At 40.0% G+C, this 72,089-nt stretch overlaps 1 long non-coding RNA gene and 2 pseudogenes across 1 annotated transcript; all 3 read left to right on the top strand.

The window, feature by feature from the left end:
- Positions 1-27,368: 27,368 nt before the first annotated feature.
- Positions 27,369-40,925, top strand: LOC116566158. The gene is made up of 3 exons (XR_004275763.1): positions 27,369-27,379; positions 33,200-33,202; positions 40,465-40,925. It is a non-coding gene; the product is annotated as an uncharacterized LOC116566158 (long non-coding RNA).
- A 12,109-nt stretch (positions 40,926-53,034) lies between these two features.
- Positions 53,035-54,030, top strand: LOC116565955 (annotated as a pseudogene).
- A 17,625-nt stretch (positions 54,031-71,655) lies between these two features.
- Positions 71,656-72,089, top strand: part of LOC116566069 — a 482-nt pseudogene continuing 48 nt past the window's right edge.

Below are 72,089 nucleotides of genomic sequence, written 5' to 3'. Positions count from 1 at the left end.
ATGATCCATTTTTGACTTGCACCCACATGCTGAGCTGATTCACACATTAACCAAAATTAATCTTTTCCTCTGCTTTCAGCTTCTGTAGGAGACCTGGCATCTCTTTCAGGATATCAGATCCAGAAACTATCTGAGGTCTAGAGACTGGGCAAGGGGATCAGCTGCTGTGTTCATCCTTTTGACCATGCATCCTAGATATCTTTTGACTGCGTAAACTGAGTAAGTTCTTGTTGCCCCTCACCCCATTTATTTTGCCCTTAGGGCCACTGTATTCCATTAACCATCTCCATATCTTCCAACCAAGCTAACACTTCAACCTTGCCCCTCATTATAAAAAATATACTTGCCTCTGATAGTCAAGGGTCACTGCCTAGCCTCTATTTCTCGGAATTCTATTGCTCTCATTGTTACCATCTACTCAGCTTTCTAACAGTCACCGCTGAGTTTCTCTGTGATGCTGGAGCCTGTCTCACCAACATATTCCTGGTCACTTAAATAAAAGATGTATCCACCAGGTCATCCTGATGAAGATATGTAGCCAGCAGTTTTCGCAAACTTACATAGTATTTTCACAACCATTTGAGCATGTCTGCCTCTCTAAGCCATATGATCCCTTCTTGCACCATCTGCCAGGGCACATCAGCAGTCAAATGTGTGGGAACCATGAATCACAAAAGGAGAAGTTGAACTATGGTCCAGTTGCAGCAGAGGCTTCAGAAGACCTTACTGGCATCTCTTGAAATGGGATGAATACTCAGAATTTTCTGTCTTAAAATAAGGGGAAGAGGTCTTTGTACCTTTATATTTTGGATGGATACTGTTACAGGAGAAGAAGTGTAAACTTAGACAAGGCAGCTCCCTTTGGTTGAGGGCAATTTCCAAAAGGAAGTAAGCTGAAATTTCACAGCCGTCATCACTCCCAGCAGCTGGAAGATTGTGTATTACAATCTCCAAGTGGTGGAGTGGGTCATACACTACAGCATCCACCTCACCAGTATTCACCACACTTCGCACAGAGCTGATCCTCAACAGCAAATGCCAAAATCATCCCCTTCTGTCTTGGCACCTACGGCTTTCCCATCTCAGCTCTTCTCTATATAGCTAACTCCTACTTACGATTCAAAATAGCTCAAATATTGCTTTTCTGTCTTTCCTGACCTCCCTTAGTCTATTCTGCTTTACTGTCTCTCCTGTTTTGCTCCCACAGGAACTTTGATCATCATTTTATCACATTATATTGGAATAATTATTTAAACCCACTTTAAATAGTAAACTCCTTGAGGGAAGGAACAACGTCTTGCTCTCCTTTACACCCCTTGGGTTGACATGTTGCCTGGCATATAGCAGGCACACATCCAATGTGATTTATTAAATGTGTGAGTGGGTAAATGAATGACTGAATACATTAATGAATGTTCACATACGCTCTCATTTTATTTCCAAAAAGAATTTGAGGCAGCCAAGTTCCAAAAAACCCAACATACTGCAGCTTATGGAGTAGTAGCTCAAAATATGCAAAACCTGGCAGAAATGCATGTCTCACTCTATAGAACTGCACACTATTGGGGTATAAATATGAATCTTGGAAAAACCCTGATTTCAAGCTACAGATACCCAGATTGGTGACAGCAGGGTATCTTCTCACAAGGACCAGAGATCCCAGCCAATAGCACTTTCAAGAATGTGCAAGCAAAGAGTTAACAGTCTCACAGCTGCCTTTCATTGGAGGTGTTAATGAGGTGACAGGGGGGAAGGATTTTAAAAAGAAATTGCCTTCAGTCATTCCAGTTAAATTCCAGTACAATGAAAAGACATGGAGCTCTCGCCACTCCTCCTCTCTCTCAACCTCTCCCCCATCCTAATGGGGTCTGACCTTAGCTCTGTGGTTGCATGCCTCCGTCCACAAAAGACTTGGAACAGCCCCCTTGGTTTCCAAACCTCAGATCGACTTGGGTAAGTTACTAAAATTTGGTTACCAGAGATACTTAGGTTAGAGAAAATGATTCAAAAAATAATGTGTGGTGAGACAGTCCTAGTATGTCATCTGTGAGAACAATCAGGAACTCCGGCATGAAGTCATTCCAGTGTACATTTTACTTGTTTATTTGGAAATTCTGTTTCTCTGGCAAGAATCAGGAATAGAGGACAATGTTTTAGAAGGAAAGGATACTTTCCTGAGTCTTTGAAAAAGTTTTCAAACATGGCCAAAAGACAAAACGTCCACTTCAGCCGAAAGTTTTCAACACCCCACAGTAGCCCCCTCATAGTGAAGTTAGGGATAAAAGGATGCTGCAGTGGGTAGGTATTGATACTGAAGGGAAGTGCTGAGAAGGGAAGGGTGTGGTCCCTTTAAATGATACGGAGGGCAGCAGGGAAGAACTGGGTAGAGGAGAGCGTGGTCCGGCTATGGCTCCACCCTGGGGCCTGTGCCCAAGGGCCTAGGTGAAGACAGGCGTTTTTATTTTCCTGCCCAAATGTTGCATTTCCCAAGACTACCCTGGCCTGCCACACCCCCATCCTGTGCCTATGAAAACCCGGAGACTCTGGCGGGCAGTCATACACGCGGCTGGACGTCTAGAGGAGCACATCGGTGGGGGAACACACGGGCAGCTGGACGCCGAGAGGAACTCACCGACGGGCACCGGCGCGGGGCAGGCCGTCCACCGGTGGAATGAGGCAGAGTTGGGCCGCGCAGTCAGAGGAGAGCCCGGGCCACTTAGCTGCCCGACTCCAGGGGAAAACCTTCCCCCTCCATCCCCTTCCTGCTTCGCCCATCTGCTGGTAGCTACCTCCACTCAATAAAACCTTGCGCTCATTCTCCAAACCCAGATGTGATCAATTCTTCTGGTACACCGAGGCGAGAACTCCGGGATCAAGAAAGCCCTCTGTCGTTGCCACAAGGTAGAGGGTCTGATTCAGCTGGTTAACACAAGCTCACCTATAGACGGCCAACTGAAAGAACACATGAGCACACACCCACTGGGGCTTCAGAAGCTGTGAACATTCACCCCTGGACACTGTGCTAGAGGCTTCAGCAACAGGGCACTGAAGAAGCGAGTTACTCCCCCGTCACACGCCCTGAAGGGGGACAAGGGAACTTTTCCCATTTCACTACTGCTTGTGGTACCAATGATTTCCATTTCTGAGGAGACTACTCCCTTGATGAAAACATCTATTGTTAACATCTGTATAATATATAGAGAAGGACGCAGGCTAGGTAGTCAAAGAGACACACGCCTGCATAAATTTGGGCAAAAAAAAAGCTGTCTCATTTCTCACCTGTAAAATGAGACTCATGATCCTACCTCATTGGATTACTGCGAGGCTGAAATGTGATAAGATGTGAAAAATATTCAGCACAAGGCCTAAGGACATAATCAAAATTACTATCAATGAGGAGGAGGATTTGCCAAGGAATTCTCTGTTCAGGGTAGATGCATGCTATTTATGTGTACAATACTGAAATAGCTTATGTACTATGAGTAGAGGAAAAGGCTGCTTCATTTTCTTAGGACCTGTTAAGAGAAAAAAATGAGAAGAAATCCTAGTTGTTCAATCAGGATGTTTTGCTGTGTTCAGAAATTGCTTAATCTCTTTGAGCCTTGGTTTCCTTCTCAATAAAATGGGGCTCATAAGACCTACTTCATAGGGTGCCTATGACATTTAAATGAGTTAGCAGATGTAAAGCAGATAGTACAGTCCCTGGCTGAAAGTAAGAAGCTTTATTATTACTGTTCTTTGCTTTTTAACTCACTCTCTAATGATCTCACTGGGCTTTAATCAGAATGGTAGTGAAGAAATCCCTGTTTAAAAGAAAGACAGGGGAGAAAAACAACTCCAGTCATTTACTAATGATTTTTTCCAATGAGAAATAGAACAAACCTGACTCTTGTTTTCTAGTGAACATATTCATAATTATTGAACGATATCTATTCCAGCTCCTCACCAACCTGTGATAAGTAAAACATTTTCATGGTCATCAAAAATCTTGTAGAGCTTAGGCACAGGCCAGAGCAATGGCTATGCAAGCAACATTTTAGCACATTTTACAGAGTGGATCGGGATTCCAGAATGCTGAGAGGGGAGAGAAAGAGGCCTCCAGACCAGCTATTTACTTTTCCATTTCCTAAAAACAAACAGCAATAACAGCAACAAGAACAATCCACAAACGTTTAGACTAGCAAAGGAAAAATATTACTTTTTTAAAAAATGATAAATAAATCAGGAAATCCCTTTGTCATATTTTAGTTTACAATTAAAAATAGAAGAATTTCTGTAACTTCGACTCAATTTCCATGAAACTAAAAGTGTTATAAAAAATAAAGTCTATTTTTTTAATAGAGGAGAACTGGATCCATTTGGGCATATTTTCAAAAGGAAAATAGAATTTTAATGGACCTTATTTTTAAATTTTGCCCCAGGTGAAATTGTATAGAAATGCATTTAACAATGAATAGATACCTTTAAAACCAAAAACATTTGAAAAGTACTTGCATAGTTAATATTTTATTTTGTCCTCATTACAATCCTGTGAAACAGCTATGCTGAGTTTATTATTCCCCTATCTTTATATAAATGGGACTTGGAGAGATTAATAATAGGACCAAGATAACAGCAAGTTGTCACAATAGTCAAAATCCCCATTCACGTCTCCTTACTTCTTCCTCCAGCGCATCACAGTGCTTTTCACACAGAAGGAATATGATATAAGGAATTGGCTACAAAGATACTGGAAGGGCTGGAGAGGAAAAAGAGGAAAAGAAACACAAGCAGAAAGTGATGTGTATTCTTGTGGTTAAAATTATTGGAAGGAGAAAAGAAGAATGAGACTGAAAGAGAGGACGAGATGTTCTTAGAGTCTAGTGAGAGGTCTTGGTCCCAGTTCATCATCCAAATATATGGTTTCTCAGAGAAACTTAATACCCACATCTTGTGACATTGAACCTAGCCTCTTTATTGATTTTTGCCTTAGAATAAAAATACAGAAAAAGAAAAAATTACTTTAAAAAAACAGCATAGCAACAGAGAGCATACAAGATTTATAAGGCATTCCTGAGAACTAGAATCATCCGTGGCCTCCTGTTTTGATCTGGTGCTGCAGTCCCATTAGCTCCCTGAGCCAGCTGTGGTGGGCGGAAGCTAGGAAGGAGGACTAGGGCCCACTGAGGTACGTTGGGAAAGCGGGGCTCTCTGGATGTATCTTGTTTCAGGAGCTCCTTGATCTAGGAACACTGCAGTGTTTGATGAAGGCCTGAATGCTCTTAGGCCTTCAACATTAAGGCCTTGAACCTGTAAAACTGATGTTAAGACCCATAACATTCCTGGGTATCAACCATATACTCAAGCATAGACTGAAATAAAAACTGTAGTCATGATGTCAAATGACTGGGTGTCTCACAGTTAGAATTCATATTTATTGACTTTACTATTTGCCAAATATTTTGCTAAGTGCTTTTATGTATAATCTCATTCAGGCCTCACCAAAACCTTATGTGGTGATTATTTTTATTATTCCCATTTTAAAGATGGGACATTGAAGTTAAGAGGTTAAATGCCTTTCCCAAAGCCACACAACTAGTAGAAAGGGGAGCTGTGACATGAGTCCAGACAGTTTGACAGTAGGGCACGCTCATAACCAGTGCCATTTTCCCTTTCTGTCTTCTCTTCCCTCCCTCCCTCCCTTTCTTCCTTTATTCTTTTCCTTTTTGTTTCTTCTCTTTCTCTTTCTTTCTCTCTCCCTCTCCCCCCCTCCTTCATGTCCCCCGCACCCCTCTCCTCAACCCCCCCCCCCCCCTCTCTCTCTCCCTCTCCTCTCTCTCTCCCTCCCTCTCTCTCTTTCTCTCTTTCCCTCTTTCTCTCCTTCTCTCTTTCTTTCTCAGGGTCTCTAGAGTGCAGTGGTACCGTCATGGCTCTACCTCCCAGGCTCAAGCAATCATCTTCCTGCCTCAATACAACACACACCGCCCCGACAACCCAACCAGTAGCTGGGACTACAAGAGCATGCTCCCAGGACTGGCTAATTTTTGTATTTTTTTGTTAAGACAGGATTTCGGCACATTGTCCAGACTGGTCCCGAACCCCTAGGCTCAAGTAATCCACCCATCTTGGCCTCCTCAAGTGTTAGGGTTACAGGCATGAGCCACCACACCCAGACCAGTGCCATTTTCTTTCACTCATTGGAAGGGTGACTTTTCCTTCCTAATTCCTATTCTAAACCCCTCAGTCCTGCTGGGCATGAAATACCTACTGTTGTTTAGCCAAGGAAAGTCATAAAGAATATAAACCACAATTTGCTTTCTAAATATATTATACTCATAGATAGCCCATCAATTACAGTTCTTTATACCAAGCCATAGGTCACTTTCTTTTCTGCACACAGTGCACTGTTCTTTCCCAAAAGGTATATGGGACATAACTGGCATGACTGACTCATGCAGCAACTACCTTTTTAAATAATTTTATTGTTGTTGCTGTTTTCCTCCTGGAGGAACTCAGTCCTAAAGCAACATTATAGCTCTGACCTAGATGTTTGACTTCGGAAATTTAAAATGTCATTTTATAAACGCACCTAGGGTCAATTCGGCCTTTAAAAAGTAGACGCTAACAATAAGACTAAATAAAGGGTAAGATGGGACGGCAAGCTGGAATCTGAGGATGTGAACATTTTCAATCGGCTTCATGGAGTCTTGTTTTATCTTTTATTTTGCTATCTCCATGTATGTTTATTTGCGCGGAATATTTAAACAATAATACATTTCTTAAACTTCTGTTAATACAAAGGAATTTCTAATTCCTATCTAAGACCAGAACAACAATTTATATTGTATTATTTCAATGAATTCATCAGCCACAAATTATTAATTTTTCTGGGCATAAATAATAGACATAAATTTGGAGAAATCCTATCAGAAAAGAGAAATTTAATGAAGGGAACATGCCATCTTCTACTTACTGTACGACATTTGCCAAAAGAAGATAAGCATGCTAACCAGAATTTCAACATTTTCTAGGTGTTAGGAATCTTCACCTTTACTGCTAATATGTAAGTCCTCCTCTTTCACCTCCTAAGCTCATGCCAAGCCCGAGAGTTACACTGCAGTGATTGGGAGCCACTATCCTGGCCTCGAAAGATAATCACCCTCTGCACAGCTAAGCACTTGGCACAGCCACGGATTCGGGAGCACCAAAGAACTCTGAAAAAGTAATATTTTAATTATTGCTTTTTTAAACATATGCTTAAATTGCATTTTCTAGCTAAGGAGTCGTTTCAACCATCATCTATATCTCACTCACAAAGGAAGATTCTCAGGCCAACTTGGCACCTTTGAGCAATTCGGCTGATCTGGAAATCCTTCAGCTTCCCAGTTAGCATCCTTCATGTTCAAATCCAGGTGCCAAAACTTTTACTGAGCGACAGAACTACTGCTTAACTGCCTCTCTCACCTGCTACTGTCACTGAGATATAACTACCACCATGCTTAGAGCTACTTCAGGAAAAGGATTGTCAAGCCATATGTTACAAAGTGACTGCTACATGTCCCTTAGCTGTTTCAGTCAGTACAACTGTGAGATTTCTCACCCAGCAGCAGCTTTCAGCCCATTAGATGGATCAGTTAAACCAGGGATTTAGCTCAGGACTAACAGCACATTAGGATAATCCATATGCCTAGAGTGACCCACACACTCTACTGGGATAGTCCTGGTCTATGCGTATTGTCAAAATACAATTATCAATATATCCACCTCTGCTGTGAAAGTTGTACCAGTTTAGATAACTATTATATATGGTCACTTGGACAATACCTATTAAAGACCAAGAGACCAGGATAAGAAGTATCTTAAAGCAAATACCCAGGATAATAGGCTTCATAGCTGACCTCACTTCCCTCCTGGCAGTTGCCAGAAATTCCACTGTTAAATCTTCAAACCATAACGTTTTGTACTTTGGTACTTATCAAAGTGTCTGAAACAAAATATTCATCCATTTTGTGAAATGGAACATGTCAAATCACAAGGCATATTGCTCATTCATACAATCAAAAAGGTACTTATGGTATCTCTGATGTTTGCAGGCATTGCACTGGAAGCTGGGGATCTACAATGAAGCAGGTATATTTACTGTACTGAAGGAGGTAACAGGCTCATGGGACAGACTGATTTAAGGTGCAGTTTCAGTGAGATCAGTGGTATAAATCTTATGTACTGTAGGAGTACACAGAAGGGCCAATTCATTCAGCCTTGAGAAATCTAGGGAGACTTCTTGGAAAATGTGACATACAACTAAAGGACATAAAATAAGATAGAGTAAGGTTCTTTTCTACATTTTATGTGCAAAGACACATTAAGAGACCTGAAAGTCTTCAGCTTCGCTGGAGTGAGGATGGAAGGAGTGAGTGATGAGGCTGGCAGTGGGAGGAAGAGGAGTACAGGGAACATCACATATGCCACGTTAAGAAGATGGACTTTATCCTTGGGTCATGGGGAACCAGAACAAGGTTTTATATAGAAAAGTGACTTGACCAGATTTGATCTTAGAGTGGTATCTCTGACTACCATATCATCACTATAGGTAGTATTTTTTGCTCTTATGCAAAGAAGTGGACATCACTTTTGTGTTTTATTTGAATGCTCTGAATTCACCGTGGAGAACAAAAATTCTCCTTCATCAAGTCAACCATGACTCAGCAGTGAGATACTCTGGGTTGTTTCAAGTTCCAGGGCTTAATTTTCTGGTGCCTTTACCCACACCACACTAGGCTGACCGTATCTCAATTTCCTGGTCTGCAAAATGTGGACTGTTGTAGTCACCCTTCACATAGGGTGATATGAGGAACCACTAATGAGAAGGAGCCAACTTAGAAAAAAAGTATTACAGAAATGCTTAATAAGTTCAAATAGCCAGTAAAGATTAAATGTGTGTGTTCAAGTGTTCGAGTGTGCAGTAGAAGTGTTTCAACTATATGATTTAATGATGTGGAGGCTCATTTTCACCAGGGCTGTCTGTACCAGCTTCAATCTGAGGCTGGGGTGGCAGCCCTGCTCACCAATTAAGAGCAGATGGCAATCTGAAACAATCACTGCTTAAAAGTGTGTCCCTGCACTGAGACTTGGACTCACTTTTCCAAAAGCCCTTCTCTAAATCTGCTGAGTCCAGCCCACAACTTATTAAACTACTCATTACCACTGAGTCTCTCGATCCCCTCTTCAGATATTTCAAGGGACCAAACATTTAATTTTAAAAGAGTTACCAATAACAATAGTCATCATTTATTGAAAGCTGGCTATGTGCAATGCATTGTTCTAAGTATTTTGCAAGCATTTGCTCATTAGTTTTTCACAAGAGAAAGTTATAATTCTTCCCCATTATATTTTTTGTCTGAATACTTTAGAGGAGATTAAGTCTGCCCATCCAGAAAGCAACAGAACTTGAATTATAACCCAGGCTTGTAAAAGTCTAGGTTTATTCTCATAACCTCTGCACTGCTCTGCTAAAAACTATTAAAAGGCCTCTGGCACTGCCATCTTCTTGCTGGTATGTTCCCACTCCTACCCATCCCTGTGGCTCATATCTTCACTGGCATGTGAAGTTGCTGTTTCCAGAATGTGAGTCAGTCAAGATAGAAAAGTTAATTTATTTTAGTGAATATGTGTCAGTGACACTATTTTTAAAAAGTACATCATGACAATTTGCACATCACATAAAATCTCTTCATTGGGATGAACCAATATGACCCTGAAAGGGAATGCATGATCTGCCCCACTGTCCATGTTCCCTCAAGAGTGCCTCAGCAGTTGATGGTTCACATCCGCACATTCAACAATGTAAGAAAACTTCAGCTACTTTTCTGAGAAATGGATCCAACAATGGAGAGTAGAAATATTACTTAGGTAAGTTCCTTTGGGGCATAGATTGGTAAATCCTATCACTCCTTCTTGCCATATTACACATTAAAAAAAAATTGATTGTGATGATTGTATTACCAAATAGTACTTTTTATAAAGAGCATGCCAACGTTTAAAACTGAGCTCCATGCAAGTTCTCCAACTGTACTTCAGGAATTTCAGATATGATTTAAATTCATTTTTAAATAGATTTCTTAAATTATTTTAAGACAATTAATTATACCTAATTAATATATTTAATTACAAAAAATTAATAATTATTAATGTACCTAATTAAGACTTATCTTTAAGACAATTCTAAAACATTCAAAACTAAATCAAATCAAAATTTAAATTAAATTTATGAAATCTAAAATTAAATTAAATTAATTCAAAATTAAAAGCATATTCAAATTCATACACTGCCCCACCACACACACACCCAGGCTAAACTCCAGGCTTATGTATCCAGCCACCTACTTCATATCCATGTTAAGTACAATGTGTCCAAAATGAAAGTCTTGATCTTCCTCACCCCTGCCTCCTGAACTTGTCTTTTCTGCAATCTTCCAAAACATCTTACCGGCAGCTCTCTCTTGCCCATGTCTAGATTCTTTCTTGACTGATCTCTTCCCTCACATCTCAGATCCCAATCTAGCATCAAATGACCACTTCTGCTGACCTCTACTGCCTTCACCCTATATGGGTTACCATCATCTCTCACTGGAGGGCTCCAATAGCTTCCTAATTGATCTTCCTTAGTCTGACCTTTTGCTGTGAAAGTCCATTCTCAACCCAGCAGTCAAAATGATTCTTTTAAAACTAAGTCAGATCTTGCTTCTTAGATCACATCTCTCAAAATCATCCAATAGGGAGTTGTCTTCTGAGAAGGCTAAAGTCCTTTCTGAGACCTATAAGACCTGGCCCACCACTATCCCTTATGCCTTGCTGAATTCATCTTCCAGGACTAGCCCATCTAGTGGACTCCACTCCAACCACACAGCTCTCCTGGATGTTGCTCAGACACCCAAGGCATGTTGCTGCCTCGGGGATTTTGCACTTTGGATAGTCTCTGCCTGCTCTTCCTCAGAAAGCGGGTTTCTCTCACCTGTCTGGGGTCTTTGCTCAGCGATGACTACCCAAACCATGCTACTTAAAATTGCAATCTCCCACCTCACACTTGGGAGGTAAGAGATTCTAAATCTATTCCCTGCACTATTTTTTCTTCACAACACCAGTACCTGATAGACTATATATTTAATATGTATTTATTCAATGTCTGCCTCCTCAACTAGAATTTAAGCTCCATGAGATAGGGATGTCGATTTCTCTATTTCTACTGCTCTACTTCCCAGTACAGGATGTGAGCATTGAGCAAATATTTGCAGATGAGGCCAGGTATGATGTAATCCCTGCACTTTGGGAAGCCAAGGTGGGAGGACAACTTAAGCTCAGGACTTCAAGATCAACATAAGAAACATGGTGAGACCCCATTTCTACAAAAAAAGAAAAAGAAAAAAGGAAGTTAGCCAGCATGGTGTCGTATACCTGTGGTCCCAGTTAACTGGCAGGCTGAGGTGGGAGGATTGCTTGAGCCCATCAGGTTGAGACTGTAATGAGCTGTGATTACACCAGTGCACTCCAGCCTGGATGACAGAGTGAGATCCTGTCTCAAAAAAAAAAAAAAAAAAAAAAAAAAAAAGAGGGAACCAAAAACAAAGGGCAAAAAAGGAATGTTGGATGTACGGTTGTAAGTTACATACTGGGTCAAATAGCTAGAATCTCTGTACCAAACCCCAGACTGAATTTTGGAGAGGATGGGTTTGGGGTCCTCAAAGGAAGAGGGTACTTGCCGTTCATTTCCTAATTGGGCCCACCTGTCTCTCATACCCAGCAGAAGCAGGAGCTGGAAGGTAAGCTACAAGCAATCTAGCAGGTCAACAGACTATTTCCCATGTGCCACAGAGGGCAGGATGACCTGAAGAGAAGAGAGGTAGAAAATAGACAGTAGGTGAGTCTAGAGAGGCTGTACAGGCAGCACTAGAAGGATGTGATGTGGGTGAACAAGAAACCACGGTTCAGATAAGGACATCATATCTCAGGGGAACCAGCATGAATAGTTGACAGTGGGAGACCAGATGCCCCACTCTGTCTGGACACAACACAGCACCCAGGAGAAACAGACACAACCCCATAGAGAGGAGAGGAGACCCTGAATTGCCTGAAACTTACTTCAAGCCTCCTGGGGTAACAAGGGGCTTAAAATACAAAAGATTTTATTTTGTTATAAATAAATAGCTGTCTATTGTTCCAGCTAGAGAATAACCAAGATTTTTTTTTTCTCGAGATGGATTCTTGCTCTGTCACCTAGGCTGGAGTGCAGTGGTGCAATCTTGACTCACTGCAACTTCCACCTCCTGAGTTCAAGCAATTCTCCAGCCTCAGCCTCCTGAATAGCTGGGATTACAGGCACACACCACCATGCTTGGCTAATTTTTTTGTATTTTTAGTAGAGATGAGGTTTCACCATTTTAGACAGGCTGGTCTCAAACTCGTGACCTCGTGATCTGCCCACCTCAACTTCCCAAAGTGCTGGGATTACAGGCGTAAGCTACTGTGCCTGGCCAAGAATAACAAAGTTATTTTTATACCACTTTATCATGTGGAAAGTCTCATATAGGCTATGTATAAATGTTTTCGTGTCTATTGAAAGTCTGGGTCTTTTTTTTAATCAACAATGAACATGAGCAACTCATCTGCTCTAAAATTATTTGTGATTCAATTTCTAAATAAAATTTTCTACTACCCATCTTTCAGGCTTCTAGCTCAGATTATTTAAGATGTATCTTAAGAATTGCAAGGTGAGTTTTCTTTTTTAAGTCACAATCTGCAACTACTTATCTGTGTGCACCAGGATTTTCTTGATATGTTGTACCCAAAACAAAATGTAGATATGAGCTGGATGCTGACGTGTGCATGAGACCAGCACTGTCATCTAACTCCTGGTTGAAGTGTTTACGTTCATCCAAATAGGTCCATGGTTCTCATCAATTGACTTTTTAACAATTTATATACATTTAGTTTTTAAAAATACTTTTATATCTTAAAACCTTTTAATATTATTTATATATTTTATAAGTTGAAATGGCTTGAAAGTTCATTTGAATAAAGTGCTATTGCTGAAAATACTTACAAGCTACTATTCTATACAATATAAGGTTTTTCATTTTAAATAGAATATTTTGGGAACTAACTCTTATTATATGAACTGTTTATATATCTTACTATTAATATAGTCTAGCTTGAGACTACTTACAATAAATATTTTTATCACTGTTCCGTGCAAGGAGTAGTATAAAGAATTTACATTTATCTCTTTTAGTAATCCTTTTCACTCTGTCAAGCAAACTATATTGTTGTCTACACAGTAACATTTAAGAAAACTGAAACTAAAATAACTGGCCCCAAGTCAGATAGGTAAGAACTGATGGAGCTACTTTACCTCAAAACCTGAATCCTGACCCATTGCATAATTTTTCAATGGACCGTCAAAACCTAATTTATAAGGGATAAGTGAAAAATTTGAAAAAAGAAGCCCAAACGCCAAATTAAGAATACACGACGTGTGATATTGACTCACTTTAGAGAATACTGGCACTTCATCAAACACTGTGAGTCATATTTCAAAGCCACAAGGTTCCCCCCTCTCGGTTCGCCGGGGCTGTGGTGGTCTGACAGAAGTGACTGTAGAACAGAATCTTCTCACACTTGGAAGGTAGAGGGATCTGAATTTATTATGGGATGAGCAATTACGTAACCACATTGTTGATAAAGTATGTTGAGATACCAGAAATAAACTGAGAGCTTCTTTTATTATGACATTAGTGAGGCCAACAGAGCACAGCCGGAGAGAGAAAAATCAGGTACTACAAAATAGGCTTGCAGGCGGATAACCTGTGATACCCCAGGTTACTCCTTCTGCACAAAGTGCCTTCTGCACAAGGGACTGTCATCTCAGGGTGGTCCACAGGCCTTGGGGGTTTGTATCCATAGCATGCACTCTATCCGTATTCTCACCTACGTCTATTGTATCCCCACGTGTAACCAGCAGGTCCCAAGTTCTTTATGATGAGGAACCTTGAACAAATCCTGGAACATAGAACCTGTTTGGCAGAAAAATTGATGCCAGGTAATTCTGGAGGCTCATGGTGGGCTTTGAATGCAGAATTCAGAGCAAGCCACTCTGAGCTTGCTTCTACATTTGTAAACTGAAGATAGCATCACCTGTTACAATGAGAATTAAATGAGATATAGTATATAATTATTTAACTCTCTTGCTTTCCCTCCTTCCTCAGATCTCCATCTCTCTCTTTCCCTCTCTCTCTCCAGGCTCATTTATCTGTCTTCCCACTTGACATTCCACTTGGATATCTAATAGATGTTTCCAATACAACATGATTAAAAGTGAACTTCTTGCCTCCTCCCAAAATTGTGCTATATCTGTGAGCTTTACCATATCAGTTGATGGTAACTCACGACAAAAATGTTGGAGTCACCTTTTTAAAAAATAATTTCAATATTTATTTTGGAATCAGGGGTTGCGTATGCAGGTTTGTTACATACGTAGATTGCAGGACACTGAGGTTTGGGGTATGAATGCTCCTTCACCCAAGCAGCATGGTATCCAATAGGTAGTTTTTCAGCCCTTGCCCTCTTCTCTCCCTCCATCCTCAAGTAGGCCCCAATGTCTATTGTTCCCTTCTTTGTTTCCATGCATACCAGTGTGTAGCTCCCACCTGTAAGTGACAATATTATGACAGTATTTGTTTTTCTGTTTCTGTGCTAATTCACTTAGGATCATGGCCTCCAGCTGCATCCATGTTGCTGCAAGGGACATGATCTCATTCTTTTTTATGGCTGCATAGTATTCCATGGTATATATATATGCCACATTTATTTTATCCAATCCACCATTAATGAGCACCTAGGTTGATTTTATGTCTTTACTATTGTGAACAGTGCTTCAGTGAATATAAGTATACGTGTATATTTTTGGCAGAATGGTTTATTTTCCTTTGGGCATATACTCAGCAATGGGATTGCTGGGTCAAATGGGACTTCTGTTTTAAGTTCTTTGAGAAATTTGTAGTTGTTCTTAATTTCTGTTTTCCTCTGACATCTTATGCTTAGCCCTTTGGGGAATCTTGTTACCTTTATTATTCGACATAACATTCCAAGTCATACTTTTTGAGACCAGGTACGGTGGCTCATGCCTCTAATCCCAGCACTTTGGGAGGCAGAGGTGGGTGGATCACCTGAGGTCAGGAGTTAGAGACCAGCCTGGCCAACATGGCAAAACCCTGTCTCTACTAAAAATATAAAAATTAGCTGGGCGTGGTAGTGCACACCTGTAATCTCAGCTAGACAGGAGCTGAGGCAGGAGAATCACTTGAACCCGGAAAGAAGAGGTTGCAGGCAGCCAAGATCATACCACTGCACTCCAGCCTGGCCAACAGATCGAGACTCCATCTCAAAAAAAAAAAAAAAAAAAGCAATACTTTTTGAAACATGTATCAGATCATGTCTCTATTATGCTCAAAACCTTGCAATGCTGCCGTATTTCACTCTCACCAAATGAATGCCCTGCAAGGCTCTATGAAATCTGCATCTCCCTCTCTCCCTTTCTTTCTCTCCCTTCCCTACCCACCCTCACAACAGCCACACTGGAAGCTTTAAGCACAGGCTCACATTTGAGCTTTCACTCTGCCTGTAATCTCTGCTTGAAAGGTTCTTCTCCCAGATGTCTCTTGGCTAACTTCCCAACACTATCAAATCTTTAATCAAATATTAGCTGCTCGGTGAGGATTACCCTGGCCATCCTACCTAATCCCGTAAATTTATTTGCCTCTTGTTATTCTAATCTCCATTATATTTTTCTACCTTTTTTTGTATTTCCACATTTGCCACCTTCTAATTTGAGTGTTTATCATATTTTTTAATGTCTCATTCCCCTGCTAGAATATAAGCTCCCAGAGGTCAGGAGTCTATGTCTGCATTATTCTCTGATAAATGCCAAACACCTAAAACAGAGCACAGAGTAGGGATCTAATAAACACTAGCTAAATGAATACCAAACATTTGAGAACATACAATGAATGTTAACTCTGTTCTCCCTTCTTTGTGGCATAAAAACTGGTCATTTGCCAAAGAGAGCACTAAAACATTCTTAAATCTCTCTGAGTAGCCATACAAGCAGAATCTAGAAACCTCTGATTCCTGAGCAAGCAAGATGCTGGGACAAAACAGATAGCTTCAATATCGTTAAAGGCATTTCCCATTTTAGTGAAATGACAAAATGATAACTTGACAAGTAGTTGGGAGAAACAAGCACTTTCATATTTTTTTCATGAGAGTAAAAGTTGATGCAACATCTTTAAAGGGATATTTCTATCATCTATCAAAGTTGTGAATACATATATGCCCTTTGGCCCATTAATCACACATCTAGAAATTTCTGCTATAGATATATTTACTTATGTAAATATGATAAAAGGATAGTCTTTTCATCACTGATTTAATAGCCAAAGATTAGAAACAACTGAAATATCCATTGGTAGAAGACGTTCAAAAAGTTAGGGGACACTTGCCACTTGCAATGAAGTATTCTGAAGCCATCAAAGAGAACAAGGCAGATCTCTATGTACAGATATGGAATTATGTCCCAGAGAAAAAGACAAGGCAAACAGCACCATGCATCACAAGCTACCATTTGTATATAGAAGGAAGATACACATAGAACATCTCTAGACAAATAAATACAAATACTAGTAACAATTGTTGCCTCAGAGGAGGGAGACCTGGCTCTGGAGAGCAGCGCTGTAATGGAGGCTTCTTTTCACTGGGCACTTCCTGCGTCGTTTGAATTTTTTTTTTTCCAAATGGAAATGCTGCTGGTTCAAACGAATAACTTTCAAAAATTGCATCACCCTTGAATGTATATTATTTTGGAGAGCCACTAATTCCTAGAAGTTTCTTCAGATCAGTATTTGCTTTTGAAAATTTGTCTTCTCAACATTTGTAAAACTAGCCCTGTCATGGTTCATTTCTATTACCATGAATGGAATGCTATTGGAATAGAAGCAATTTACGATTTTCACCTTCACTATTTTTAGTTTGCAAATGTGATGATTGATCCTGATGTTTCTGGTGCTAACAATTACTAGGATGATCAGGATCTAGAGCACCTGGACAGATCGGGAGTCTGTCTGGAACAGCAACACCAACTTCTTTTTCTATCTAGTCTTGTGAAAAAAAAAAAAAATCAAAGCATAAGTAAGTTAAGGATCATGTTTTGGAGGCCCAGAAAGTACTTCTGGAGCTGCAATGTCATGGATTCTACTCTTTATTTCCGGGCCTTTGATGATCTCACTCAAAATACCCCTGGCCCTGCCTGGGCCTCTGTTTTCCTGCTTGCAAAGTAAAAAGTTTACATCTCCTAAGCTCAAGCAAATACTTTATGAGCCTAATTGGCAAATATAATACACATACTATTTCTCAATCTCGACAACAAGCATGCCAAAACAGTGGCAGGAAACCACAAAGCTAAAAAGGAAAGAAAAATAAAACAAACTTAGAAGGTCAAGAATTGCAGCATTGACTCCTGCTCACTTTAGCCTTTGCTTTCTCAAAGGATGATGTCACTAAAACACTGTAGGCTTTGGAATCTGATAAATCAAAGTTCAGCCCACTAAGCAGAGAGCCCTTTTAATCCAGGGACGGAGCATTATTGACACTGTGTCCTCGGTGCCTCCAGCAGTTCCTGATTCAACATCACTCCCCCATGGATCAGTTCTCCAGCCACCTTATGCACGTCCACGACTTTCAAAACTACCTCTACATAGAGTCATAAATGCCTATCTTCAGGGCAGACCTCGCATAACTTCAGACATACATATCCAAATTAGCATCCCGTTTCAATGTCTAAAATGATTTGCTGTGATTTGCTCACACAGGATAAAAAAGAATGGCAGGTCTGTATGGACGTGAACTCACGTGCTGAAACATGATGATGTGAGAAGAACAAGGTAGAAAACACAATATGGATACCTCCATTTATGCCTAATAAAACCATATATACTCCTTAAAAATAAAGATACCCTGCAATGCATCTAAATCTGTTCAAAAGTCCCACCTCAAATCTGATTGCCTTTCGCAGTTTCCTACACAAATAATGGCCCTACAATTCCATAAGCTTCGCAGGCGAAAATTCTAGTGTCTTCTCTGCCGCCTTTTCTTCCTCATCTGCATATCCAGTCCTTCAACAAGTCCTTTCAATTGGACCACCTAAACTGCTTTCCAATTCATCCCTTTTTCTTCACGACACCCACCATGCTTCCTTTACTAGTCCAGCTATTTTCATCCATCACCAGGACTGCCATGATGGCCTCCTGCCTAGCTTACCCTCTTCCACTCCTACTTTGCTCCCGTCTGCCCTCTGCATTAAAGTCATCATGTCATTCATAGACTACAGTCTCTTGAATGGATTCAGTTTTTATTTATTCTATTTATTTATTTAGAAATAGAGCCTCACTCTGTTGCCTAGGCTGGAGTGCAGTGGTGCAATCACAACCCACTCCAGCCTCAACCTCACAGGCTCAAGCAATCCTCCCACCTCAGCCTCCCAAGTAGCTGGGACTTCAGGTGCACACCACACCTGGCTATTTTTTGTTTTTTCATTTTTTGTAGTGATAGGGTTTTGCCATGTTGTCCAGCCTGGTCTCAAACTCCTGAGGTCAAGTGATCTGCCTGCCTTGACCTCCAAAGTGCTAAGATTACAGTTGTGAGCCATCATGACTGTTTTTAAAATAAATGCAGAAACAACCAGAAAGCCTTATATTTTTAGCATCACACCTTATCTCACACACACACTTACATGCAGGCACACACACTCCGGCCACCCTGGAATCTTTCAATCTTCCTTATTTTCCATACTTCTTCCTACCACAGGGCCTTTGCACTTGTGGTTCTTTCTCTGAACATGACCTTTTCCCCTTCACTTAGTAAACTCTTACTCAGCATACATATGCAGATCAAGTATGATTTCAACAAGGAAATGTTTCCTTCCTTCCCTGAATAGGTCAAATGCCCTATTATTATATACCTTCTTAATAGATGGATCTCTGTGTCCTAGTATTTTTCTCATTTGCAGCTTCACATTTATTTAGGTGGTTGTTTGATTTGCCGATATTTTCCCAGTCACCCAACTACCATGAAAACAAGTCCTGGGTTGACTTTTGCTCATCCTTGTTTCTCTATTACCTGACACATGCACTCCAGTGAACATCTGTTTCATGACTATTTCAACGAAGACGTTTTTGTGGGGAAAAAAGATAACCAAGCCTTGACACATACTCTGTATGACCCCAGGCGTATAGCGCGAAACTTCTAAGTGAAATGTCTGCATCTGTAAAATGGATATAAAAATAATTTACCAGGCCTGGGAAAACATTAAATAAGATTGTATCTATAAAAGGTTTATCCCTGTGACTTATAGTGATATCTTATCAATAGATATCAGTTCTGTCCTCCTTGACCGCTCTTCTGGTAGTTTACATGAAGAAAATGATCTCTTCAATAAATAAACAAGTGATTTATATAGACATATGATTTGCTCAGATTATGCAGGGTTTCAAGCAGCCAAGGTGATAAAAATAGAAAAGATAAGGGTACCAGCTTTTATGGAGATCAGGAAACAGTGGAAAATCTAAAGTGGAAAAATAAAATAATAACCTAAGTTCCACAACAATACAATACAGCAAAGCATGCTTTTTCTGAAACTCACACAGGATGAATTGCCAGATAACCTGGAAGTGTTGTGAGTTCGGAGAAGGGGGAGGCACTGGGAACCAGGTAGGGTCTTTCAAGAAGACAGACCGGATGCAGGTAGAGAATGCGGTATGTGTGCGTGTTGGTCAGCCTTGGTCAGTGAAACAGCAGGAACAAAGAGAGCAGGACTGTTCCAAGATCAAGGAGACTAGATTGACTCACACAAGGAGTCAGAGTTGATAGGCTGGGAGGTGTATGAAATTTTTAATGCCAAAGTATGGAAGTTTGACTTGTTCTCTAAACAGAAATACTGATAATAATGATAATATAAACTTTTACAAATCTAGATGTATCACAACCATTTCAAATACTAAAGAAAACACAATATAACTTCCCCAATTTGGTCTCTATGATTCACCAAAATCAGTACTTCAGAGGAAGAAAAGAGAAAAGAAGGAAGGGAGATGGGCACCTGGCAGGCAGCCAATGTCTCCTAAAGGTTTCACATTGTGTGCGAACATATGGTTGAATCATATCTCCCTGACTTCCCAGAGAATGAGGATAAAAAGCACATTGGCTTTTGGTGTCTTGGGAGTGTCATCTCTGTTCCAGCATCTGCCTTTGGCATGCTAGCCACTGGGCCTCTCCAAATCATAAGTTCTTTGCAAGCCTCACACACCCAGAGAAGGAGCATGGAGCCCCAGATGGAATGTTCTTTCGAAAGACTACCGTCCATGAATTACCCCTAAATATTTTGATGCATGGGATAATTTTGAGTGACCTATTTTATCACCTCCACTACCTCCATTCCCAACCCTCATTTCTCCTCCATTCTCAATAATCCTAAGAATATATAAAACAAAAAACAATTAGTCTTGCTGTAAAGTGAAGGGGAGAGGTGTAATAAACAGACAATGATATATAACATATATATGTGAATACACACCTACATACCTATCACAAAAGCTGACTTTATATAGCCATAGGAGATTTTAGGGGAAATGCAATTTGAAAAAAAAAGTTCATGAATTTTATCATCAATTTTCAGGGTTCTACTGTTTTTCTGATTGAGCATGAAAGAATATGAAGTGGGCACCTTGCTATTCTTTCTATTCTGAGAATAGGAGGCGTGCACTTTTCTGTATTTTCTATTCTGAGATTTCATCTTATGAGCCAAATCTTGGAGGTGGCAAAAACAGAGCATTCTCTCATGAAACTGTCATCTCTCCTCTCCCTGGTGGAAGAGGCACTCCCTCTGCACCTTGTCTTCTATGAACAATAACAACAACGCTTACCTTTAAAGATTTAGTGGCAACCTGATCACTTTTCAGATCGATTTAACTTCCTTCCCTGAAAGTTCCCTTTAGACTGTCAATCACCACCTACCTATTCCTGAGACTAGGTCAAGTCCATCAGAATTAGGTTCATATAGCCCCTTGATCATTTTATTAAATAGCATCTAGTAGAGTTGACAATTGTATATTTTGTGTGCTGTATTGGTAATGTTTGTCTTCCTCAATGGACTGTAGCTCCACAGGAGCAGAAGTGTAAGTTCTGCTCACCAGTGTGTCCCCAGAATCTACCCTAGCACAAAACTCTTAAGTGATACTTAGTAAGGAAGGGAGGAAGGGAGGGAGGAATTCGACAGAGAGACTTTTCCACTGGTTCTTAATTGGACAGAGAGTCACTTTTCCACTGGTTCTTCCAATGTCTCTGCCCACCCTTTCTTCTTATATTAATTCATAAAATATAGTAAGGAATCTATTGGGGACTCTCAGAGATAGAGGGAGAAACAGATTTCCTTCTACCAATGTTAGGATTGAAGCCCAACACTTTCACAAATGGGCCATAATCAAGTCACCAAAATGTAGGCCTAGGTTTTAAGGTGATTTTAGTTGTTGTTGTTGTTCATGATTTACTAATAACTAGCGATAGTCAGATTCCAAATAACATGTGATAATTATAACGAAAGATAGACACAAATTACTGTAAGACTACAGTGTTAGGAAGGTACTAATCCTCTTTGGGAGAGTGAGAGACGGTTAAGATACATGAGCTGTTTGAAGAAGTTGGCATTTGAACTGTACTTTGAGGGATGCATGGTAGATTGTATTAGGGTGAATGAAGAGAAAGGCATTGTAGGAGAGGAAACAACATGGTAAAGACCCAGAGATATGGAAATACCTGATGAGTCAGACAATGGTGAAAGGTTTGGGTAGACAGGAATGGAAGCTATAAATTGGAAATTATAGGAGACTGAGCTAGGGTGGTAAATTCTCTTCTATATATTTCCCACCAGGACTGAAGCAGAGAAAGAAGAGGGCAGGACTTAGAGAAGTTTAGGGAGGAAATGTGATAGAGGAAAATGCATGGGCTTGGAGGGTCCAAACGGCTAGAACTCAAATACTAGTTGTGTCATGGTCTAATTTTGCCACATTAGACAATTTAGCCTCATCTGAGCCTGTTTTATCATCTGAAAGAATTCATAAATACCTGTCTCAAAAACCTGCAATAGGACCAAAAGCAAACACATGCGTAAAATTCTGGCACGTAGCTGGATTTTTTTTAAATGTCCATTTTCTTTTACATGTGAGTTTCATTTCACTTATTTTCACCCTTCCAGATCTCTCTTTACTTCTTCTCACTACATTAAGCCCCATTCCCCAAGGTGATCAGTGTTGGCTTTAGTTTTGGATGGCTCCTTTTTTGGTCACTGTTTGATTCAAGGTGTCATCCCAGATCTCTGCATATCTTTATGTTTCTATCCTTCAAGTAGAAGCATTATCGAAAGGTTTTGGTTGGTTTGTTGTAATTGCTGGGTTGAGTTCCAAGGTTCCTCTCACCTCCTGCCCAGCCCACATCCTCCTTAACCCCCACCAAGGCCAGCTATTTAAGCTTCCACCCCAATAGATGGGGGATAAAAAAGGTATGAGCTCCCTGGGAGCTTGGATATTGTTTGAGGCAACTGGAAGCCACTGTGCTCAGAGTGTCCATCCTCCCTCCTCCCAGCACATGCTGCTTCCTGTCAATCATCCTGGAACACTGAGTGCTGGGCCAGACAATTTTGTCCACAGGATGTTTGTTTGAAGGCGCTGCCTTGCCAAGTCTCAAAGCTCAAGACTTCCGCTGACAATCCAAACACCAAAATGAGAAAAGGGGAAAAACCTTTGGGCAGTTCTTTTAATCCCTAATAAGGTCTATTTATATTCAAAAATAGCAACAGGTTATCTGAACTTGCAGAGGCTGAAGAGTCTAGGAAGCTTGATCTTTAAAATCCTGAGCTCCAGGGAAGTTGAAATACAGGTTTTTAAGAGTGGACATTAAAAGCATGTCCTCAAAGCACCTTTAGCTTATTCCACAGTGAGCTTTCATAAATGATCAACTCCTGTTTTTATGGCCACACCTGACTGCACTGTCCAGAGGGTAAATGCCTGGCTACTAAGCCACAAAGCAAAAGAATTTGCAAGACATATATGGATATAAATTCAAACTGCTCAACCCAAGCTGTAGGATAAATCTAAAAGCCTGAGGCCACTGTGTAAATTTCTGCTGTCCTTTCAGGGTTTGCGCACAATCTGAGAAACACTGGGGACTCTCACTAATGATTAACTTAAAGCAAGAAAGTTTGGAAAGTTACTTTAAAACATGTCATATTTTATTCAGGGAATAGGTAAAAGATTTTTCCTGGATGTAAATAATTAAAAGAATCCCAGCTGACTTTTGGAGACTCAGTTGTTGAGAGCCCTTGACATGTCTATTTTTACAGCCTCTATAATTACCAAACAGGAATGTTGAGCCTCTGTGTATTTATCAACTATTATTTATAATCTCTATGTCTCTGGGCAAATGATTTAATCTCTCTGAGGTTATTTTTGCCAGTGAAAATGCATCATTATCCAAACTCTATTGGACTGTAATAATGCTTAAGTGAGATCAAGTGTGAAATGTGCCTAGCATGTAAGAGGTGCTCAGTAAATGGTAACTTAGAAAACAGAAAGCCAGGGAGAATTTAAGGGGCATTCCTAGGACTGACTTTAAAGTGACGTTCAACTACCACTTTCACCTTCTCAACAAAGTATTAGGGACACATTAGCAGTAACCCTGATGCGTGAAAGCAAGTCACAAAAGCCTTCAGCAGGAATAGGTTTGAGATAAACATGATGTAGGCATGCCTTATTGAAAGCATTCTAATTTCAACAGTCATTGGTCAAAGAGATGACAAGTTCATGAGCAGAATCAGGAACAAAAAGCAGTACACCCCGATACACCCCTAAAACATAACACACCCATATAGGAATGCTACCAAGAAGCAGGACTTTCTCTGTCCTTGTGGAAGATCTCAAGGTACCTTGATGTGTGAGTTTAAGGTACCCCAAGGTTTCGAAACATCTGTTCAAGTTCTGGCCAGATTTTCATGCAGTATGCAAATGCCCTAATAGAAAAATTACTTCCCAGGTTATTATAAAGAGATGTGTGTTCTGAAATTTTTCCAAAGAAATTTCTGCTATACAGAATGTAGGTTTGGGGAAAGCGTATTAAACCAAGCCACTAAAAGTTCAGCATTAATGGACTACAGACAAGGGGAAAATATGTTATGTGGTTTTAATAGTTAGAAACATACTGATATTAATTTTATCATTTTATATCTGTTGAAATGGCAACGACGTAAAAAAAACTCCCAACTGCTAGAATATTGAAGAATTTGAGGATGAAATTCACAACACTCCACATATAGTGGTGGTAGCAACGTATAGTAGAGACTTTATAAACCAAAACAAAAGTATGCAGCAAGGTTATTAAAACAGATCCATAAATTTTGACCTAGTAATGCCAGTAATGGAATATCTATCCAAATGAAGTAATAAAGAATACAGTCAAAAATCCCCATTTGTAGTTATCACATCACACTATTTATAACAATATTTCCATTAAAAATAGAAATACCCTAAATGTCTTATAATAAGAAAACAGGCACACAGTTACATTATTATAAATTATGGAGCCATTAGAAACCCTGTTTTCAAAGATTATGTGGTGACAGTGAATAAAACAGGATATAAGACAATCTGGAAAACCAAATGGGTTATTAGACATTGTCTTCCAAGTACTTATCAAATTTACTTTAGTGAACATGGACTTATTTTATATTTAGAAAAAAGCAATAAACATTTACACCAACAAAAACTCTCAACATTCACAGACAGACTATCAAAACAACCTGTAGAAAGATCACTAACAGTATCTTCAAAAGCCAAACCAATCACACTATTCTTTGTATTGCAGTTACCCAGAAAGCCACAGAGATTTTGATATGAAGGAGAACTGGTTGCTTTCTTTTTATTTTTATTTTTTTTCTTTTCCTTTTCAGGTCCATATTGCTTTATCTGCTCATACTACAAAGTGTCCTAAAAGCCATATGGGAGATGTACTTCTTCACAGCTGCAAAGGAAACATTTGCAGAACAGAAAACACCAGAAATCACAATACATTCTTAGTCATAGTAGAATGGAACGCACATGAAATATTGAAAACATGGAGCAGAGATTTCATTTTTAAGTATTTTAATTGCCAGAACAGAGCGGTTTGACTCTGTTTCAGAGCTGGGTAGATGAGCAGCAGGGGGGGACGGGGGCGGGGCGAGGGAGGGGAAATGGAGGAAAAAGAACAACAGCCACTCAAAGTGAAAACAATCATCAGTTAACAAATGGCAAAGAGAAATTAAGTCTTTCTAGCTGAACTGTGTTTTGTTTCTTACATAAGTTTTGGTGCTGTAAAACGTGGCACGTTTTGTACTGTATGTTCTCTCAGAAAAGCCAAACAGAAACCAGTCATCATGGTTTCGAGAGAGCAAGGCCTCCCCTTTCTCATGTTTCAACTACGCAGTCTCCACTTGGGCTGGGGACCGTATCATATATCATAAATCACTCTCTGATAGATATTTGGCAGGCAGTCAGCACCCCAGGCTATGCAACAAACTACAGTATGGAAAATTTTTAAGGTGGAATCTTGATTTTGTAACTTAAGGACTTAATAGCATCTCAAAACATTTTACTACTTCCTGGTACACACACACAAAAAGCCAAGAAAGCAGAATTCTCCATATGGTTTTCGGTTTTATAGGATCTATACACAATAAGCCAAACAACTGTAAACCTGGAGGCGTTCTCTTGCTGTTGTTACTTCAACTCCGGTGAAAATGAAAACAAAATTAGAGAGTTTTATCTCAACCTAACCCCTGAACTTCTAAAATCTGCTTTTTAACTATCCATCCCCCTACAGTTAACTGTTCCACACCTTCTTGGAAACTAGAGGAGGCAGCAGGACTGGGGGTTGGGGACAGATTTTATTGTAAGATAATAACATGCTGTCAAAGGTACTGTCAGGAATTTCAACAGGAAGGCTTATATGTTGACAAGAGTCATAGAAACCCCAGTAGAGTCTTTCTCCTGATTCCAGGCCCAAATCCGAGTTTTTGAGAGCCCCTGAGTATGCACTCCCACCTTCTCAGATGTTGCAAACTCTTTTAGACTCACATGTTCTTCTTCAGGAGCCTCTTTCAACAAATCATGCTTTTCTTTTTGGAAACTGCAAACTGTGTTTAACCCCTAAGACACTAGGGTCTGTTGGAACACTGCAGCTCCCAGCAAAGCCACGGCTAAGAAGCCGGTGAGCCTTTCTGTGCACCGAGGGGTTAAGTCCATGGTATTTGGACGTGCCCGAATGTTCTCAGTGTTCTCGGGCTGAGCAACTCATGGAAGGGCTAAACAGAAATGGGGGAAATGTGGAGTGTGTGGTAAGGCATTGTGCTCTCAGCGAAACACAATGCATGGAAAAACAAAAGAAAGAAACTGAATAAATCCTTTTTGAAGTTTAAAACAAACGCTGCTTTTCAGTGGTTGTTTTGGTTGTTCACAAATTAGCCAAAGTTTGGGCACGCTAAATATAAAATTTGCAGTGTAGTTTATTTAAAGTTTTTCTGTCCAATCTCAATCAATTTGAGGAAGAAAATTAAAGCCAAATTTAGACAAAATGTATAAGTAGTTATATATGCATAGGCTAATTCAGAAATAACATATATCCTAAGTACATTATGCGTTTCCCTCCCCACTCCACCAACCCCAATAGTGTCACTGACCAATTCATTCCTGAGATTCTGCTAGTTCCCATCAATGAAAGTCTCAGGCTTTGTACTAATGAAACTCACAGGCTCACAGGCCCCCTCACAGCCACTTGTGACCCCACTTGCAGTTGGCCATCAAGGTCCAGACTGGACCTCTCAACTGCTTCCATAAGAAAAGAGACTTCTTCTTAAAGGAAGCAGTAGAGTATGGTCCTGCCTAAGCCCAGCCAGCCTAACAGTCCTTCAGTACCTTCATTTCTATCTCTCTTAAATCAGTGGTTCTCAGTCTTGGCTGTATATGAGAATTCCCTGGGAAGCTTTTAAAAATTGCAAAGCCCAGGCTACATCTCAGACAATTACATCAGAGTCTCTGTGGGTGGAACAGAGGCATCCGTACTTTCTGCAGCTCCCCAGCAATTCCAGGTGTCGCCATGTTGATAGCTACCCTCCTGGCTGGGATTCCTGTGTCCAGTCTTGTTCTCCTGTTGGTGGATGATTCTACTAAAACTGAGTGAGGTTACTCAGGTAGCATATGTGATCGTTTTTCTCCCTGTTTAAGAGTCTTCAAGGGTTCCTTCTGCCTACAGGAAAACGTTCAATACTTCCCATAACAGTCAAGGCTTCCCGGCCTCCATGTCCCTCCTCTCTTCCTGCCAGTCCCTGCTACCACACTCCCCAGTCCTGCCCAACAGAGCTACCTGAACCCCTACATGCACCATTCTCTCGTTCACATATCCTGGCCTTGGAACAGGCTGCTCCTTCCAGTTGGAAAATTTTCTTTCTCCATGCCTAGTACATTTCAAATCTAAATTCCCCTCATCCATTTTTGGATTCAAGTCAGGTGTTTCTCCTTGGAAAGTCTGGCCCACGAACACACCCAGGATGTCTGCCAGTCACCACCACTAGTATACCTCCCAAATTCTAGATTTACCTGGAGCACAGGTAGAGAAGATGCCCATGACCACTAGTACTCTTCCCAAATTCTGAGTTTACCTATAGTACAGGTAGAGAAACCGTCCATTTACCTGCTTTTACTCCCACTAATTGGTGACCACTTAGGAGCAGAGAAGATTCCTTGCCCACCAGTGTACCTTTGATGCCTGTTTTAGCACCCAGCGTGTGGTGGGAACACAGAATGAGCAAAAGCTGAGTGGTCCCAGCTAGCTCTAACCGTGGAGCCTCACTTTCTAATTCAATCAATTTTACTGGTTGTATTGTTTTCACACTGCTGATAAAGACATACCCAAGATTGGGAAATTTACAAAAGAAAGAGGTTTATTAGACTTACTGTTCCACATGGCTGGGGAGGCCTCGCAATCATGGTGGAAGGTAAAAGGCATGTCTCACATGGCAACAGACAAGACAAGAGAGCTTGTGTGGGGAAACTCCCTGTTTTAAAACCATCAGATCTCATGACACATATTCACTATCATAAGAATAGCATGGGAAAGACCTACCCCCATGATTTAATTACCTCCCCCAGGCTCCCTCCCACAATGCATGGGAATTATGGGAGTTACAATTCAAGATGAGATTTGGGTGGGGGCACAGCCAAACCATATCATGTTCCTGGCGAAGAACACTTCCCTGAACGTTTGAGTCATTTCAGTTAAATCTAGTCTATGTTTTCGAAGGTACATAAAAGTGTCAACATTGTGTAGCTCCAACGAATTGGACACTGAGAAGTAGGTGGGAGAAGGCAGAGTTAGATATGTTATTAGGAATCAAAGGGTGTTGCAAGCTACATCCTCAAAAGGGAAAGACTTTTTGCTGAATATATCAAGAATAAAATAATTCTAGTTGTTGACAAGACTTCCAAACTACTTTCTATTTGGTTAATTACCATTGAAAAAAGAAAATGCCGCCAGTAGCAATTGAGCATGGGAAGACATGTAAACCATCAAATCACACTGCGTTTGTGATATCCTTAGGTTCAGCAACACTGGTAGAAGACCACAGGTAAGTGCAATCTGCCTTAATTTTTTTTTTTTTTTTTTTTTTTTTAGGCAGAGTCTCTGTTGCCCAGGCTGGAGTGCAGTGGCGCTATCCCAGCTCACTGCAACCTCTACCTTCCAGGTTCAAGAGATTCTCCTGCCTCAGCCTCCCAAATAGCTGGGACTACAGGCACACAGTACCATGCCTGGCTAATCTTTTGTATTTTTAGTAGAGATGGGATCTCACCATGTTGCCCAGCCTGGTGTCAACCTCCTGAGCTCAGGCAATCCACCCAACTTGGCCTCTCAAAGTGCTGGAATTGTGGTGTCAGCCTCTGTGCCTAGCCTCTACCTTCAATTCTGAAAGGCTTGCTCAGGGCAGCCACACCACCTGCCATAGCAGCCAAGGAGAATGTTCCAAAGTGACTTACTAAAAGCATAAAGCTAAGTTGTTGAGAGACAGTTTTGAACATAAGAAAGAGAGGGAGAGGCAGAGAAAAAAAAAAAAAGCAAAAGTAGGGCCAAACACAGTGGCTCACACCTGTAATCTCAACACTTCGAGAAACCAAGGCAGAAGGATTGCTTGAGCCCAAGAATTTGAGGTCAGACTAGGCAACATAGTAAGACCCACATTGCTACAGTTTTTTTTTTTTTTTTTTTTTTAGAAATTAGCCAGGTATGGTAGTGGGCAACCTGTAGTCCTAGCTACTGGGGAGGTGGAGGTGCGAGGATCACTTGAGCCCAGGAAATAGAGGCTACAGTGAGCTCTGATTATGTGACAAAGTGAGACCCTCTCTCAAAGAAGGAAGGAAGGAAGGAAGGAAGGGAGGGAGGGAGGGAGGGAGGAAGGAAGGAAGGAAGGAGGGAAGGAAGGAAGGAAAATTTAAAGAAAACTAATGAGGAAAATATAAGAAAAGAAAGGAAAGGGAATCAATAGGTATAAATTGCCCTCAACCTCTAGTAAGTGAGGATCCTTATTACCACTTTACAGATAAGCAAAATAGGACACAAAACAGTTAACCTATCAGCACTTTGGTAGGCTGGGGCAGGAGGATGACTGGGGCCCAAGACTTCAAGACTAGCCTAAGGAACATACTGAGACCATGTCTCTACAAAAAATTTAAAAACTTAGCCAGGCATACTGGTGCAAACATATAGTCCCAGCTACTTGGAAGGCTGAGGTGGGAAGATCACTTGGGCCTGGGAATTTGAGGCTGTAGTGAGCTATCATCCCACCATTGCACTTCAACCTGGGCAACAGAGAGAGAAATACAAAAAATATCTTGATATTTTTTATCTTGATAAAAATATCCTGATGATATTTTAGATACAAAAAAATATTTTGTTTTGTTTTCTCAAAAACAACAACAAAACCAACAACAACAACAAAACCAACAACAACAACAAAAACACATCACTTGCAGAAGGTGTGTATCCTTTAAGTAACAGATCTAAAGAGGAAAGAAAGAGGAGTGGGATTCTGAAGACTGAAAATGTATAAGTATGAGTGGGAAATGACTGTATAAAGAGAAGAAAGAATGAGAAAGGCAGGCAAAATAATCCAATCATGCAATTCAAAAGGAAAGACTACAACACTGACATTTCTCAGACATTCAACTCTGAAGGCCCTGGTGCCCGGGGACAATACCAAGCTGGCCCTTCTCTGAGGAGAGAGCCTTTCTTAAACCTGAACCCAGAAGGTCATCTGCTGTGTGAACAGGCTGTATTATTACTCTGCGGAATTTCAGAAACAGCTTCAGAGAAATAATTTTCCATCAAGTCCTGACCGATCCTTAGGTAGAATACTGTGGAGGCAAAAAATGCACGAACAACCATAAGGCCAAAGAACCTGTACTTCCATGTCTGTCTGGATCTCAACCTAGACTTGGGTGGCCAGGCCAAGGTCTCCAAGCTCATCCAACTGTGAGAAAAGGTCTTTCTAACTGCCTCACCCCCACCCAAATAAAAACTAGCGCTGCATCCTCGTTCTCTGGAAATTACAGACCAACTGTAATGTGTTTTGTCATCAACCTTGCTTTGGGTTTTTTGGTGAATGTCTGTCCATTTTTAATGATAATGTGAGTTTAAGAAATCTCCTACCCTTTCCTCTTTTCTGAGCACAGAAACTCCTGTTGACACATAGGGGTCAGGGCTATAGAGGGAATCTGGCCAGCTGGCTAAGGGTGACAAACCCAGACTGGAGGTAAGCAGCCCACAGATTTCTCATCTTCTTATTTTGGGTATCAGCCATCATTTTTCAACAGGTTCACATAACCTCCCAGCCCGAACACCAGAGCTCCAAAACTCCAGCTCTTGGCTATGGGAATGTGACTAAAACAACAGAAACGAGTTATAACCAAGTGCCAAGGTATATCAAGCATTGTGGAAGTTAATAATAATATCGACCACAACAATGGTAACAAATTGTACATACCAGTGTTCAAAGGGGACTTTCACATATACTGTTTCATGTCATCATCATTAGCAATTCTGAGAAGTAGATGGGGCAAGTATTTTTCACTGTTGCCTGGATAAACAACCTGAGGTCTAGGCAGGTTATGAAATGAGCAGTAAGGGGAGGACTTAGAATTGAAACTTTAGGCCTGATCTTGGTCCTCTTTTCACCATATCACAGCTTTTGGTATATTGAGCTCTCTTATGAAATAAAATTTGTCTATCTACAATTCTCACTTGGTAGTATTATTTCTGATCTCTAGATTTAAACAGAAAAAAAGTTCCTATTTGTTTGTTCATGTGTTGCATTTCAAACAGAACTTGAACTGGTTAATATCTTATTTAAAAGGCATCTATTCTTCAAGCTAAGCATTGTCATTTCTTTCAAGCAGGAAGGTCCAAGGAGATGAAGAAACAGAGACGTGAAGGAAAGACTCCTAAGACACTCTTCTTCCAGGAGGACTCGGCAGGAACCCTCTCTGGCTGCCTGGGAAACAAATCCAACCAGGAGGATCTTAACTAAGTGTCTTGCTTTAAGTGTATATAGATTTTAATATCAAAAGAAATATGTATATATTTATTTAAGTACATTTGCTCTTGTATGGTTGCTGAAATGAAAATACCATCATGGGCCAGTCACAGTGGCTCACACCTGTAACCCCAGTACTTTGGGAGGCTGTGGTATGCACATCACTTGAGGTGAGGAGATTGAGACCAGTCTGGCCAACGTGGTGAAACTCCATCTTTACTAAAAATACCAAAATTCACTGGGCATGGTGGCAGGTGCCTGTAATTCCAACTACTTGGGAGGCTGAGGCAGAAAAATTGCTTGAACCCAGGAGGTGGAGGTTGCAGTGAGCCAAGATCATGCCACTGCACTCCAGCCTGGGCAACAGAGTGAGACTCCATTAAAAAAAAAAAAAAAAAAAAGAGCAAGAAAAAGAAAAGAAAAAAAAAAAACATCATGTACTAAAGATGTTTCCCAACTTATTAAAATGAACTGACCCTGATTATTTTAAAAATAATCAGGCTTGCTGATTATTTCCAAACCTCATCTGATCCTTACTCTTTTTCAACCTTAGAAGGAGGTGAGTAAATTATTCTTGTTTGTGGTGATGGTAGATTTTAAAACTATTATTATTATCATCATCATTAAATAAGTGGTGATCATATGTATTTGGCGAATTTTTAAGATTGCTTATAATTCTTGAAAGTGCCTATCTCCCAGGGATATATTATTTGTTACACCATGCAGGTATTGTCTACACAAACATATTCTCATTATAATTATTTCCATTTCAATCTGCTTAAGAATAGCATTTCCTTGTGGGAAAGAACTACCTGGGTTTCCCCCTCAAATTAGAGAAAAGTAAACAGGCAAGTTACAAGTATGTAGGCAAATGAATCATAGTAAGCCATAACTTCTTCATTACTTGGCTGTTTTGTGAACTCTCTGAGATTAGGGGCTGTGCTAATCCACAGGAAGGAGGTGTAGTGAAGCCACAAAGCCCTGGATTCCAATCTGTCTCTGTCACTTACTAGGTTTCATCTTGATTAAATCACATGATTTCCCCAGAACTCAATTTCCTCATCTGGGACATCAGCTTTGCAGAGGTATTGTAAAGATTGAGTAAAATAATGAATATTTAAAAGCTGACACAGAGGAAACAATAAATACAGTAATAGCTTCTTGTCCAATTATTCATATTAGCACACTCACAAAATTGAGCACCCAATTGTTTGTTTGTTCAATTGCTCTGAGTATAGGCATATCTTGGAGACTTTTCAGGTTTGGTTTCATACCACTGCAATGAAGCAAATATCACACAAATGTTTCAGTTTCCCAGTACATAGAAAAGTTATGTTTACACTATATTGTATATTAAGTATGCAATGACATTATGTCCAAATAAAAGTAATGTGCATAGCTTAATTTAAAACTACTTCATTGATAAATAATGTTAATGATCATATGAGCCTTCAGCAAGTTATAATCTTGCTAAGAGTGGAGGGTCTTACTTCTGTGTTGAAGGCTGCTGACTCATCAGTGTGGTGGTTGCTGAAGGCTGGGATGGCTGCATCAATTTCTTAAAATAAGACATTAATGAAGTTTGCTACATCAATTGACTCTTCTTTTCATGAAAAATTCTCTGTAGCATGCTACGTGTTTGAGAGCATTTTACCCACAATAGAACTTCTTTCAAAATTTGAGTCAATCTTCTCAAACCCTGCCACTACTTTATCAACTAAGTTTATGTAATATCCTAAATTCTGATTATAGAGTACTCATAGAGGATCCAAGATGGCTGAATAGGAACAGCTCTGGATTGCAGCTCCCAGCGAAAACATCGAGGGTGAGTAATCACTGCATTCCCAAATGAATTTTTACTGCCCACAGACCAGGAGATTCCCAGGTGGAAAAGCACCACAAGTCTCCAGCGTGGCTGTTTCTGCCAGAGCAGTGGGTCTCTGCACAAAAACTCACACAAATCCGGCCGCCATTTCAACTGGCGATTGAAATGCCTGGGAGACAGAGTCACCTGTTCAACTGAAAAAAAGGGAGCTGAAACAGGGAGCCAGGTGATCTGGCTTAGCTGGTCCCAACCCCACAAAGACCAGCAATCTGAAATGCTCTGGACTGAGAGTTTCACAGCAAGCACAGCTGGACCTGGGATGCTCCAGCTCTGTGGGGGGAAGGGTGCCCACCATTACTGAGGCAGTCTACCACTACTAAGGCAGTCCACCATTAACAAGGCAGTCTGCCATTACCAAGGCAATCCACCATTACCGCGGCAGTCCGCCATTACTGAGGCAGACCGCCATTACCAAGGCAGTTCTAACTATACCCCTATAAATAAAACTGCAAGGAAGTTCGCACAGTAGCTGGGCAGAGCCCACGGCAGCTCAGCCACACCTCTGCTGGCAGACTGTGAGTAGGCTACCTCCTTGCTGGGCAGGGCATCCCTAAAAAAAGGCAGCAGAATGACAGGAACTAATAAATAAAGCCCCACCTTCCCGGGACAGAGTACCTGGGGAAAAAAAGGTGGTTATGAGTTCCACTGCAGCAGACTTAAACGTACTTGCCCAGAAGCTCTAAACAGAACAATGGAGCTCACAGCTCAGCACCTGAGCTCCTATAAGGGTCAGACTGTCTCCTCAAGCAGCTCCCCGACCCCCATATAACCAAATAGATACCTCATAAAGGAGAGCTCAGGCTGACATGTGGTGGGTATCCTTCTGGGACAAAGATAACAGAAGAAGAAACTGGCAGCAACCCTTACTGTTCTGCAACCACTGCAGGTGATCCCCAGGCAAGAATGGTCTGGAATGGACCTCCAGCAGTCCTATAGCAGGGTGCCTGACTGTTAGAATGAAAACTAAGAAACAGAAAGAAATAATTTCTTCAGCAACAAAAAGGATGTCCACTCAGACACCCCATCTGAAAGTCACCAACCACAAAGACCACAGGTAAATAAATTCACAAAGATAGGAAGAAACCAGAGCAAAAAGGATGAAAATGCCCGAAACAAGGATGCCTCTCCTCCTCCAAGGGATCAAAACTCCTCACCAGCAAGGGAACAAAGCTGGATGGAGAATGAGTCTGATGAATTGACAGAAACAGGCTTCAGAAGGTGGGTAATAACAAAATTCTCTGAGCTACAAGATCATATTCTAACCCAGTGGAAAGAAACTAAGAATTCTGAAAAAAGGTTTGACAAAATGCCAATGAGAATAAACAGATTAAATAGGAATATAAATGAACTGATGGAGCTGAAAAACACAACACAAGAACTTCATGAAGCATACACAAATTTCAATAGCCAAATTGACCAAACAGAAGAAAGCATATCAGAGATTGAAGACCAAATCAATGAAATAAAACAAGAAGGCAAGATGAGAGAAAAAAGAGTAAAAAGAAATGAACAAAGCCTCTAAGAAACATGGGATTATGTGAAAAGACCTAATCTACATTTGATAGGTGTACTTGAATGTGACAGACAGAATGAATCCAAGCTGGAAAACACTCTTCAGAATATTATCCAGGAGAACTTCCCCAACCTAGCAAGGAAGGCCAACATTCATGTCCAGGAAATACAGAGAACATGACAAAGATATTCCTCAAGAGGAGCAACCCCAAGGCACATAATCGTCAGATTCACCAGGGTTGAAATGAAGGAAAAAATGCTAAGGGCAGCCAGAGAGAAAGGGCGGGTTACCCACAAAGGAAAGCCCATCAGACTCACAGTGGCTCTCTCAGCAGAAATCCTACAAGCCAGAAGAGAGTGGGGGCCAATATTCAACATCCTTAAAGAAAAGAACTTTCAACCTAGAATTTCATATCTAGCCAAACTAAGCTTCTAAGCAAAGGAAAAATAAAATCCTTTACGAACAAGCAATCGCTCAGAGATTTCATCACCACCAGGCCTGCTTTAAAAGAGTTCCTGAAAGAAGCACTAAACATAGAAAGGAACAACCAGTACCAACCACTCCAAAAACGTACCAAATGGTAAAGACCATCAACACAATGAAGAAACTGCATCAACCAATGGGCAAAACAACCAGCTAGCATCAAAATGGCAGTATCAAATTCACACATAACAATATTAACCTTAAATGTAAATGGGCTAAATGCCCTAATCAAAAGACACAGACTGGCAAATTGGATAAAAAGTCAAAAATCATCAGTGTGCTATATCCAGGAAACCCATCTCACATGCAAGGGTATACATAGGCTCAAAATAAAGGAAAGGAGGAAGATCTACCAAGCAAATGGAGAGCAAAAAAAGCAGGAGTTGCAATCCTATTCTCTGATAAAATAAACTTTAAACCAACAAAGATCAAAAGAGACAAAGAAGGGCATTACACAATGGCAAATGTAATGTAAAAGCAAGAAGAAGAGCTAACTATCCTAAATAGATATGCACCCAATACAGGAGCACCTAGATACATAAAGCAAGTTCTTAAAGACCTACAAATAGAGACTCCCAAACAATAATAGTGGGAGACTTTAACACTCCAGTGTCAATATTAGACAGATCAACGAGAAAGAAAATTAACAAGGATATCCAGAACTTGAACTCAGACCTGGACCAGGCAAACCTAGTAGACATTTACAGAACTCTTCACCCCAAATCCACAGAATATACATTCTTCTCAGCACCATATCACACCTATTCTAAAATTGATCACATAATTGGAAGTAAATCACTCCTCAGCAAATGCAAAACAATGGAAATCATAAAAAACAGTCTCTCAGACCACAGTGCAATCAAATTAGAACTCAGAATTCAGAAACTGACTCAGAACGGCACAACTTCATGGAAACTGAACAACTGGCTCCAAAATGTTGACTGGATAAACAATGAAATGAAGGCAGAAATAAAGATGTTCTTCAAAACCAATGAGAATGAAGACACAACATACCAGAATCTCTGGGACACATTTAAAGCAGTGTCTAGAGGAAAATTTATAGCAATAAATACCCACATGAGAAGCAAGGAAAGATCTAAAATTGACACCCTATCATCAAAATTGAAAGAGCTAGAGGAGAAAGATCAAAAAAATTCAAAAGCTAGCAGAAGACAAGAAATAACTAAGATCAGAGCACAACTGAAGGAGATAGAGACATAAAAAGCCCTTCAAAAAAATCAATAAATCCAGGAGCTGGTTTTTTGAAAAGATCAGCAAAATAGACCACTGGCCAGATTATTAAAAACGAAAAGAGAGAAGAATCAAACAGATGCAATAACAAACGATAAAGGTGATACCACCACAGGTTGCACAGAAATACAAACCACCATCAGAGATTACTACAAACAACTCTATTCACATAAACCAGTAAACCTGAAAGAAATGGATAAATTCCTGGACACTTACACTCTCCCAAGTCTAAACCAGGAAGAAATCAAAACCTGAATACACCAATAATAAGGGCTGAAGCTCAGGAAGCAATTAATAGCTTACCAACAAACAAAGCCCAGGTCAAGATGGATTCACAGCGGAAGTCTTCCAGACATACAAAGAGGAGCTGGTACTACTCCTTCTGAAACTTTTCCAAACAATACAAAAAGAGGGAATCCTCCTCAAATTATTTTATGATACCAATATCATCCTGGTACCAAAACCCAGCAGAAACTCAAAAAGAAAAGAAAACTTCAGGCCAATATCCATGATGAACATAGAGGCAAAAATCTTCAATAGAACACCAGCAAACCGGTTGCAACAGCACATCAAAAAGCTTATCCATCATGATCAAGTAGGCTTCATCCCCAGGATGCAAGGCTGGTTCAACATATACAAGTCTATAAACGTAATTACCCCATAAACAGAACCAAAGACAAAAACCACATGATTATCTCAATTGATGCAGAGAAGGCCTTTGACAAAATTCAACAGCCTTTAATGCTAAAAACCCTCAATAAACTAGGTATCGGTGGAATGTACATTAAAATAATAAAAGCTATTTACGACAAACTAACAGCCAATATCATACTGAATGGACAAAAACTGGAAGAATTCCCTTTGAAATCTGACACTAAACAAGGATGCCCTCTCTCACCACTCCTATTCAATATAGTATTGGAAGTTCTAGCCAGAGCAATCAGGCAAGAAAAATAAATAAAAGGTATTCAATTAGGAAAAAGGAAAGTCAAATTGTCTCTATTTGCAGATAACATGATTGTATATTTAGAACACCCCATCATGTCTCAGCCCAAAATCTCCTTAAACTGATAAGCAACTTCAGCAAAGTCTCAGGATACAAAATCAACGTGCAAAAATCACAAGCATTCCTATACACCAATAACAGATTTAAAGAGAGCCAATACAAGAATAAACTGCCAATCACAATTGTTACAAAGAGAATAAAATACCTAGGAATACAACTAACAAAGGATGTAAAGGACCTCTTCAAGGAGAACTACAAACCACTTCTCAAGGAAATAAGAGAGGACACAAACAGATGGAGAAACATTCCATCCTCATGGTTAGGAAGAATCAATATCATGAAAATGGTCATACTGCCCAAAGTAATTTATAGATTCAACGCTATTCCCATCAAGCTACCAATGGCCTTCTTCACAGAACTGGAAAAACAACCTTAAACTTCATATGGAGCCAAAAGAGAGCCTGCATAGCCAAGTCAATTCTAAGCAAAAAGAACAAAGCTGAAGGCATCATGCTACCTGACTTCAAACTATCCTACAAGGCTACAGTAATCAGAACAGCATGGTACTGGTACCAAAAAGACATATAGACCAATGGAACAGAACAGAGGCCTCGGAGGCAACACAACACATCTACAACCATCTGATGTTTGACAAACCTCACAAAAACAAGCAATGGGGAAAGAATTCCCTGTTTGATAAATGGTATTGGGAAAACTGGCTAGTCATGTGCAGAAAACAGAAACTGGACCCCTTCCTGACACCTTACACTAAAATTAACTCCAGATGGATTAAAGACTTAAACATAAGATCTAACACCATAAAAACCTTGGAAGAAAACCTAGGCAAAACCATTCAGGACATAGGCATAGGGAAGGACTTCATGACTAAAACACGAAAAGCATTGGCAACAAAAGCCAAAATAGACAAATGGGATCTAATTAAACTCCAGAGCTTCTGCACAGCAAAAGAAACAACAATTAGAGTGAACTGGCAACCAACAGAATGGGAAAAAATTTTTGCAATCTACCCATCTGACAAAGGACTTATATCCAAAATCTAGAAAGAACTAAAACAGATTTACAAGAAAAAAACAAACAACCCTCTTCAAAATTGGGCAAAGGATATGAACAGACACTTTTCAAAAGAAGACATATATGAGGCCAACAAACATATATTAAAAAAGTTCATCATCACTGGTCATTAGAGAAATGCAAATCAAAACTACAATGAGATATCATCTCATGCCAGTTAGAATGGCGATCATTAAAAAAAATCTGGAGACAATAGATGCTGGAGAGGATGTGGAGAAATAGGAACACTTTTACACTGTTGGTGGGAGTGTAAATTACTTCAACCATTGTGGAAGACAGTGTGGCGATTCCTCAAGGACCTAGAAATAGAAATTCCATTTGATCCAGCAATCCCATCACTGGGTATATATCCAAAGGATTATAAATCATTCTATTATAAGGACACACGCACATGTATGTTCATTGCAGCACTGTTTACAATAGCCAAGACTTGGAACCAACCCAAATGCCCATGGATGATAGACTGGACAGGGAAAGTGTAGCACATATACACCATGGAATACTATGTGGCCATAAAAAACAATGGGTTTGTTTCCTTTGCAGGAACATGGATGAATCTGGAAACCATCATTCTCAGCAAACTGACACAAGAAGAGAAAATCAAACACTGCATGTTCTCACTCATAGGCAGGTGTTGAACAATGAGAACACATGGACGCAGGGAGGGGAGCATCACACATTGGGGTCTATTGGGGTGGACTATCGGAGGCACAGTGAGGGGTAGGGAGTTGGGGAGGGATAACATGGGGAGAAATGCCAGATATAGGTGATGGGGATGGAGGCAGCAAACCACATTGCCATGTATGTACCTATGCAATAATCCTGCGTGTTCTTTACATGTACCCCAGAACCTAAAATGCAATAAAGTATATATATGTTTTTTAAAAATCCTAAATTTTTTGCTGTCCTTTCAACAGTGTTCACAGCACCTTCATGAGGAGATTTCATCTCAAGAAACCACTTTTTTTGTTTAGCCATAAGCAACTCCTTATCTGTTAAGATTTTATCATGAGGTTATGTAAATTCAGTAACATCTTCAGGCTACACTTCTAATTCTGATTATCTTGCTCTTTCCACCACATCTGCAGTTACTTCCTTTACTAAAGTTGTGAACTCCTCAAAATCATCCATAAAGATTGGCATAAACTTCTTCCAAACTCCTGTTAGTGTTGATATTCGACCTCTTCCCATGAATCACCATTCTTCTTAATGGCATCCAGAATGGAAGTCCCTCCAGAAGGTTATTCACTTAGTTTACCCAGATCCATTAGAGGAGCCACTATCCATGACAGCTGTAGCCTTGAAAATCATATTTCTTAAATTATAAGGCTTGAAATTTGAAATCGTTCCTTGCCCCATTGGCTGCAGAACGAATGTTGTGTTCGCAGGCATGAAACCATTAATCTCTTCGTACATCTCCATCAGAGTTCTGGCTGACTGCGGTGTGTTGTCAGTGAGCAGTCATATCTTAAAGGGAATATTTTCTTTAGGCAGTAGATCACAACAGTGGGCTTAAACTATGCAGTAAACCATCCTGTAAACAGATGTGCTGTCATCTAAGCTTTGTAGTTCCATTTATAGAGCACAGGCAGAGTAGATTTAGCAGAATAATTAAGGGCCTTAGGATTTTGGGGAGAGTAAATGAGCACTGGCTTCAACTTAATGTCACCAGTTGCATTGAGCCCCTAAAAGGAAAGTTAGCCTGTCCCTTGAAGGTAAGCATTGACTTCTCCTCTCTAGTTATGAAAGTCTATTGCATCTTCTTGCAAGAGAAGGCTGCTCCATTTACATTTGAAAATCTGTTGTTTAGTGTAGCCACCTTTATTGGTGATCTTAGCTAGGTCTTCCAGACAACTTGCTGCAGTTTCTACATTAGCACTTGCTGTTTCACTTTGTACTTTCATGTTATGGAGGTGGCTTTTCCTTAAACCTCATGCACCAACCTCTGTTAGCTTCAAACTTTCCCTCTGCGACTTCCTCACTTCTCTTGACCTTCACAGAGGTGAGGAGAGTTAGGGCCTTGCTCTGGATTAGGCTTTGGTTTAAGGGAATGTTGTGGCTGGTTTGATCTTCTACCCAGACCACTACAATTCTCCCCACATCAGCAATCAAACTGTTTTGCTTTCTTATTGTCCATGTGTTCAGTAGCGTTTTTAATTTCCTTCAAGAATTTTTCCTTAGCATTAACCATTTAGCCAACTTTTTGGCACAAAAGCCCTAGCTTCTGCATGTCTCAGCTTTCAACATGTCTTCCTCACTAAGCTTGAACATTTTTCGCTTTTGATTTAAAGTGTGAGAGATGTGAATCTCCCTTTCATCTGAACACTTTGGGACCATTGTTGGGCTATTAATTGGCCTAATTTCAATATTTTATGTCATAGTAAATATGAAAACCCAGGGAAAGCAAGAAAGATGGAGACCTGCCAGTCAGTGGAGCAGTCAGAACAGACACATTTATCAATTAAATTCACCATCTTATATGGGTGTGGTTTGTGGTACCCCAAAAGAATTACAGTAGTAACATCACAGATCACCATAACAGATATAATAATGATAATAAATTTGAAATACTGCAAGGCTCATCCAGATATGACATGGAGACATGAAGTGAGCTCATACTGCTGGCCAAATGGCACCAGTAGACTTGCTTGACACAGGGTTACCACAAACTTCAATTTGTAAAAAATGCAGTATCTGTAAAGTATAACAAAGTGAACTGCAATAAAACAAGGTGGCTGTATATCAAATCTCTGCTTTGAATTTTTATCTCTTAGTTTTTAAGGAGAAAAATTTGACAAAAATTAAGGCCACATGACTAGATAGCATAAGAGAATGTAGGGTGGAGAATTAGGGGTGTGAGCAGCTGGGGCCTAGGTTTGCCCACCTTCAAATGCATATTGCAGTTCTAGATATAGGGAGTGGTTTGTTATAATTGTAGAGTATTTTTATGTTTTATGTTTTGTCTTATAAAATGGAAGTTATAAAGCACAAAGTAAAATGAATGACATCAACCAACCTTACGACTCAGAGTTTTTGTTTTGTTTTTCAGTGAAAAAAATAGCTCCTGTTGAGAACCTACTAGCTGCACCATCTGTTTCTGACTTCAAGATCCTTCTCTTCTGCTGTCCATCTTTTGTGAGTGGTCCCATGAAGGCTTTCATCTCCTCCAGGGTATGGAAGCCGCCATGGCCAACTTGGAGGTGGTGCTAGTGTTCTCCAGAGCCCACTGTTTGCTCTGTACCAGCAAAGACTTGCAGAGGATGAGCACTCACTTCTTGGTTCCCACCACACAGCCTTTCAGCATGACAGAGTCATTGGTCACTTCACTATGGTAGACAAAGTCACCCAGAGGACTGAGGCTCTTGTCAGACAGATCATAATCAGTGGATGCATTGTTCTTAATCAGTTTGCCGTCCTTAATAAGGAAGCTCTGGATGATCTTCTAGGTATTTTTGTTGATCTCCATACAGTGGTAGTAGCCTTTCTGCCCAGGGCAAACCACAGAGAAGACAACATGGGCAGGACGTCATGCCCCAGCACAGGCAACCTTGTGCAGCCCTCAGTGGGTCTCGCAGGGCAGCTTGCTGGTGTGCCAATGACTGGTGATCCCTTTGCAGGCTTTGCCCTTGGTCACCCCAGTGACATTGATAATCACGGACTGCCCAAACACTTGGTTCACAGGTACTTGCTGCTCTAGACTCTTCTGGGGCTAGTCTCATTTCTCAGTCACAGTGCTTCCATTCATCTGCATTTCCATCTGGTGCCTTATGGAGTGGAGGAAGCAGGCACATCTGGGTGCGAGCTACGATGCAAATGACTTGGCAGTACTTTTTCATGCTGAAGTTCCTCGCCAGCTGCTTTTCACCATCCTCATCCTACCATTTCTTGCAGTACTTGGTAAAGGCCTTCTCCTTAGATTTATGCCAGTTCTTATAGAAGTACCTCTTGCACTAATCATGGATGTGCACAGCAAAGGTGGTCTTGAAGGTGTGGAGGCCTCAAGGAGTTTCCACATAGCCCACAGTGCCTACCACCACCATGGCTGGCATCTTCACAATGGCTCAGCTTCTACTTACCTCTTGCTCACCTTGGATCCTGGCCTACAGACTTCCTACACAATGTAGGTCATGCCAGCCTTATAAACCAGGAACGCTATAAGGTGGACTGACTTGGAAGGGTAATCCTTAGAGAAACTCTTCACCTTCCCGTGATGTTTGCTGGTGTGCTACCCAGGCAGGAAGCCCAGGGGCCCATGTCTGGGAGCAGAGAATTTCCTGTGAGATGTGTTGTCATCAAATCCCGCCAGTACAGCAGGAGTTCTTAATAGCTTGAGTGTTTTCTCCTTTCCCAGAGATGCGTTATATAATTAGCACCAAATATTTAAAACAAAATGCTTCAATTATTTTTGTTACAGTGTATTTAAAGTAGTGAAAAATTAGAAACAATATAAATACCCAATAATACAAGTATGACTATGTAAACTGTAATCCCTCATATAATGAAATAGCATTGGACCACTTTGAGGCAAACCTTTATTTACTGATATGTTCATAACAGTGAGTAAAAAATTCAGGATACAAATATATACACAGATGAAATGGACACTTTTTTCAATATATTTATAGGTATAAACTTGAATAAAATTTCTGGTAGGTTATATAGTAAATTATTTTCTCTGGGTGGTAGCTTTAGGATGATGAAACTTATTTCCCTTTTACTTCTTAGTAAAATATATTGTACTTGGTCAGGAATATTCATTACTTTTGTGATTAAAAAAGGGGAGGATGAGGAGCACAATTATTTTTTAAGTAATTCAGTATTTATCTACAGCCTCTTCCTCCTGATGGCCACTGCTTTGAAATAAGCCAGTCTCAATTAAATAATCTGAAGGACTATAATTTGGTCAGCAGCATTTCATTCTCTATCCTAAATATATCTTGATGGAGTTTTATTAGATAAAATATTTATTAGATATTGTGAGAGGAAAAATAAACAGTTCCTATCAAACATGAAGCCTAATCAAAATTTTGAATTTTTAATTATAGTTATTTGTAGGGAATCTGCTTTAAAAAAAACAATTTGCAAAAGGTTGTAGTTTCTAATAATCTATATAAGAAGGGAAGGGAAGAATTAGGAGGGGGTGGGACTAAGCAGCTATAGATGGATACTGAATAAAGAGAAGAACGCCTAATCATTTTCATAGTTCTATTACCAAGAAATTGATACGGGCCAGGCATGGTGGCTCATGCCTATACTCTCAGCACTTTGGGAGACTGAGGCAGAAGGATCACTTGAGACCATGAGTCTAAGACCAGTCTGGGCAAACATACTGAGATCCTGTCTCTCTAAAATGTGTTTAAAATTAGCCAAGCATAGTAGTCCATGACTGTAGTCCTAGCTACTCAAGAGGCTGAGACAGGAGGATCACTTGAGCCCAGGAGGTCAAGACTACAGTGAACTATGTTTGCACCACTGCACTCAAGTCTGAACAGCAGAGCAAGACTCTATCTCAAACAAAAAAAAAGAATAAAGAAAAGAAAATTGATAACAAGTGGGACAGTTAAACATCACTAGTAATGCCTTCTCTCTCTGCTAGAATCCCTGATATCTTCTCCCTGGTGAGTTGAAGGACTAGAGCCCAGTTTAAGCAAGTAGTAGATGGAGATTGTCTTTGGCTTTAGATTTGGAGAAAGGGAAATGCGTGTTTGCCAGCAGCTAATAATGGTCTAGAAAACAAGTTAAGTCCCCAAATGTTCATCTAAGGGGATCTGATGACCTCCAGGGAGAAGGGCTTAACAAGACTGAACCTTTTACAGAGGGTCTGGTTCCAAGCCCATGTACACGGAAGGAGCTGGCAAAACAGCTGATCATGGCAGAGTAGGATTCCAAGGAGTCCAAAAGCACCCCACTGAGAAAGCAAGAGAACAGTGCACACTCCTTGGTTGGAATCTTGATTCTACCACTTAAATAGGCGACCTACAACAGTATGGCACAACACTGGCCAGCATTCTGGTGCCAGTCTAAAAATATTTTATTACTGCACCACAACAAATACAGAAAGTAAAAGCAGGTATTTAGAATGAGTTTGACTTTGCTGCTGCATCCAAGACCGTGACCAGGCAGTAAATCTCCTTGAATAGTGCAGGAACTAGCAGGGTTGTTGAAATTGCATGATGAATTACATGTGGTATGACATGTGACAACACCTGGCATTTTGTTAGTTAACTGAATGCCAAAAGCATATAAAAATTTGTGGAACAAAGCACGTCGTTACTTTTATAATTTGTTATTTTGTAACTAATTTTTAATCAAGCTTATTTTTAAATTTATGGTCAATCATTATTAGCTAAATTAGGGAAGTAATATTTACATTTTTAATCTTCATATATTAAAGTTAAAGTGATCTTCAGTGACATTTTGGGAGAAGGAGAGTCAAAAACAATCCATTTTTTTTCTGAAAACAGTAGTGGTAGTAAACTAAATAATGATAATAAAACTGATACTGAGAAAATGAAGACTAAAGGCTTAGTGCTTGTTTTACTCTAACGTATGATTCCTATATTGAGTCATTTTGTGGGACATAATTGATGGAGAAGTGGTAAGCTCATAGTAAGGTATTTACAGGAGATGTACTGGCTAATAAAGCAATGAAACCAGCAAACCTTAAGCAGCATTTATATATGAAAAATGAGAACATTCAAAACCAAGCAATTATGTTTAAATATAGCCACCTAAAATGCAATAATCGCTATCAAAATAAAAATCTATCTCTAAAATTAGAGTTAGCTCAGGCAACATAATGGGCATAGATATCTGACTTTCAAAGGACAGATCATCCCTATATTGTCTAATTGTTTCCAAAGCATAGAAGATGGAAAACTTTCTCCAAATTGTGTCTAAAGCATAGAAAAACATGGGAAAAAATCTGATATAATCATCTTTATTTTAAAATATAAGGCCATTTGTGCAAATGTGTAAACAAATATTTGGAAGAATATACTCCAAATGGAGGTCAATGTCATTTGGTACATGAATGAAAAAATCTTCAGTGTAAGAAAATCTAATCCAGCATTGTCTGAAAACAACAGCCAAACAGGATTTTCACAGAAGCACAAGGATAGTTCAACATCAGGAACTCCATTACTATAATTCTACAAAATTAATAGATCAGAGGAGAAAATTTTTTAATGATCTAAAAGATGGCTAAAAATTATTTTAGAAAAAGATAAATATTCAAAGTTTTAAGAAGAAAAGATACATAATTAAAACTGTACTATAATAAAAGCTTACACAATTAATTAGAGTTTCAGAGATAGAATTACATGTAAATGGAAATTTAATATACAAAATGCTAGATTCCGCAACCATGGAAAGTACTAAATTAGTTTAAAAACCATTTTGAAACAATTTCCTATCAATTTGGAAAAAAAATAAGTTAAACTTTTAATCCTATCCTATCCCCAAAAGAATTCCAGACTACTGAAAAAAAACCCTTAATATAAAAAACAAAACAATAAAAATATTGGAAAAGCACATGGAAAAACACAGAATTCACAAAAAAGAACAAAAAGAATGAAAAATTAAACTTCTATGACAAATGATATTACTAATAAATTGAAACACCTATAATAGGTCAAAAATATTTGCAACATATATAAAGGACAAAAAATAGAGGCTCAAAAACTGTAAAGAGATTTTAACAAATCAGTAAGAAGCAGACAAATCATCCAAAAGAAAACAGATGAAGGATATAAACAGGCAATTCACAGAAGAAGAAATACAAGAATATATAGAAAGCATGTGTAAAATTTCGTTTCACTTCATTATTAACCAGGGAGTTATTTTCTCTCATGAAATGAGCCAAAATTAAATTTTGAGAATGTGTACTGTTGTGAGGGTGTGGAAGAAAAAGACATTTCATGTTTCGTTGATGGGAGTGCAATCTGGAAAACCTAAACTCTGCCTTTGGAAGATAATTTGGCAATATTTATCTAATTACATGTAATAAACATTTGCTTGATCAATTACATTCTCAGAAATCTATCTTGCCAAAATACTCTCACATAATTACACAAACCTTAAACAACCTAATTGTCCAACTATTAGTCGAAACATCTTTAATAACATTAATAGTTTATCTATTTTATGGAATAATATGCAACAATTAAGAATAATCAAATATGTTATATTTACTTCTCCTAACTGATCTGTAAAACATGTTCTTATGTTAACCGGCACAATAAGGCAAGTTGCAGAACACGAGAACAGTACTACTTTTGTGGAAAAGAAAACACCTAAATACTTATATAAAGATGTGGGGGAAAAAAAGATCTAGAAAGATGCACTCCAAATTTCTCTCCAAGAAGGGGAAAGTTGGATGAGAAAGGATGAAGGAAGATTTTACTTTTCATATATTCTGCCTACTTTAGTTTGCTTATTTGAAGAATATATTTTTGGATTATTTGTATAACTTGAAGTTCTTGAACACACAGGGGAGGATAAGGTATGCAGAGCAAGCATATATGAACATTAAAAGGAGAAAAGCATCACAGCCACCTTTTGTTTGTTTGAGATGGAGTCTCGCTCTCTTGCCAGGCTGGAGTGCAGTGGCACGATCTTGGCTCACTGCAACCTCCACATCCCTGGTTCAAGCGATTCTCCTGGGACTACAAGCTGGGTAGCTGGGTAAAGTCCATGCCACCACACCCAGCTAATTGTTTGTATTTTCAATAGAGACAGGGTTTCACCATGTTGCTGAGGGCAGTCTCAACCTATTGACCTCGTGATCCACCCACCTTGGCCTCCCAAAGTGCTGGGATTACAGGCATGAGCCACCGCGCCCATCCACAGCCACCTTTTGACATGTTGCATATCGCATTGGCAGAGTTCAGATATTGGAACGCAGTAACTGGTGAACGGAAGACAGTTATTCCATTCTCGCCTCTAGTTCCTTCTTATTGGCACCAATCACATTTGTAGACTTCTTTAGAGTTTACTTTATAAAGTACTTCAATAATAATAACACTTTGTGTCTGCAAAACACAAATTAATTTCTTATTATTGTATTTGATCAGGAAAATTGAGCAAATATTATTATACACCAGTCTCCTAGGGAAGGAGGTAGGATTTGGTGGATTGTCTAAAACTGCAGAGTGAGTATAGTCTTCATCCATGCCTCTTAGTCCTACTTCCATTGCTTTCATACAACATCAGAGTGAAGTTCCTTGAATCAAAATACTGAGTTAACAGGCTTCTATATTGTGTAAGGTGAGTTGAACTTATATCTAACAGCAGGAGGATGAACAACAAATTCCTATTGAGCATTTCTACATGTAACATTGTCTGAAATTAGCAACAAAATGCCTGTTCACAGCCTCTATTAATATTCTATTGGTTTATTTTCCTGTTTCTTATCGATTTATAATATCTCTGGATACTTTACAGACCTTTATCCTTTGTCCTTTAGATATGTTGCAAATAGTTTTCTAATCTGTTACATATATTTTAATTTGAAGTCATTTGTAAGTAAAAAAGTTTTTTATTGTTCTTGTTCTTTTTTATGACATATAAAATATTTTCCAATATACTTTTCTAATTCTCTGGCAAAGCTAAGAAATCACATGACTTGCCCAATATCACATGGCTAACTAAGAGCAGAATCAAGCTCAGAACCTAGTTCTCCTGAACCCTAAGCCAGTAAGCCCTCCACCACGGTATGTCTTACCTTCCTACCACATTCCTGCCACACAGTTTACTTTATGTTTTGTATTTGAGGTATTGTGGGTACAGAATATGTGACCAGAGAGGGATGACACCTGAAGTTTTAGTTTTTTGGGATTCCTCTCAACAGCATTGAAAATATAAGAGATTGTGACAAACTTTAGCACCATGGCATAGGTACAGAGCCCATGATGAAAGGAATCCTAGGCCTGGAAAAGGCTTGGAGAAAACCAATTCCAGTGGATTTCTCTTTTACACGAAGGAATAGAAGCTTAAGGAGGTAAAGAGATTTTTTCCACGTTCACTGCCAAAGTGTCATAGATAGATGCAAAATGCTGTTCTCCTCCCATTTTCCTGTTCTGTCTCATAGATTAGATTTCACCAAGCAAAGGAATTCCAGGAAAAGCTAAGAGATGAGTGGATACTCTCTTAAAAATCTGGAAGAAAGAAAAATCCAAATTTGAAAAACTACAATAGAAGGATGAAAAAGCAAGACTACTGAGATGAAACTGGATCACAATCTCTGTTTTATAATTGGAGATTAGTTCATTTATCTGAGTTTGAATCTGTAATCTAATACTTTTTTTCTACTTATTTTACATTTATTTTTCATTACTTCTGGCTTTCTTTTGAATTAACATTTTATTATTTCATTTTCCCCTTTATTAATAAGCTTTATTTGTTATTTTACCCTTTTAAAGTGGTTAAAAGATTATGCTATGTGCTCTAGACTTATAGGAATCTAGTATAAATTAGCATTTTATCTCATTCCAAACAATGGCTCTTTCAATCTTTTTCTTATTATTTATTTTGTATTTTTGGCATGTACAAAATATCAATAGTAAGGAAGAGCCAGCATCTCACTGTGCCAGTGTAGTGGCATGATCACAGTTCACTATAGCTTCAACCTCCTGGGCTCAAACAATACTCCTGCCTCAGCCTTCCAAGTAGACGGAACCACAGGTATGCACCATCATGCCTGGCTGATTTTCGTATTTTTTGTATCGATGGGATTTTGTCATGATGCCTAGACTGGTCTTGAACTCCTGAGTTAAAGCAATCCACCCATGTCGGCCTCCCAAAATGCTGGGACTGTAGGCATGAGCCACCCTGTCCGGCCCAAACTGATGCTTTACTCTGAGCATCTCAGCATTCCTGCCCATGCCCCTTATATATAAGTGCATATATCAAGGAGAAAAATTTGCCTAGAATACCAGGTTTATCTTAATTTTCCCTTTTTATTTTTTTACAGGATCTTAAATCCACAAATACTGGCTGCCTCAGTACAAGCTTAACAAGTTGAATAACTAAGATGTTCAATTATTATTGAAAGCAGAACTCCTTTAGAAGAAATTAATGTTAGAGAAAAGCACTATTGATATTTTGTACATGCCCCAAATACAAATTTTTTTATAGTTTTATTTTTTAAATACATTTTCATGAAACTACATATGATACAATTACATTGAACACAGATGCAAATGAGTCTATGTTTAAAAAGTGAAATCTGAAAAAGCTCTGTGGATTGTACTAATGGGATCACCTGGTTTTGGCATTGTACTGTACTTATGCAAGGTGTCAATACTGAAGAAGGCAGAGTGAATGGTCCTTTAGCCAAGTTACAAAGCCAATGAAGTGGATAATTTATGTAATTCTTTGCTAGATTCTTTTTTGCTTTGATAACAATAGAAAATGTTTGCTTTTTTAATAAAATTAGAGTATTAGAGAAATTGAAACATAAGAAGACTCACTTAAGTACCATAATCCAGAAGAAACTGCAGTTAACAATAAAATGCAGCTTTATTTGACTTTTTGAGGATAGTTGTAGTTTATTGAATAATTTTAAAAGTAACATTTCCTGATTCTTTTTTTGTGTGTTTTTAATAATATGGTTTTTTTTTTAGTTTCTTTACAATAGCCTCGAGGTGTATTTTAAATTTCGAATTCTCAGAACACGACTCTTTTATTCATTTTCTTTCTAACATTTTTAAATCCCCATGTACTCAAATTCTTCCATATTTGCTAGTTATCCTTTAACAATCATTGATGATGATGATGATGATAATTATTATTATTGAGACAGAGACTCACTCTGTTGCCCAGGCTGGAGTACAGTGGCACAATCTTGGCTTACTGCAACTTCTGTCTCCCGGTTTCATGCAATTCTCGTGCTTCAGCCTCCTGAGTAGCTGGGATTACAGACGTGTGCCACCACGCCTGGCTAATGTTTGTATTTTTAGTAGAGATGAGGTTTCACTGTGTTGGCCAGGCTGGTCTCAAACTGTTGACCTCAAGTGATCCACCCACCTCAGCCTCCTCAGGTGCTGGGATTACAGGCATGAGCCGCGGCACCTAGTCATAATCATTTATTCTTAAGATGGTTTTCAACTACTATGTACAGAGGTTTAATGCTGTCACTGCTGTTTTTCAGTTAGCACAATGAAATGTATATCATGTTATGCTTTTCATGTTCCTAGTTCTGTGTGTACTCATGTCTTCTCTTATATTGTGGCCAACAGTCAGTCTATGGAAAACCCATGGGAAAGTTTGTGTCTCTCTGTGCATTTCTTGGCAACTTCCAGTGAATACATACTTATTTCAAAATTGAAACAAAATATATCTTCCAAAAATTATCAAAAGAAACAGCATCTTTCAGAACTGCCACAGTTTTAGTCAAAATGTACCCTTCAAAACATAATAGAATAACATTTTGAACAATGCATCTAGATTACATTTGCTTTACATTTAGAGTATTCTCTACACAGATAAAAGGAAGAAACAATTTTCCTTTGTCTTAAAAACTAGTCAAATTATGCCAGGGCCATAAGTAGACTATGGGCCCTTTAAGAAACATTTTTTAAAGACAAAGAGATTGGATGAAGTTCCCTGGTTTCACAGATTGGTTGTTTGCAAGCATGCAAATTCAATTGGAGTAATTTCCTTTTGCCCATTAGAGAAAAGTTACAGAGAAGCCCAGTATAATCTTCTGAATTTATGGTATCATCTGAGAAGGGATATTCTGTGACTATGAAAAGTTACAGTAGTTTGAGGCTATACGGGTGGGGCAAATGGTATGTTTACCCTTTCTTTTGTGAATCAATTCCAGATGTGCCATTAGATTCTTTGAACGCTGAAGGAGAAAATATCAGCGCTAGAGAACCCACACCAGTAATCTCATTGAACTTTCTCTTTTTACAGAAGAAGAAACTGAGGCCTAGAAAGACAGAATGCCTGCACAAGTCATACAGTCAGGTAGGAAGAGAGTTGAGTCTGGCCCCAGATTTCCTTGTGTCTGACCCAATCATATTCCAGTTATTGGTTTCTCACAGACAAAACTAATCAGTGCACAGGCAACTTTGAGATAACATTTCCTTTTGTCTCTTTACCGTCACCACATAACATTAATACTTCTTTGTGACATTTCAGTTCCTGTGCCGTGTAGATGCCTGAATAACAGAAAATAATGAAATGGGAGTTTAAGAGAGCTGAGTTAGTGAGATACCAGATAAGGTTCTAGGGTGTTTGATAAGAATAGAGGCTGGGCACAGTGGCTCATACCTGTAACCTCAGAACTTTGGGGGACCAATGTTGGCAGATTGCTTGAGCCCAGGAGCTCGAGACCAGCCTAGGCAACGTGGCAAAACCCTGTCTCTACCAAAAACACAAAAATTCTCCAAGCATGGTGACGCACACCTGTAGTCCTAAGTACTCGAGAGACCGATATGGGAGAATTGCTTGAGCCTGGGAGGGAGAGGTTGTAGTAAACTAATATCCTGCCTCTGCACTCCAGTCTAAGTGACAGAGTAAGACTCTATCTTAAAAAATGCCTTTCTTAATAGAAAAAGAGTATTGAGTATGTCTAACATGGACTTGTTAAGCAAAGTTTTTACAAAAACTAAAATATCATTGCACCATTGTATCATTCTTCAAATTTCAAATTAGACTAATTTGTCTTTTCTAAATATTAATAAGATATATCAATTCAAGATTTGTTTATTTTGGAACATTGGGGATGTTTCTTCAATCTGACTTATCTTGAATGACCACTTTACAAACAGCCATTTCTTTTTCTTTCCTCCCAGAAGTACTAGAGTCCAGCCAGAATTTTCTCACACAGCTCGGAAGGCGTGTTTCACATTTCATGAAAAACATTGCTGGAGTCTCCATCATGGTGAAATGGACAAGGATGTAGGCTGGAGGTTGTGGAGAAGGAAAAGAAGGCAAAACCCCAATATATGGGACTATAATTCACTTCAATTCAGATATATATTGCCAACTGATCCTCACTCAGGATGTAAAATACAGATTACATCTGAAAAATTCTATTATTGGTCCGTCTGAAAACCTTGGCCGAAAGTGTCGTAGACATGGCGGCGATCAGGATGGGAAAACTGACAACCGTGCCTACAGGTCTGATTTATGCATCTGTAAGTGTACATGCAACCAAAGAAGAGGAATCCAAAAAGCAGCTAGTGAAACCAGAGCAGCTCCCCATATATACGGCACCGCCGCTCCTGTCTAAATATGTTGAAGAGCAGCCTGGTCATTTACAAATGGGCTTTGCTTCTGTCCGCACTGCAACTGGTCGTTATGTTAGCTGGTGCAAGGGTGTTTATGTCTTTGTGAAAAACGGGATAATGGATACAGTACAATTTGGAAAAGATGCTTATGTCTATCTGAAGAATCCTCCTCAAGGTTTTCTTCCGAAAATGGGAGTTATTACAGTTTCAGGATTGGTGGGTTTGGTTTCAGCGAGAAAAGGTTCTAAGTTTAAGAAAATTACTTATCCTCTGGGACTGGCCACTTTAGGAGCAACTGTTTGCTACCCAGTTCAGTCGGTAATAATTGCTAAGGTAACAGGGAAAAAGATATATGCTACAAGCCAGCAAATTTCTGAAACAGTCAAATCACTGTGGACGAAAAGCAACAAAAAAGAGTCACTTCCTCAACCTAAGGAAAAAACTAAGCTAGGATCCTCTGCCGAAATACAAGTATCTGGAAAAACAACTCATGTCTTGAAACAACACTCAGTGCCTTTGCCAACAGAACTCAGCTCTGAAGCAAAGACCAAATCAGTGTCCACCTCAGGTGCTACACAGTTTATGCCCGACCCCAAGCTCATGGATCACGGGCAGCCCCACCCAGAAGATACAGACACGTACAGCACTAGAAGCTGAAGTAGACTGCATAGAGAGACTACATAGAAAACTACAAGATGTGTGAAGTTGCAAATAATGGTGAAAAAAATCATGTAATGGGTAATTGATACATAGAGTATTACCTAAAACAAATTTTCCCCTTACATCTCCAAATGTGCAATTTGATAAATTAAATAAGTGGTTAACACAGAAATTGTGAATGCAATGCAAACGATATTAAATGATTGATGAGGAGGCATAGATAGAAGTTTTAGCTTGCATTTGGTGACCTTTAAGGGCATTTATTAAAAAACAACAACAACAAATGACGACATGAACTCCAGTGAGACTAAAATCTGAAAATACATCTATGTATGTATAAAGACATACATATTTATATGTATAAACATATATTTCTGCTCTAGCTTCCCTGAATTAGTCAGTTAAATTAGAATGGTGTATGGAAAGATGTGTTTCCCTCTGTTTTTTTTTTTTTTTTTTTTTTTCATTTCCTAGAGCTGGAATAAAATATCCGTGTTTTATGGGAAAAAAAATTCTATTATTACATTGTTACATCTAAATAAGTAAATTATTAAAGTATTAATATGAAAAGCAAATATAGGAAAAATTCAATCTAAAGGCATATTTTGCAGTTCTACTTCGCTAAGAAGCAAACTACTTCTAACTCTCAGTTTCCTCACTGTTTAATGGTGACAGTAAAAGCCTAGATCTTTCTGTAGGTCAATCAAGATAATGCATGTAAAAGAGCTATTGAACAGTAAGTAGACTGTGGTGGGTTTGTTGTATTGTTCTTGTCGTTAATGGAAGCTTCTCATCTTGTACTTACAAAGTAGTTGCTTTAACACCATGGTATTTGTTAACATTCTCTCATTAATAAAATCTTCATTTCTGAACACAGCAGGGCAAAGAGAGAGAACAGCATAAGGCAATGGCCACAGCCATCCCTTAGAACACGTGTTATGCATATACAACCATTTAAGCATTCAGAATGTCCAAGAGAAATGGAATATCTGGAATTAGGTTTTAAAACAATGTGGAAGGGGGCTCAGAGTTCATAAATTTGAATTCATCTAGAATGATCCTGTTACTCTCAAAAGAAATCAACCTTTGGAGCTCACATGACATCAAGCATAAGAGGGTTTAAAAATAATACTCCAGTCAATATACATCTAGGGAATGCTGAGTGGTGTTACACAAGAAGTGCCATGGTGATTAAGGGAAAATCTGTGTTTAAAGCAGAAGCTCTGAAGAGCAATTACCTCCTTTTCAATGAAGGTCTTCATCTGCCCCATACCCAGATGCATAAAGTGAAAGCAAATACAACTGAAAGAAAGCAGTGGCTCTCAAGTTAGAGAATTTTAGCTAACAAATGAAACAGTCAAATATTTGCAAAACATATTAGAGAGAAGCTGTATCAGTCAGGTCAGAACAGGAAAGGTTATTCTGTAATAACAGCCCACAAAAATCTCAGTGTCTTTAAACACACATCTATTTCTTGTTTAGGCAAAGTTTGCTGCAGATCTGGGAATCTCTTCAAGACAGGTAGCCCCTGCTCAGCCTACCACTCAGCTTCAATCTCTCAGTCCCTCCTCCTCAACACATGCTCCCATGATCACTGCAGCAAAAGAAGAGCAAGCTGAAGGGTTCAACAATGGCAATGCAATGCTCTGGCATTTAAGTGACACACGACTTTTCTACTCACGCCTCACTGGCTAGAATTAGTCACATTGCCCCATGTGAGTATGAGGGAGTAGGCAGCAAAGTATAATCCCATCGCGTACCGGTGAGTCTCATTAAGCCTTTGCCAGAGAAGCTCATCTTCTGTAGAAAATAACTGAAACACTCTGTACATAAAGTGTAAACTTTGAGCAGCTACAGAAATAAAACTCCAGCTTCTTATTTAATAAGGGCCACAATGCGAGCACGTATCCCAACACACGATATGGAGAGAGAACATCAAGGGGCACACAGATGTTAAATGTGGTCATCCAAATTACAAAGACACCTGCAATCCTTCATAGGATCTGCCATAACTCTTACTTATTTTATGATACTCGTACATCTTCAATAAATTCTACTGAAGGGACATTGCAGAGTATTGTTTCTGTCATTCTCTAAATATCCTTTTTGTTGGTTTCATAAAGTCCAAATTAAAAAACTGTCTAGATGTTGATCTAAATATCTTGATATTTAGATAATACCTATACAGCCAGATAGCTGGACTGGAATTACAACCAAGATGCTGGTATCCAGAAACAGCAAAACAAAGTACATAGCAGCCCGTATAGAATGGTACCCATTTCATACCATCAAACCTAGTCCTTAAAATTTCAAAATGAATTAAACATTAGCAGGAAATATACCAGCACTTTTAAGCATTAGGCAAGAAAAGCTTTGTCTGATAAGTTTTCTTTCCTCCAGGGCTTACCCTGAAATAGGTGGCAATGTCATTTGCATTCTGAACACTCTGGGAACTTTTTCTTCTTGAATTTCCCTCCTGAGGCAACACTCCAAAAAGAGCTTAAGGCAGGTTGAGGTTTTGATATTTCTGTACTCTTGTGAGTGAACAAAGAAAACCAATGAAAGTGCTCAACAGTCAGCATCCACCTAGATGTGTTCATTTGTTGCCATTTTAGGAACTAGCAAGGCTACTGTTATTTACTCTTGCTATTTTTCCTGCTAATCAAAGGAACTTTTACCCAAGCTAATTTAATTAGGAGCTAAAAAGTGTAGTTTTGTAAGAAAGGATTGTCAGAATCTTTAATCTAGCTAAAATGATTGCCAAAGCCCCTTTGAATAAAGGGTCCTTCCAAGAGAGACCTCACTGGGAAAGCATTGAAGGGTTTGGGGGGGGTTATGTGTGTGTTGTTTTTTTGTTTGCTTGCATAGTACAAATGTACGAGAACACCCAAAATCAGATTCTGGCAAATTAAATCAAACAGGAGTATATGTTTTGGGGCAGGGTAAGAAAGCAAAATGTGCTTTGTAGAAAAGGTTTTAGAAGGGAAAACTGGGCATGTTTTTTTAAAAAAGAGAATTGCCTTTACTGCCCAATTTTATAACTTCTCTGGCAATCTAGAATAAAGTATTTACTCATACAAGTGTCCCTTTGTACTCAACTTTGTTACCTCTAAGAAAAATGTAATATTAATGTTATTTTTGGAAAAGGCATGCAAAGCTTTTCTAGAGAGTCTCGCAGACAGCTGGTGGGTTTTACCCGACTTATAGGTAGAAGAAATAGCAGCATAATTTATAGATTAAATTCCCTCTTGTTTGCATCCAATGCCTAAACTCTGGGCTTCATTTGATGTCTACTAAGGAAATGTAGAGAAAAGCAGCAGGCAAGCAACATTCTAGTTTTCACAAAATCTCCTATAACTAAACATTTGTTTGGGGTAGTTAACCAAACGAGAGTTAGATTAAACAGTGACCTGTAATGTTCCTCTCAACAGACAGAGACCTAGAGTGTTGTTTAATGTTTCTATACTCTTGATAGTGGTTTCCAGTAAAAGAGGAATTGGATTATCTGTTAACATTATTCCAAACATATTTAGTGAAATATAAAAACCACAGGAACTACAGACCATCACATTACATTCTTCTTCTCCACAAGTGTGTTAGTTTTGGCTGCCATCACAAAATGTTATAGATTTGATGACTTAAACAACATAAATTTATTTCTTATACTTCTGGAGACCTGAAGTCCAAGGTCAAAATGTTGGCAGGTTGGTGTGTGGCGAGGGCTCTCTCTTTGAACTACAGACAGCCATCTTCATATGGCACAGGAAGAGTGAACTCCAGTTTCTTTCTCTTCTTTTAAGGGCACTAAATCCCATCATGGGGACCCCACCCCCATTACTTTAAAAACTATTCACCTCCCAAAGGCAGCACCTCCAAGGACCATCACATTGCGGGTTGGGGTTTCAACATATGAATTTGCAGGAGACACAAATATTCAGTCAATAACCAGAGATCTTCACTGTTAATATATTTCTCTGTGATAAACAGAAGAGATTTAATGGCTCTAAAGCTGCCTGATGCTCAAGAGTTGTTATTAGAGTAGTTCTCCAACATCATTTTTGTGAAATTCCATATCATTTGCAAGGTTTTTAATTTAACTTTGCCAGAAATTTGTATTATAGTTTGCATTTTATCAAGACATAAATGTGAAATATGCTGGTGTTGAATAACGTTTAGATGGAGGCAGATTTTACATGTGCTGAGCATTGCCACTGTTTATTTTGTTGTTTGTTTGTTTGCTGTTTTCCCTTTCCATTTCCCTATACAACTTCTAATTTCAGGAAGCTAATTAATACATTCTTATACAATGAGAATTTTCTGTATAAACATATACACACTGTCACTGCAGTATTAAATTTTTTAATTTACAAATTTTAAAAAGACAAACCACCTCACTAGGTCTGCTGAGTCTAGAATAGTAGGCCTCTGTTCTGATTCTATCCTCGGCTATCTCCTTTGTCATCTTGAGAGGAAGGACTGTCCTGTGAGTGACCCTGTCTGCATCAGCATCTCATATTGGACTCATCCTTTCTCGAAATCAGAGCTATCAAGCAACTGCAGAGTTCTCAGCCTTCCCACTGCAGCCGTGGCAGCTTCCTCAACATGATTTCTATTTGCTAGATTATAAAGCCACATTATGCCGGATCTTCCAAAGGTGTTGCTTCTTCTGGGGTAAAAGTGTTCTCTTAGTTCTCTCTGCAAAATGTCCCTTCCTACGCTGCTGTGGAGTATGAGATTAATAAATCTCTCAGGAGTTAGGTGGGAAAAGACTACTTTCAGGCTGACAGCTTACAGGAAGACACCCTCACTACTCAGAATTCCTTTCCCCAGAGTCTTTTCCTGACTGACTCCCTCTATCAGATATCCCCAGAAGCAGCTGGAACTAACCCTTCTCTGCTCACTGCCTTGTTGAAGATTTCCTTTTTAACTCTTGCATGTCCAGGGATGTTAGCTTTGCACCAAATATAATGGCCAAAATCGTGAGCTAGCAAGAACCTTGCCTATAGTAAGTCTACTACCAGCAAAGGGAGGCCTCATTGCTCTTCCTTCATGCAGAAGATGTATATATCATGACCAGAATAGCATGGCATGGGTTGCTCTTGTTGGTTTATAGTTTCCATTTTCAAAGCATATTCAGTTATGTTGTATGCAAGGTAAAAAGATTCCCAAGCCATAGCAAACCAATGAATAGATTAAGTCTTTATAGACATTTATAGGTGGATTCAAATTTGAGTCCTCTCACCTACTAGGCTTGTGAATATGGCAATTATTTAATATTTTTGAGCCTCAGTTACTGCATCTCTAAATTGGGGTAACAATGTCTTCCTTCCAGAGCCTCTAAGAGGATTAGAAAGTTTATACATAATGCACTTAGCATAGACCTTGGCAATAAATAGGTCTTTAATAATTGGTAACTATTCTAAATATCAACTTATATGTTACAAGGCAAAAACAATTTTTATAACAGTAAAAACCTTAAAATTGTAACTAGAATTTTATAATCCAAGAGTGTAAATGGGTCTCTCAGTCCAGAATCCTGCTATAGTTTTTTGAAGACAGGCTTGAAAACAGTTATTTAATACCTTACCGATCTCTGCCCAATAAAGACACCATCCAATGAGCTACAGCAACAGAAACTCCTTAAACCTTGGAACTTTTTGGGCTTCACACATTTCCCACTGAATCAACTTCCTCACTTAGGCCTATGGGTGAATACTTAAAAGAGATTAGTGTCTCACCTCAGGAGGCCTATGACAACCAGTGAACAAATAACCCAATGACTCTTCACTCAGCACCCACCAACCCCTCCCACTTGCAAAATGTGAAAACACAAAACAGAAAAAACAATTTTCCCCTCAAGAATTCCTGTTTGATATACTGCCTTGACCTGCACCTAACAGTTCAAATCACGAAAATAAGAATCTTTTATGGTTACTGGGAAAATTCATAGTTTATCATATTCTGTCGGCTGGGGAGGAAGAAAAGACTTGGCCAGGTTCCTGAGGGAAAGATAGCCTGTCATATTTGCTGAAATTTATGTATGTAAAAGCACTCAGGATGATACTGTTGTGCAAGATGTCCCCCTCCTGCTCAGAGCTCCATCCATGCAAGGCAAATAGGAGGGGCTTCCAAAACTGCCCAGAGCTGAAGGTAAAGGAGGAACCAGAATGGGGGTGGAGGCAGGGGCAGGAGAGAAGACACTCGACTGCCATCATTTAAACCTCTTGATTATTTAAACTTCTGCAGAATAATGATCGCTTATTTGAAGGAAATACATCTGTTCCTTTCCCTCCCCACCCCCATGTGGTTTTCGAATCCCGAGGTAATTATGTTTTGACAAAAATTTATTGGGACATCTGTTTTTTCCCTTAGATCTGCAGGTCACTGTGCGACTCTAACAGCAGCCCAGCGGAGAGCTGCGCTGGAGAAACCCAGCACAATGGCTGGCCAGGTCCAGGGCATGCACGCTGAGCAGGGGTTCAGTCGGAGACAGAAAGGGCAGGCCCTTGGTGCCACCAGCCCACATCTTCTCATGTGTCACTTTGTTTGGTTCACCGCAAGGGCCCAGCATGCGATTCTGGCCAGGAGGGTGAAGGGCTCCAGGATATGGCAGAGGAGGGGAGGGAGGGGGGCTGGCTGGTAACAGGCTGGCAGTGTGCATCCAGATCCAGGCATTTCCTAAGTTGGCATCCAATATAAAAATAATTCATGGAGGGAAGGGGATGGGGGTGTAATGCACAGGCCATATGTTTGAAACCCCTGCCCATAATGGCTGGCTGCGGTTACCAGCGTCTGGTGCCACCAACTATATTAAATTGTGGTACCCTACGGAGGCACAGAAATCAGAAAGACTTCTCTTCCTCCCAGCATTTGTTAAAATGTGGACCAACCTAGGAACTCTACCCATACATAAAACTCTTTAAAAAAAAAATAATAATGTAACTTCACTTTAGTCTACTCATTTTGGTGATAAAGCCACCCAAACTTCCTAAGTTCTCTTTTTTCACAAATCACAGCTCCCTCAGGAAATGTCTGCATCAGAATTCCACAGGGAACACCTTTTATCCAGGTTTGAACACTTGTAAGAACATCTGTTTTCTGAGGTGTCCAGCCCAATACCTGGACCTGATGTTTGAAAAGGTATCTGCGTGATTTGTCTTTGTGCCAAATAAAACTTTGAAACATTCTGAGATGTTTCTGCCTTTAGGAATTTAATTGGGAATTTCAATAATTAAAGTTCCATCTCTCTTTCCTCTGGCTTACTGATTAAAAACAAATAAATAAAAGAAGTTGTGACCCAGGTATTTCATCCTCATAAAGATGCCAAGCAACAGTCAACTAGTTTCTTTCTCCCAAAGAGTATCAAATGATCATTTCAATGGTTACATATAAATATCTACCTCTCAGTCAGGTGTTGTGGCTCACAACTGTAATCCCAGCACTTTGGGAGGCCGAGGTGGGCTGACCACCTGAGGTCGGCAGTCCCAGACTAGCCTGACCAACATGGAGAAAGCACATCTCTACTAAAAATACAAAAATTAGCCAGGCGTGCTGGTGCATGCCTGTAATCCCAGCTCTTCGGGAACTGAGGCAGGAGAATCGCTTCAACCTGGGAGGCAGAGGTTGCAGTGAGCCAAGATCGCCCCATTGCACTCCAGCCTGGGCAACAAGAGCAAAACTCTGCCTCAAATAAATAAATAAATAAATAAATAGGCTGGCATGGTGGCTCACACCTGTAAACCTAGCATTTTGGGAGGTTGAGGCAGGCGGATCACCTGAGGTCAGGAGTTTGAGACCAACATGGCCAACATGGTGAAACTCCGTCCCTACTAAAAATACAAAAATTAGCCGGGCAGAGTGGTGGGTGCCTATTATCCCAGGTACTTGGGAGGCTGAGGCGAGAGAGTCACTTAAACCTGGGAGGCAGAGGTTGCAGTGAGCCAAGATCACGTCACTGTACTCCAGCCTGGGTGACAGAGTGAGACAACATCTCACATAGACAAATAAATACATATCTACCTCTCCACATCAAATTTAAGAAAAATAAGATGACTCTGGGTATAATAGAGCTTCTCTTCCGTCAACGTATAAAAGGCATGCTAGTTCATGAACTTATTTATGAAGTAATAAGAACAAGTTCCCAAATTTCAGATGAAAGCACTGAGGCAGACGCAAGGAACTGAAGGTCATTAAGAAATGCTCCTCGGTCCTAAGCCTCCTGCATAGACTACAGGTGTGTGCACCACAGTCAGCTAATTTCATTGTTTTAATTTTTTGTAGAGACGTGATCTCACTATGTTGCCCAGACTGCTCTCAAACTCCTGGCCTCAAGTGATCCTCCCATGTCAACCTCTCAAAGTGCTGGTATTACAGGTGTGAGCCATCATGCCACACAGCTTAAAATGAGGTTTTAAAAGGTGGAATAAGGAGGCTTAAACAGGCCTCCTTAAAACTACCAGTCTTTTTTTCTTTAATGTAAATTATGAGCTCAAAAATAGTAAAACACTTTGGGGTATGTCTTAGCTTGGGCTGCCATAACAAATACCATAAATCTGATAGCTTAAACACAACATTTATTTCTCACAGTTCTGGAGTCTGGAAGCCCAAGATCAGGGTGGACTCTGGAAAGAGCCCTCTCCCTGGATTGCAGGTGCCTACCTTCTGGCCATGGTCTCACATGGCAGAGAGAGGAAGTTCTGGTCTCTCTTCCTCTTCTTATAAGGAAGGACACTAGTCCCATCATGGGCCCCACCCTCACAATCTCACATCAACCTAATCACCTCCCAAGGGCCTTACCTCCCAATACCATCACATTGGGAGTTAGGGCTTTAAAATATGAATTTTGGGAGGATGCATTCAGTCCATAACAAGGTGTTTAAACTTTTCAACTGCAGAATTATGAGGTTTAAGAAACATTAAGCTAGACTATGTTTTATTTTTGAACTTGAATACAATATCCTAAATTTAGGATATTCCTACATGAAAATTTAGGAACACCCTAAATTGTATCATGGCAAAGGACACTCAAATATTATATAAAATAAATTTGTTCACTCTTTTCACACTATCTTTTGCTGAAATAAATAGAAAATGAATCATGGAAGCAGTACTAATTTGGTATAAATACTTATAGAGGACAGATGTGCATATGTATGTGATGGGCGGTGGTGGCGGTTAGTGTGTTCCGTGTAGTTTGGAGGAAGACAAGAAACATACTTATGGCTGTAAGACTGAAAAAGCAATCCCCAACACATACCACTTATCTGCACGCTCTAATTTGGGAACTAAGAGTGTTGCATGAACCCTCTTCAGGTGCCAACGGGCATGCATGCGTGTGTGTTGTGCATTGGGGTGGGGGATTAGGCAGGCTAGGAGTCTCCAAGATTATTCTCTTCTCTGTTGCTTTTCTAAGTAAGGCTTCATTTGAACAAAAGTTACAAACACTTTAAAATTAAACTGCCCAAAACCCATTGTTCCACTCTTTCTTATTACTTCATTCATAAATAGACACACAAAGCCCTTTTTGAACTAATATTTTTTTTCTTTGTTTCTCCTCCAAAGCAGAGAAATAGGACAAGAAGCAACTTCTGGGACAACAAATTTCAACTTCTTTAGATTAGGTCTTATAGGAATACTGGGAGAGAGAATTGATGTGGACTCCTTACTTAAAAAGATGATCTTTATTAACATGAGGTCCCAGAATCCATGCTATTTCTCATGCTGTTTCTCGATATGCCATGCTGTTTCCTTCCACCTCTTTTCACCAAAATCCTTTCCCAAATCCCTTAAGAAACAACTTAAACACCTCTCCCAAAAGGTTTTTCTACCTCTCTGTGCCTCAGTTTCATCTTCCATATCATGCGAAGAACAATAATACCACAGCATAATGAAAAATCTGTGAACCTTACAGTCTTCCATGCTGGACTGCACTTCCCTGTTTCTCAAGACACGGAATAGTACCAGAAACATGCAGATATTTGACAACTGATGGTTTCGCTGACTTTAATAGACTATAACCAGTGAATTTTTTTTTTTTTTTTTTTTTTGAGACAGAGTCTTGCGTTGTCGCCAGGTGCCAGGCTAGAGTGCAGTGGCGCTATCTCAGCTCACCGCAACCTCTGCCTCCCAGGTTCAAGCAATTCTCCTGCCTCAGCCTCCTGAGTAGCTGGGACTACAGACGCGTGCCACCATGCCCACCTAATTTTTGTATTTTTTAATAGAGAGGGGGTTTCACCACTTTGGCCAGGATGGTTTCAATCACTTGACCTTGTGATCCGCCCACCTCGGCGCCGCAAAGTGCTGGGATTACAGGCGTGAGCCACCGCGCCCAACTATAACCAGGGAATTTCAAATGGCCAGGCAGCACCCCCCGCCCCATTACCCCCCATGTAAATAGCAAGGGATGCTGCTTTTCCTTACCTTGGAGGCAGTGTGAGGACCAAGGAACACAGGGCTGGGAATTAGCAAAGCGAGCTTTGAGCCCTGCCTGGGCTTCTCACTAGCTGCTTGACACTGGGAAACTCACTCCACCTCTCAGGACCTCCCCGGTTTTTCCTCAAGATGAAGGAGTACAGTTAGGTGATCTTGGGCTCTGACGCTACAAGACCCTCAGATAATTGAAACACCTGAACATTTTCTTCCCAGAGGCAGTTGCGCAGCCAGTCCTGCCCATCAGAGGCTGCTGCTGCTTCCCGAGAAAACGGCAGGCAGCCCAGGGGAAAACACTTGGTGCACAGGACCCCCATTGACAATTACGTAAATTACAGAGGAAAAGCTCCCACTCTCAGATGAAAATAATTTGGTCCTCCTCAAGCCTATTTTCCTGTTGGTGATGTATTTAGTCACTGTTTCCATTTTCCATTTTGAGACATCATGGGGGCATCTTTTAACAAAAACACGCTGCACCCAAACCCGCCCGCCTGCTTGAAAGTGTTCAGATGCACTCACTAGAGCCCATGGGGTCTGCGCACCTGCATCTGAGTGCTCTCACAAGCGTTCCGGCACACAAAGAGCAGCAGCTGGGTGGATGGTCTGCAGAGGGCTGAGCAGAGGGCCCTCCGCCAAACCCTGTTCCTTTAATTCACCTAAACACTGACCTTGAAAAATTGCCCTTTATGGGATGTGATGAGGTGTGAATTCAATCTCCGTCCTCACTTGGGTCCTGTCATTTTCTGCTCTGTGATTGCCAGTTGTGCCAGACAACATCAACTGGACAGGCAGAGGGTCGGTGAGATTGACAAGGTCCTCTGGGAAAAGCTGAGAGCAAAAGGCCCTGCAAACTCACTTCAGCCATGGGCCTCTCCTTTGCCATGTTTTTCTCCCTGGCTGCAATCAAACCAGCAAAGGCTGGTACTGGTTCAGTGGCATCACCCTGGCAGTTTAAGTATGTTATCTTTGATTGTTGAGCAAAAGTCATGTTCATCTGAGAGAAGGCTTTGGAAGGTTCTCTGTTCATCCCTTTCCTCCTTAAATTCTCAGGGTCATGACCCAAACCAACTCACTGCAAACTTACTCTGAGTGCTCCACAAGGGCGAAAGATAGGAGCAAGCATTCTGCAATTTTTCTTGTGCGCAAAGAATCAAATGCAGTCTATTTAACTTCATCAAATCACTGACAAGTGCTGATACAGACGATGGAAAATATGCAAGGCCAGAGAACAGCCAAAATCCTACAGTTTCTATCAGTATTAAAGCCAGATGTTCCACTGACTGTTTGCATTTGATAAAACCCGACGACAAAGGCTTCTGCCTGGGATCTGTGGATCCCAGGTTCCATTCATCAGCGCGTGGTTCATGTGGCTACACACCAGGCCAACTGGATAGCATTTAATGCAGCACCAGGCCTTCTGTGAAGACAAAACCGGTCTTGCTTTGTCTGTGGGCTTCTATAGGTTGTTGTGACTTGAACAGATCTGTTTATGCTACATTTGCTATGGCAACGTTTATCTGATATGGACAAAAGATTCTTGAATTAATAACACTTGACTCAGGCCTATGATTCAACAAGAGGTATTCAAACCATTTAAGTGAAGGCAATGTTTTCTCTGAAGCCAATTAATACAGCAACAAACCTCTGGCTGAAGTGATCCAGAGTGCAGCATGTAAATGTTACCATGTTCTGTAAACCATCAAGCCAACCGTGCAGTGAGTGACCGAAGCGGGAAAAGGGAAATAAATGCACATTTAGTTGGCATGAACCTCAGATCATAGCCTGGGCAATTTCACATTTTAAGGGGGACCTGCAGAGGTGGCTTTTGTTCAGTCTGACAACAATTTTGACCTCAGCTGTAAAGTGTAAGAGGGCCCTGAACACAGAAATGACTGTGAATTCACCTTCCAACCTCCTTTGCCCCCTTGACAATTGAAGGCTGTAGCTGGCCTAGTCCTCCTTCGATCTGCCCCTGAGCTGTAGCCCCCGCAAGGGACGGTTGACTTGATTGACGGCAGATCTTTCCTGAGAGGCAGATGTAGCCCCAGGGGCTCAGGTAAATGGCTTTCCCTCCTTTCCCCCTAAAGCTCCCAAACAGAGGTTTCCTTTTCTTTCCTCCATTGAAAAATTGCCAACACTCTATAATGTACAGCTAACCCAAAAACAGGCAACGGAGAATGATGTTAATTTAAACTTCTGCCTTATTAAGTAACAAAACCCAGAAATAATGTGATCAAAGCCAAAAGACACAAACTTCTGCCATCTTTCTTGAGATAAAAGCAGTAAAACACCCATTAAATGAAGGAGGCTTGGACACTTAATAAAAATAGCTAATTAAGTGTTGGAGTAACTTAGCATTTTGCCTCACGAGTCCCGCAATACTCAAGACTAGCCTGTATCCCTTCCAATCTCACTCCTTCCTGCTGTGGTTCAGGCCATCACATAATTCTTTTTTCATTCCCTTCATTATGTGCCAGAGACTGTTGTATGTACTGGGAGTACAGAAGTGAACAGTAGACCAGATTCTGGCTCTCAAGCAACTTATACTAGTAATAGTGGAGTAGGTGAGCAGGACAGAACAAGCAGGTGTTAAATTCTTAGACAAAATAAATCAGCATAAGAAGAATGAATGGGGGTGGGAGGAGACAGAGGCTGCGTCTTGGCCATCTCATCAGAATCCTGAAATGCCCGTGACAGTTTCTTCCTTGTAATGGACCCCTTCTCCTTTTGTGTGTCCTGTTATGGGCTCAATTTTACAATGGTGTGAGTGAATTCAGCACTATACAAGTTTCCTTTTCTTCCTCCTTCTCCTCTTACTCCTCCTCCTCCTTTTCCTCCTCCTCTTCTTCTTCTAGTCTGCAATATTTTTGAAAATGCCTACCATATGCCAAGTATACAAAAAATAAAAGACGCCCAGTGCCCACCCAACCAGGGCCCACCATCTGGTTATGAAGGTGGATGCTCACATCGATAACCCTGATCTGTATAAAGCCGTGGTTTCCAAACTCTGCTGGGCGGCAGAGCTATGAGTGGTGGTTTTAAAATACAGATGCCTGGAATCCACCCCAGATCCTGCCAAATGAAGTAGTGTCGAGTGGGACGGGGATGGAAACACTTGAATTTTAATCAATCCCCCACTTCCATTAATTCCAACGTATAACAAATTTGAGACAAAGATTTAGATCTACAGTATCAAGGAAAAAACACTGGATTTAAAAGGCAGAAGTACTAAAGCTCCCTGGGGCAGACCCACAGCCTTATTTGGTTTGGGATTCTGAGCTTTTAATAGTAGCTAGACCCAGGTGCAACTCAATCAATGGAAACATTAATGAAAGAAGATATAAGTTCCCATCCAGAACAAATTTGGTCCAGGTTCCTCTTTAATGAAAGAAATAGTATCACCTCTGATGAGTCTTGTGTAACTTAAATGAAATAAAATAAGAAAGAACTATTATTGTATTTTGCAGATAATAGATGTTCTGAAATTGACAGTTTTCACTAGCCTTGGCTTCCTTCTGAAAGATCAATGTGGTAAAGCTGCAGTAGTATTTGAATATCACTCCAACTTTCCTTCCGTTTTTTTTTTTTTTTTCCTATGAGCAAGAAAATAAGAGAAAAGCATTCTTATTTCCCATTTTTCTTGCTAGTCAATACTAATGGATGGATTTTTTTTCTTTTGCCTCCAGCCATTTTGATGAGAGAAGCACAATTAAGACTCATCACTAGAAGCTATGTACACACTAGTAGCCAGGAAAATCCAGAAACATGGGTTAAATGGACTTTTCAGGATCAACTGACCCAAGCCTTTCTGTCTTTTACATCAGAAACCTGGGGCCCAGAGAGGGCAAGTAATTTGTCCACAGTCACAGAGCCAGCTAATGGCAGAGCTGAGACAAATACCTAAAGAAATGGTGATTTTCAAATTTTCTCTCTGTGATCTTGTGCCTCAAGCATCATGAAGGAGTTAGGGAGTGGGTGAAAAGAGTGGAGGTTTCTCCAGTCTTATTTCAACTAGAGAAAGTCAGGTTTTTATCTCTTTTGCATAGTTAAACGTCCTCAGCATAATTTCGTTTGAAGACAGTTTCACCACTAAAGATAATTGAAAAGCCCTGCACTATACCACCCTGTCATTTTTGTATTATTTGTTTCCTTCCTACTGCCTCACTCATTACAACTATTATAAGAAAGCAGTAGGATAATTTTAGGCATTGTGCTTGGAGCCTAGAGTTTGCATGTTATCTTCCATCCAAATGTCCTCCTTCCCTAACAGAAGATCAAAACATCATGAAACTTTCACTGAACAAGTGCAAGAGAATAAATTAATACAATGAGACCCCAGAGGTTTAAGATTACAAGTGCTTAGGGGATAGGGAAAACCAAATAAGATAAGTCTTCTCAAATATAGTGTTAAAGATTTGGAAATAATTAATTAGCTCTTCATTATCAGAAAAAGATTTCAAATCTGCTTATGGTTAGGTTAATTTACTTTTCCATTTTCCCCTTAAGACTTTTTAACCAAAGATAAGTAAAAAGTCTAGATAGGATGAAAGGTAGATGTGGCAGGGGCTGCTACCTGCTTACCCAGTGGACATTCTCTCCTTGTGAACAAGCATCAATTTTACTATAGGAGGAAATGGGCTCACCCAAATATGGATCCAACCTCCCTTGCAGTTGGGGGATGTCATGTGACTGTATTATGATTAATGTGATAGGAGGAGAAATGAGAGAAGAACTCCCCAAATGTCTCTTAAAACAAAAATTGGCATTTATTTTTGCCTTTTACTCACCAGGTTTTCTAGTCTGAACATGGACATGATTGCTGGCATACCAGCAGCCACCTTAAGAGCAGGAGGATAAGAGTTATACCCTAGAGCTGGGTGTGGTGGCTCACGCCTATAATCCCAGCACTTTGGGAGGACAAGGCAGGTGGACCACTTGAACCCAGGAGTTCAAGGCCAGCCTAGGCAACATGATGAAACGTCATCTCTAAAAGAAATGCAAAAATTAGTGGAATGTGGTGGCACAAGTTTGTAGTCCCAGCTACTTGGGAGGCTGAGGTGGGAGGATCACTTGGGCCAGAGAGATCTGATTGTGCCACTGCACTCCAGCTTGGGCAACAGAGCAAGACCCTGTCTCAAAAAAAAAAAAAAAAAAAATAGTCATATGCTATGAATGGAGGAGCACAAAGCTAGAAAGGCCTTAAGTCTTTCATGGCATCAGCCTGAGTGCCCATCTGCAAATGTGTTTTACATGAGAAAAAAGTGAACCCCCAATGTCTTCAAGTCACCATTTTGTCATTGTGGTGGTTGTTTGTTTTATTTTCTAATGTTTGTTGCTAGCAACCAAACAGAATCCATAGCTTAGTAGGCAAACCAAAATACTATAAATGAAGCTGAGCTTAAAAGCATTTCCTATGTAACAGGAAGCATTATCTGCCAAAAATCTGCCCAAGAAAGCTTGTGCAGGTGAGACTTCCTGACTTTTTTATGTTTTTCCAGCACTGAAAGGTTGGAAAGTGCACATGAACAGCAAAGTACATGGGCAGTTATCCAAAGAGAATCATTTTGTGTTTACCCAGCACTGTACAGTGAATAGTGCTGGATACGTGTTGTCCATGTGTCTTTTTTCCTAGGACTCAAAGAAAGCGAAAATTCAAATCTTTTTCAAGACAGACTTACTATATGTTAAAAGGCCATTTAGGGCACACCACTAACTCTGACAAGACCATTTTCAGACTTGTCATGTGACTGTAATATCAAATGACATCCATATCTACCACCTCTTTGCTGAGCCTCTGTATCAGTGTTCTTAGGCAGTAGAGACTAAAAAGCATAAAACCACTGAGTCTCTAGTAGGATTTCCAAAGCAATGACGAAGCATAGAAAGTGTACATTGAACACATTTGTATATGTGTCAGGTATAGAGAACAGCAGAGTCAAACAGAGTATGTCTTTTGAAGTCCTGAAGTTGACTAATGAGCTGGGTGGAAAAATGGCATTGAGAGTGTTTCCCTCTGGCCTCTGCAAGACAGAGGCAAGCAGCCACCCTCAAAATATCTGTTCAGCAAGGCACTGGGGTGATCAATGGGGAGCTCAGAGACACAAAGATACAGTTATCAGCAGACAGAGCAGCAAACTGGAGAGCTAAAGGCGTGGCCACCTGAATGCTAGAAGCAGCCTACGTCAAAGACCTTCAGTGGAGACCCCAAATAGGAAGGACCAATGCTGGACAATGATGCTGATGGACACATAAAAGATTATGATCTGCTTGGTGGTATTTTTAATTTCTATAGGCAGGCAATGCTCTATACTTAACATAATAAGAAAGATTATACAATATAAGTGTGTAATTGACAGATATACAATATATCCTATGAGTTAACCAAGAAAAGTGAGGCTTTCAGAGGTTAAGTAAGTTGTCCAGCATCACATACCTCATAAATGACAGCCAATATTAAGACTCACAGCTGTCTGTCTCTAAAACCCATACCTATAAATCTTATACCATGTAAACTCTCTGAGAGGAAGACCTTCCCAAAGTTGGTGGCTAGGGCTCCTTACTGAATAGTTGTAACTAAAGCACAGGTCCTTTTGCTTTGATGAAAAGGTTGGTGCTAACCTTTTAAGTGGCAGTAAAAAGCGATGCACAGCATTGGAGTGTGGAAGTGTGCTTGTGTTCTGAGAAGAACTTGTGTTTTGTGTTGACTTCTCCAGCAGATGCATGAGGTACATGGGAACAGCGTGTTGGATGACAGCCTGCAAGCTTTAAACTCCAACCAAAGTATATAAATACATCTTATTGAGGGTTTTTTTTAGGGCAGTTGTGGCCATATATTAAAATTTGGACTTTATGCCTCAGGAATGGGGAATAAGCACAGGGAAAGTAGAGGAAGCCACAATCTAGAAAAATAATGGAATTGCTTGGTTTGGATACCACCAAAGCTTAACTGTCTCTGTGATAGTGATCATCAATGCATAATTTGAGCTTATTGCAATGTTGAAAATAGTTCATGAATCCTGAATTTCCATATTCATGAATCTACACGGAATCTAAAGACTCTAAGATGAAAAACAATGGGCCTGGGGAAATTCACTATGGGAAAGAGTGCAGAGGGTGATGGAGAGATTGCTATCACAGAGACAGTTAAGCTTTGGTGGTGCCCTACACTAAGCAATGCCATTACTTTTCTAGATTATGGCTTCTTCTACTCTCCAAAACCTGTGATTGTTCCCCATGCCTGAGGCATAACATCCAAATTTTAATACATAGCCACAATTTCTAAAAGACATCCAATAAGAGCCGCTAGTTGCTGCTGTGGACCATGGGCTGCCAGGGTCAGTGAAGGATCCCAAGATGACTGGGTGAAAACTTGCTCTAAAAACCATTGACTGGGTAGCTTCTTGGGGGATCATACCGTGAAACCAAAAGGCCATTGCTAATTCCCTGAAATCTTGGAATGAGACCCTCACATCCATGTTGGCTACTTTACCTGAGAATCCACCAGCTATCGGCTTGGTTTACTACACGGCCCATGTGGCCAAGGCAGGCTTAGGGGATGATTTTGAGAAGTTGAATGTCCTGAAGCTTTCTGTACAAGAGAATAAATATACTGCCCAGGTGGATGCTGAAGAAAAAGAAGGTGTGAAAACTTGTGCTGAGTGGGTGTCTCTCTCCAAGGCCAGGACTGGAGAATATGAGAAACCGCTGGAGAATATGAGTAACTTAATCCATTTGATAAGATGACCATTGAGGACTTGAGTGAAGCTTTCCCAGAAACCAAATTAGAC

The sequence above is a fragment of the Sapajus apella genome, unplaced genomic scaffold (assembly GCF_009761245.1).
Source record: "Sapajus apella isolate SASKATOON/1434 unplaced genomic scaffold, GSC_monkey_1.0 scaffold42, whole genome shotgun sequence".
NCBI classification, from domain to species: Eukaryota; Metazoa; Chordata; class Mammalia; order Primates; family Cebidae; genus Sapajus; species Sapajus apella.
Note: the sequence above shows the minus strand (reverse complement) of the source record. Positions and strands in the feature narration are given on the sequence as shown.